Source organism: Natator depressus, chromosome 20, assembly GCF_965152275.1.
Source record: "Natator depressus isolate rNatDep1 chromosome 20, rNatDep2.hap1, whole genome shotgun sequence".
In the NCBI taxonomy this organism is placed as follows: domain Eukaryota; kingdom Metazoa; phylum Chordata; order Testudines; family Cheloniidae; genus Natator; species Natator depressus.
Genome location: NC_134253.1, coordinates 21,263,537 through 21,334,571, shown reverse-complemented (window position 1 = coordinate 21,334,571; position 71,035 = coordinate 21,263,537). Strand labels below are relative to the sequence as shown.

The 71,035-nt window shown below is 49.7% G+C and overlaps 1 protein-coding gene, 1 long non-coding RNA gene and 1 pseudogene across 2 annotated transcripts; all 3 read left to right on the top strand.

The window, feature by feature from the left end:
* The first annotated feature begins 31,525 nt into the window (after nt 1-31,525).
* LOC141975131 (uncharacterized) lies at nt 31,526-34,356 on the top strand. Its single transcript, XR_012635872.1, has 3 exons — nt 31,526-31,886; nt 33,853-33,929; nt 34,283-34,356. It is a non-coding gene; the product is annotated as an uncharacterized LOC141975131 (long non-coding RNA).
* Nucleotides 34,357-34,407: 51 nt separating this feature from the next.
* On the top strand, nt 34,408-50,761 carry LOC141975327 (adhesion G protein-coupled receptor E3-like). The gene is made up of 12 exons (XM_074935615.1): nt 34,408-34,430; nt 34,943-35,088; nt 36,025-36,141; nt 37,043-37,242; nt 40,963-41,133; nt 43,992-44,186; nt 44,901-45,136; nt 45,859-45,925; nt 48,094-48,185; nt 49,334-49,502; nt 49,612-49,716; nt 50,506-50,761. The coding sequence occupies exons 1-12, from the start codon at nt 34,408-34,410 to the stop codon at nt 50,539-50,541; spliced, it is 1,557 nt and encodes a 518-aa protein (XP_074791716.1). The 3' UTR covers nt 50,542-50,761.
* Nucleotides 50,762-52,229: 1,468 nt separating this feature from the next.
* Nucleotides 52,230-63,507, top strand: LOC141975325 (putative adhesion G protein-coupled receptor E4P; annotated as a pseudogene).
* The last annotated feature ends 7,528 nt before the right edge of the window (nt 63,508-71,035 follow it).

Here is a 71,035-nt window from a genome sequence, read left to right as displayed (position 1 = left end):
ACCTCCAGGAGCACTGGTGAGCAACCTCAATTCCTTCTGAGTGAAGGGAACTCCGCGTTTCCCAGGGGACACTCAGAACCTCACAAACTCTCTAGCAAACATATGGAACTTGGAGTTTGGAGGAGGCTCATAGACTTTAAGGTCAGAAGGGACCATTATGATCATCTAATCTGACGACCTGCACAACGCAGGCCACAGAATCTCACCCACTCACTCCTGTAACAAACCCCTGACCTACGTTTGAGCTATTGAAGTCCTCAAATCGTGGTTTAAAGACTTCAAAGTTCAGAGAATCCTCCAGCAAGTGACCCGTACTCCACACTGCAGAGGAAGGCGAAAACCCCCCAGGGCCTCTGCCATTCTGCCCTGGAGGAAAATTCCTTCCCGACCCCAAATATGGCTAAACCCTGAGCATGTGGGCAAGACTCAGCAGCCAGACACCCAGGAAAGAATTCTCTGTAGTAACTCGGATCCCACCCTATCCAGTGTCCCATCACAGGCCATTGGGCATATTTACTGCTAATGGTCAAAGATCAATGAATCGACAAATTAGGCTACCCCATCCTACCATTCCCTCCATAAATTTATCAAGCTTAATCTTGAAGCCGGATATGTCTTTTGCCTCCACTGCTCCCCTTGGAAGGCTATTCCAGAACTTCACTCCTCTGATGGTTAGAAACCTTCGTCTAATTTCAAGTCTAAACTTCCTGATGGCCAGTTTATACCCATTTATTCTTGTGTCCACATTGGTACTGAGCTTAAATAATTCCTCTCCCTCCCTGATATTTATCCCGCTGATAGATTTATAGAGAGCAATCATATCTCCCCTCAACCTTCTTTTGGTCAGGCTAAACAAGCCAAGCTCTTTGTGTCTCCTTTCATAAGACAGGTTTTCCATTCCTCGGATCATCCTAGTAGCCCTTCTCTGTACCTGTTCCAGTTTGAATTCATCCTTCTTAAACATGGGATACCAGAACTGCACACAATATTCCAGATGAGGCCTCACCAGTGCCTTGTATAACGGTACTAACACCTCCTTATCTCTACTGGAAATACCTCAACTGATGCATCCCAGGACCGCATTAGCTTTTTTCATGGCCACATCACATTGGCGGCTCATAGTCATCCTGTGGTCAACCAATACTCCGAGGTTCTTCTCCTCCTCTGTTACTTCCAAGTGATGCGTCCCGAGTTTAGAACAAAAATTCTTGTTATTAATCTCTAAATGCATGACCTTGCACTTTTCACTATTAAATTTCATCCTATTACTATTACTCCAGTTTACAAGGTCATCCAGATCGTCCTGTAGGATATCCCAGTCCCTCTCTGTATTGGCAATACCTCCCAGCTTCGTGTCATCGACAAACTTTATTAGCACATTCCCACTTCTTGTGCCAAGGTCAGTAATAAAAAGATTAAATAAGATTGGTCCCCAAACCGATCCCTGAGGAACTCCACTAGTAGCTTCCTTCCAGCCTGACAGTTCACCTTTCAGTTTGACCCGTTGTAGTCTCCCCTTTAACCAGTTCCTTATCCACTTTTCAATTTTCATATTGATCCCCATCTTTTCCAGTTTAGCTAATAATTCTCCATGTGGAACCATGTCAAATGCCTTACTGAAATTGAGGTGAATTAGATCCACTGCGTTTCCTTTGTCTAACAAATCTGATACCTTCTCAAAGGAGGAGATCAGGTTGGTTTGGCACGATCTACCTTTTGTAAAACCATGTTGTATTTTGTCCTAATTACCATTGACCTCAATGTCCTTAACTACTTTCTCCTTCCAGGCACCTGGAAGTCAGTCTGTGCGCACATGGCTGGAATTCTAGCTGTGGTGGTCACACATCTGAAATAGTTGTCTTGATAAAAAAAAGCAGTTTAGTTTTACAAGCATGGAATCCTCTCCTGTTATTACCCAACATGCAGTACATGAAAACTGGTGGCTGGGGTCTGCCTAGTGAGACCCGCAGCTCAGAAGAGTGTGTTTAACAGAAAAAACAAGGTAGCACCTAGAAACGGAGCAAACAGCCACTGAACCAATTCCTGCTCCAGGGCTGGCCACTTCACAAGGAATAAGTGCCACAGGCGCTCACTCCCTACCAACAGGTGAGGGACTGAGCAGTGATCCCAGGAGCGAGTAGGAGCAGGGAGGTGATTTCACCTTTGCATATGGCATTGAGGAGGCACAAACTGGAATACTGCCTCCCATTCTGAGGTCCACATTTGGAAAAGGATGTTGAACAATTGGAAAGAGTGCAGAAAAGAGCTACAAAAATGATTCAAGAGCTGAAGAAATGCCTGACAGTGAGAGCTCAATCTGTTTAGCAAATCAAAATGAAGATCAAGAGGGGAATTTGCCAGCTCCTGAGTCTTCAAATCCAGACTGGCTGCCTTTCTGGAAGATGCTTTACTCAAGCACCCCTTACTGGGCTCAATAGAAGGTAACTGGATGAAATTCTCTGATCTGTGTTACACAGGAGAGGAGACTTGATGATCTAATGATCCTTTTTGGCCTTAAAATCTGTAACTCTGTGAACAATTTCTCTTGGCACAGACACACCAGAGAATCTAGCCTAGGGAATCTAAGGATGTTTCACTGTCAGGACAGCATCTCAGTTGGTGGAACATTCATATTGGAGGGACCAGAAGTAATAGCAAATTACATCAACTTAGACGCTTCTGGACTCTCCTAATCCATCCCTGAATTCATCCCACTGACTTCATTGCACTCACTGGACAGAGTCCCGTCACCTCGGCTTCCCACGGGGACTCAGAGGCTATCAGGAAAGGACCAGCGCTGAGGCTTCTGAGCTTTGCAGATCCCTTATCTCAGAAAAACAACACAGGAAGCCAACCTGATGTACCTCTTATTACATGCCATCATATCAGCCAAAGTATTGCAGACAGGAAAGCGCTATCTTCCCACTCTGCCTTGCTCATACTTCCTGCTGCCCCACCACACCGTCCAGCCTGGGCGCCTCATAATCATTTGCTTCCCCAAGTAACTTATTCCTCATGGGTGAAATTTACCACAGTGCAGAGGGCTCAGCACAATTAGGGTCCTGGCCTCAACGGAACGTACGTAATGCCCAGACTGAACATTGCTTACCATCAGAATGGACTGAGATTTCAGTGTCTTGGGGTCTTTAACTATTCATCCTAAGGCAGTAGAAATATAATGCTTAGGTCACTTATATACACTCTCCTAAACTCAGGAAAACACTTACTGGAACATAACATATCTTAATAAAAACCCAGACCTTCATCCAGATGCCAGTGTGGCTCCTTATCAGTGAGAAGGTGTTGTCCGTATCTCAACTATGGTTATAGCTCACATCTGCAACTGTCTCCTTCAAGAAACAGATTGTCAATGCGCCAGATCCGCAACTGGTGTCAATCAGCATCGCTTCATTGGAGTCAATGTGGCCAGATCCCCAGCTGGTTGAATGGGCAAAGCTCCTTTGGAGTCAACACACCTGTTAGGGGGCTTATTCCTTCACCCACTTACTTCCCTGATCCTTCTCGCATGAACAGAGAGCAACAATACCCAAAGTCCAAAGGTGCAAACAATTCGATGTTTATTGGGGTGAACTTCCAGCAAGCATGATTCCAGTTTCCTTCCTTGGTATCCTCCTTCCCAGCTCTGACACCACAGACCCTTACACCTGTATCCCTGTTCCCATTTCCCCCTTTAGCCAAACAGGATTCCAGTTTCCCCACTCCCATTCCCTGTTCCCATCTCCCCCTTTAGCAAAACATGATTCCAATTTCCTTACCCCCATTCCCTGTTCCCATCTCCCCCCCCACAGCCACCCACACACTTTCTGATTGACTGCAGACTATATAGTAAAACTTGAGTTCTGCTTTGCTATACCTTAACCAATCATGTTCCTGAAATTTAACTAACCAATCCTAACATATTGTAACATGATTATGTAACCAATTATATCCCACCACCTTCATTAGTTTACACCCAGCAAAATTAATTATACAGCAGACAGGAACAATCACAGAACCAGACAGAGATTATACAGACAAACAATAGCAAAGTGGGAACTATAATGACAAAACAATACAGACGTGAGGATTTCACATCTCAGCTAGTGATAAGTGAGTTCTTGCCAGACAGGATGCTATCAAACTAAGTTTCCTTTTACATCTTCTAGGCACTTCCCTTTCTCTGGAGGGGATAGGCATTATCAGGACAGGATTGTGTTCCTAACAACCCAATAGCACCTTATTTCAACGTGACTAGTTGGGAATGTGAGGAGGTGACCGGTCGCTTCCCAGCTTATGGCTGCCTCTGCTGCTTAGCCAAAGGCCTTAGCCTAAGAACAGGGCCTCAGACTGTCACAGTAAGAGAAGGCCCTTACACCAGCAGACAGTGATTTTGATTCTCTTATATCTCTATAACTAGCCAAGTGATAAGAATACACCTAAATTCTTAGCGTACAGGCCTTTACAGACAGACCTGAATATCTATATCCTAACACTCCACCCCTCCCCTTTTTTTCCCCCTTTTTCTTTGGGGATCCTCCAGCCCAGGTATCCCTGGAAAAGCATAGGACATATGGCGACACATTTCCTGATAGGGTCAGGCATCAAGGTGGAAGGTGTCGATATTTCATTTGTCCCACTGCCCCTTGTGTAGTATAGTGCCCTGCACCTTCTCTCGTACGGGCATACCACACCTATTCCAATTAGTGTTCCAGACTTCCCATTAGAGTGGGCCCGAGAAGGTTGAGTCCGGGTTGTCTAGTACACTGTAGGGTTTGGAGGGCTTACTACATTACTTATAGGTTATCTCCCAATGCAACGTAACACAAGTACAGTTAACAATACAAAATCCACAGCAACACCGAGTCCCGACCAGTGCAGTATGGTCCAACATCCGAGACACCCCCAAAACACTGCCTCTCCTCCTTCAACAGGGTCACGATCTTATGTGTCCAGTCGCTGGCAGTTGCAACAAGCTGCCCCTGCAGGTTTTGCTTGCTTTTGTCCATATCATAAGTCCATTGAATGTTCACAGAGAAATGGGATATTGTCCAAACCAGCTTGACCACTTGGTATGGAATCAGGCCGTAGGCCCTGGTTTGATTATTCACAGCAATAAGATTCACAGATCCATTTGTGCACCAAAGTCCAGATAGCAACATAGAGATGGGTGTAGTTTGGTTATGGGCTGGTGTAATTGTGCCCCCAGTAATATGTACATTCCCAGCAAAACACCTTATACACAGTACACCCAATTGTCCACCCCTTGCATAGGCCATTGATCCTGCTCCTCTATAGTCATAGGAGAGGGGCACATCCAAACATCTTCTGTTGATTTACACTATTTTACACGCCCCTCCATTGATTCCCAGTGAGCTCCTCCCCTTCTCATTATTTCCATAGGGCTTGTGGGGGCCACCTTAGTTGCCATTCCATTTCCAGGTACCACAGTAGCTATTACATAGGTGCTGGCCTCCTAGTGGAGCATTTTGCATTCCCATACACATTCCCCCCCCCCCCCCCCCCCGCAAGGTCAGCCTTTTGAAGCCATCCCCCACCCACGTCATGAGGTTTTCTGTTCATTAAAACACAACAGTGCTAGCAACAAGACAAACACCACAGACAAACAACACAAAACACAGATCCATGGTATTCTGAGTTATTCTTCCGCTGGCGCCAGCTTGCTTCTAGAGTGTCTGAAAAACAAAAGAAACAATTTCCACCCCTCTGGTGGGGACAGACTATTGCTTAATAATAATACCACTTTCTTTTAGAAATTTCCTTGCTAATTGCAGGAAAAACAGAAGAATTACCTCCAGGCTGTACTTATTTTGTTCTATAGTCAGGCTAGTGAATTACCCCACTCACTGGTCATTTATGAAATTCATGAGGTTGTGTACCGCAGTTTCCCCTCTTGTACAACAGACCAAGTTTGCAATAGTTTCTCTGCTGTACCAAGCATTAAGTTTATTCTCAGGTAATAGCTGAGAGACAGCTTCAGATTTTAGCACTGTACACACACACCCCCCTTAAGGTTAACCTGTCCCCCTTATTTTCAGGCTTGACTTGTTTTTTCACCTCCCTTTCCTGGAGGGCCATAATCTGAGTCTTCTAGTAGCTTGTTTGCTGACCAGATGTATTCGTTATTTGCAGCTCCTTTGTGCCCATCAGCTAGGTAATTTGCATTTACACACAGAGGCTTACTAGTTTGCTTCTGGATCCAAAGCTGTTAGCAGTTTAGAGAGTGTCTTAAAAGGGAAACATTCCACTTCCACTAGAGTTCTGATTACTTTCCACTTTCATCTCCTGCTCCAAAACACAGATCTGAAAAAGAAAGCACAACCTATTGTGGCCCCTTTTGGAGCCTTAATAGGATTTTAATTAAGTGCCATATTTTGTTTGCATTTCTTTTACCCCTTCTCCAATAGACACTCCACACGTCCTGGGAAAATGCACATTCCTTCCATATAGTTTAACCTCCATAACATTAGCCATATTAATTTTACACAAAGTGTAACTGCCTCCCCCATGCCCACAGAGTTTTCATGCACACCCAGCAAAGCAACAATCTAATCCCCCAGAGACACCCCAAAGCTCGGTGTTCCCATCATTCCTCCCCTTTTCCCTTTCTTTTTCCCATGCACACACACAAAATTCTCTTTTGCCCAACATCCTTTGCACTGTGATTACTCTTTTACACAACTGTGCCCCGATTACACTTCCATCTTGTACAACTAGACACAACCAGGGGCAGCCAAGTTAAGTTCCAATAGAAACCCCTTCCATCCTTTAGTGATTTTGATTACATTACCCCAAAGTCAAATCATTTGGATCAGATTCTCTCTCCACCTGCTGCCTGCAGCAGTCCCCTATAGACCATTTCTGTGGGAAAAGGGCCCATTTTCCCTCAGAACAGCTGTAAAGGCTTCTGGGGACAGAAGCCTAGTGGTGGTAGTAGCCACTCGACCTGACCCCCTTGGATACTTTAATTACCAAGCTTCCATCCAGTGTGACTGCACAGAGCTGCACATACAGTTACATTTATAGAACTGGGTTTTATCATTAAACAAAAACTTCTTTCTTGACATCTCACATAAGTATCCAAAGTACCCTCCATTAAAACATCAGAAAAACGAAAGAGTGTGGAAAGGCAGGTTGCAGTTTGAAACTTTCTTCTCTTTTTTTATTCCCTTCTTTCTCTCCACTCCCCCAGGACCAAGTCCCAGCTCCAGTCTCTAAAGGTAGTCTGTTAACTCTGCTTTTGACTTTAAACCCTGTTGTGCCAAATCATCTTTCACTACCCCTAACTAATTTACAACCCTTCAGCAGCCCTTGCTGAAGCAGCACCAAACTTGAAAGATTACTGGCAGCTTCCCATAATGCTGCCCTTACTTCAAACCTCTCACAAGCGGACTGAAGTGCCTCCTTTCCCTGGAAGGCATTCAGTCCCCATGGGCAGGGACCTTCTTCCATTACCCATATACCAAGGAGGGTGGGCTCCTCAGCCACCCCCCATCCCTCTGGGTCCCCTAACACTTCCTCCATTTCCTTTTTAATCTCATTCCATGTTGACCCCTGCACCTGGTATTGGCCCTGGTTCTTCCTTATCCATTTATCCAAAAAAAATCCTTTACCCTGGCTTGCCAGAACCCGCAACTACCATCACGAGAGTTCGCGATACCCCCTCCAAGCAGCTGCGCGGACTGTTGGGGAGGGGGACTTACAGGCTGCCACTCACCTATCCAATGCGATGCATCTGAGTCACCGGCACCAAGATGTTAGGGGGCTTATTCCTTCACCCACTTACTTCCCTGGTCCTTCTCGCATGATCAGAGAGCAACAATACCCAAAGTCCAAAGGTGCAAACAATTTGATGTTTATTGGGGTGAAATTCCAGCAAGCATGATTCCAGTTTCCTTCCTTCGTCCCCCTTCCCAGCTCTGACACCACAGAGCCTTACACCTGTATCCCTGTTCCCATTCCTGCCCTTAGCCAAACAGGATTCCAGTTTCCCCACTCCCATTCCCTGTTCCCATCTCCCCCTTTAGCAAAACATGATTCCAATTTCCTTATCCCCATTCCCTGTTCCCATCTCCCCCCCCACACCCACCCACACACTTCCTGATTGACTGCAGACTATATAGTAAAACTTGAGTTCTGCTTTGCTATACCTTAACCAATCATGTTCCTGAAGTTTAACTAACCAATTCTAACATATTGTAACATGATTATGTAACCAATTATATCCCACCACCTTCATTAGTTTACACCCAGCAAAATATTAATTATACAGCAGACAGGAACAATCACAGAACCAGACAGAGATTATACAGACAAACAATAGCAAAGTGGGAACTATAATGACAAAACAATACAGACGTGAGGATTTCACATCTCAGCTAGTGATAAGTGAGTTCTTGCCAGACAGGATGCTATCAAACTAAGTTTCCTTTTACATCTTCTAGGCACTTCCCTTTCTCTGGAGGGGATAGGCATTATCAGGACAGGATTGTGTTCCTAACAACCCAATAGCACCTTATTTCAATGTGACTAGTTGGGAATGTGAGGAGGTGACCGGTCGCTTCCCAGCTTATGGCTGCCTCTGCTGCTTAGCCAAAGGCCTTAGCCTAAGAACAGGGCCTCAGACTGTCACAGTAAGAGAAGGCCCTTACACCAGCAGACAGTGATTTTGATTCTTTTATATCTCTATAACTAGCCAAGTGATAAGAATACACCTAAATTCTTAGAGTATAGGCCTTTACAGACAGACCTGAATATCTATATCCTAACAACACCCATTCACACCAGCTGAGGATCTGGCCCTGTATGATGAACTTCCACACACTCAGGCGTAGGGTCATGCCCAGAACTAGGGCAGGGACGAGATGGGGTGATTAATGAGAATGAGGAAGCTCTTCAGAAGTGTTCTATGTCTAACCTGGGGGAGTTAAACTCAGACTCAGCACAGAGGCTGTTTGAGCCAAAACACTGAGCTGATGCAGGAGACCAAGCCCAGACTGCAAGAGCTAGTGAGGCTCCCAGCATAGGCTGAGCTACATGTCCCCACACAACACAGACCACACACTGCAACTGGAACGCTGTCCCCTCGCCAGAGCAGTTCTTCCCCAGCAGCACTAGTGTTGTGGATGTTTGATGCCGTGGCTGGTTGTGTGGGGAGCACTGAGTGCACCTGGCTGACGAAAGGCTGGCGTTTCGGGGGGGCTTGTGGGGCACGGAAGCTGTGGTAATGACACAGTGTGACTGTGCTGGAGAAGTTGGAGCCATGCCATGGGAACTGGCTGTGCTTTTTATTTCCTTTCTTTTGTGGGTTTCATCGTGAACGTGTTTCAATGTGTATCATTACAAAGCTTATAATCTACTGTGTGTTCATCCTAGTTCTATGTATGTATTATTCTTGTATCTAAAACTAGAAATATGAAATATAATTCTGAATAATTCCAATAGGACTTCAAAGTGTGGGCCATTAATAATGGCTCGGAATCTTGATGGCTCCCATTAATTAGAATAATTGACTGTAGATGGCTCCGTTTACCTGCAAGCCTGGTGACATTGTAACTAGTTTGCATCCAGTTAATGATGCAAACAGAACAAAGGGGTCCCAGCCATGTGGAATTCCCTGCTTTTCACATAAGATGCCTGCTGGAACTAACAAGGTCTGTACCAAGGGGAAGGACTGGGCCCAGACTAAGAAGGAGTCTAGTCTGTGAAAGGTTTCAAAGTAGCAGCCGTGTCAGTCTGTATTCGCAAAAAGAAAAGGAGTACTTGTGGCACCTTAGAGACTAAATAAATTGGTTAGTCTCTAAGGTGCCACAAGTACTCCTTTTGTTTTAGTCTGTGAAAGAAGCTTATTGGAATCCATCTGTTGATAGTCATAATCTTGTCACACCTTTGTTGCCCTTCTCTAGGAACAGGCAGAATCCCACTAAAGATCACCTGAGCCTCGATTTCCTTAAGCATCTTCCGCACCCTAGCATAGTCTCCCTTAATACTCTTCTATTCTCTGGATCTCTATTCTTCTCAGTAAAGAGTCGATCACATAGACCTGCCTTTTCCTGGTGACGGTGCTATTCTCCAGTCTATCCCCTGTTCCCTCTGGCTGCAAGTTCTTCCCATTCCTATTCTCCCTTGTAATCCTCTTCAACCCATCCTGTATCCTCCTGGGGCTCATATTTGGTGTCGTCTCCGTTGACTTTTCCCCTTTTCCTAGCCGCTCTTCTCTTCTTTCTTCGCCCTTCCACCTTCAGTGACTACCTGCTGAGCCCCTTCTTCATTTTCCAACTCTGCAACCCTGTTCTTGAGCTCTATTTCTCCTTCACTAGCCCATCTTTTCCTCTGCCTGGTTCTTTTAGTCACATGATTCCACTGACCACTTTCCTCACCCAGCAGTCTCCCCTCAGAATTCCTCAGTCCTGCTTCCATCTGCAAGTCTGAGCTTTTCCCTTCAGATACCTCATGTCTTTGCTCCATAATCTGCTCGAACCCCTTTCTAAACTCAACTAGACTTTCCACCTGCATCTCCAAACCTCAGATCTTTTCCTCCATCAGCTCTCTCAGACGGCATTTCATGCAAACAAAACTCTTACCAGGTACCCCCTCCAGGACCATGCACATACCGCAGCTTCAACATCCAGTCATCTTCATTGTGTCTTCCACTGCCTGGGTCACTCCCACTGCTGCCTCTGTATCTGTCATCACCTTCTCACCTAAATCCTGTTAATCTGGGAAACACAAACCACACCAAAACACCACCCCCCACAGCAAAAACAAACCCCAAACAAGCACCACAAACACAAACTACCCTTACAAACTCCCCCTGAAACTCCCCTGTTTACAGCTCTGTTTGCTGGCTCCCGTGCCGCTACAGCAGTCTGTATCTTTAAATATTCATGGTAAACAGGCGCAATGGCCTGTGAGGGGATGTTAGATGGGGTGGGATCCGAGTTACTACAGAAAATTCTTTCCCGGGTGTCTGGCTGGTGAATCTTGCCCATATGCTCAGGGTTCAGCTGATCGCCATATCTGGGGTCGGGAAGGAATTTTCCTCCAGGGCAGATTGGAAGAGGTTTTTCACCTTCCTCTGTAGCATGGGGCACGGGTGACTTGCTGGAGGATTCTCTGCTCCTTGAAGTCTTTAAACCATGATTTGAGGACTTCAATAGCACAGATATAGGTGAGAGGTTTATTGCAGGAGTGGGTGGGTGAGATTTTGTGGCCTGCGTTGTGCAGGAGGTCAGACTAGATGATCATAATGGTCCCTTCTGACCTTAGTATCGATGAATCTATGAATTAACCCAGAGTAAGTAATTAGTGCCTGGGGGAGTAAACAGCTGTGCATATCTCTCTGTCAGTGTTATAGAGGGTGGACAATTTATGAGTTTACCCTGTAATAAGCTTTATACAGATTAAAACAGATTTATTTGGGGTTTGGATGCCATTGGGAGCTGGGTGTCTGGGTGCTGGAGACAGGAGCACTTCTTAATCTGTTTTCAGTTAAGTCTGCAGCTTTGGGGGCGTGGTTCAGACCCTGGGTCTGTGTTGCAGCAGGCTTGCATATCTGTCTCAACAAGGCAGGGTCATGAAGGCATACTGCGGCAAGGTGAGATACCATCTCATCAGCTGAGTGTTGGCAGTTTTCATGTTGCCCAACCACCCTAAGGGCTCATGATCGGTTATCAGAATGAAGCGTTTCCCAAAAAGGTAGTATCTAAGGACCTCAATCACCCATTTGATGGTGAGGGTCTCCTTTTCTATAAATCGCATCGTGGCGTTCTCTGGGGAAGAGCTTCCGGCTAACGTAGAGGACAGAGTGCTCCTCCCCATCCACCTCCTGGGACAAGACCGCCCCCAGCCCCACCTCTGAAGCATCCGTCTGGACCAGGAACTCTTGGTCAAAATTGGGGCTGAATAGTACAGGTTCCTGACACAGGCTCTCCTTGAAGGTTTGGAATGCCTCTTTGCATTCTGCAGACCAATGTACTCGACGTGGGCTGTCCTTAGTTAAAAGAGCCGCGACGGATGTGAACTGGGGGATGAAACGTCAATAGTATCCTGCTACGCCCAAACACTACTGTACCTGCCACTTTGTAGTTGGCACTAGGCAGGCCTGCAGGGCTTGAACTTTCCCTACGAGGGGCAGTACGAGGCCTCACCCTAGGGTATAACCCAGGTAGGTAGTTTCCTGCCATCCAATCCAACATTTCTTCGGGTTGGCCATGAGGTCTGCTTTCTGAATGGTCTGCAGGACAGCTGCTACCCAGAGTAAGTATTCTTCCCAATGGGGCTATTAATAACAATGTTGTCTAGGTAAGCAGCTGCTTAGGCGATATGCAGACTCAGGAGGTGATCCATCATGCTCTGAAAGGGAGCTGGGGCCCCACGGAGGACAAAGGGCATCCGGACAAATTGATACAGCCCCGTTCGGGTGGCGAACACTGTCTTCTCTCTGGAACACAGGTCCAGAGAGATCTGCCAATACCCTTTTGTGAGATCAAGTGTGGTGATGTAATTCGCAGTTCCCAGATGGTCGAGGAGCTCATCAATCCGGGGCATCGGATAGGCGTCAAACATCGAGACTGCATTTACCTTCCGAAAGTCGATACAGAGGAGATGGCTCCCGTCAGGTTTTGGGACCAGTACAAAGGGTCTGCGCCATTCAATGACTCCCAATTCTACCATTGTTTGGGCCTCCTTCTCCATGATCTCTTGCATCTGCCGTGGGAGGGGGCGGGCCGCTTTCCGGACCACCTGTCCCGGGGTTGACTGGATCGTGTGCCGTATGATGGTGGTCTGGCCAGGGCGTGTGGTGAAAGTCTTCTGGAAGGCTTCCAGGAGGCACTGAGCTTCTTTCTGTTGATCAGCTGACATCATGTCACCCAACTGGGGCTCCTCCATTTGTCCAACTCAGGCACTTGGGGCCCTAGGGCTGGTTCTGGTGGGTAGGGGGCAATTAGCAATCCTTCCCAGGCATGCCAGGGTTTCAAGAGGTTCATGTGGTACACCTGTTTCTTCTTCCTCCAGTTGGGCTGGTGAACCTCATAGGTGATAGGGCCCACCTGATGGACAATTTTGTAGGGGCCTTGCCACCGGGCCAGGAGTTTTGACTCTTCTGATGGGAGGAGAAGAAGTCCCTGGTCCCTGGGTGCAAAGCTTCTTGTTCGGGCCCCGTGGCTATAGCACCGCTCCTGGATCCCTTGGGCCACCTGAAGATTTTCTCGGGAGTGGGTCCTGGCTCGGTCAAGCCGGTCTCACAATTGCAGTACATATTGGTGAATCCCCATGACAGTTGAAGGGGGTGTACTCCCAGGCCTCTCTCCTCAGATCCAATACCCCACGGGGCTGGTGACCATACAAGAGTTCAAAGGGGGAGAACTTGGTGGATGACTTGTGGTACTTTGCGGATGGCCAGGAGCAACGGTGGAACTAGCTAGTCCCACCGTCACAGTTCTTGAGGAGGAAACTTCCTCAGCATTGTCCTGAGCGTTTTATGAAAGCGCTCAAGGAGCCCATCCATCTGGGGATGGTATATGGACATTTGCAGCTTCCGAAGGCCGAGCAGGGCGTACACTTGATGGAGTAACCGGGATGTGAAATTGGTGCCCTGTTCGGTGAGGAGCTCTCTGGGAAGCCCCATCAGGGTGAAAACCTTCACCAGCTCAGCCACAATAGTGTGGGTGCTGGGGTGCCACAAAGGGATGGCCTCAGGGAAGCCAGTGGCATAGTCCAGGACGACAAGGATATGATGGAACCCAGCCTTGTTCTTGGACAGGGGCCTGATCAGGTCCATGGCAACTCGCTCAAAGGGCACTCCCACCACAGGGGAGGGACCTAAGGGCCCCTTCGACATCCCAGGTTTGGTAGCCAACTGGCAGTCTGGCCATGAGCGGCAATAGTCCCTTACATCCCAGTCAACTCCCGGACAATAGAAGCGGGATAAGACCCAAGCCAAGGTCTTTTCTTGTCCCAGGTGGCCGGCTACAGGGATGTCGTGAGTGAGCTTCAGAACACTTCTCCTATGGCACTGGGGAACGACTAGCTGGGTCTGGACCTCCTGTGTCTGGGGGTCCCGCTCTACCCAAGAGAGGCGATCGGCTGTAAGCTCAAACTGTGGCAACTGTAGTGCTCTCTGGGGGTTTACTACAGTCCCATTGAGGTGGGACACTTGGTTATAGGCATGTTCAAGGGTGGGGTCGTCCCTTTAGTCTTGAGGGAAGTCGGGTAGGGAGGTTCTCGTAGGGTCTTCCCCCACCGGATCTGGGGGCCAGGTTTGGGTCCAGGACTCATCAGCGTTTTCTTCTCCCTGTTCCTCTTCCTCTGATTCATGGTGTTGCTCTTAATTGGCCACAAGGTCCTGGTTTGCTACTACATCTTCCCCTAGAGCTGTCAGAGGAAGAGTCCCCCGAAGGCTGGCCTCCCAGAGAAGGTCATTAAAGCCCAGCCAGTCCCAGCCAAGAATGACGGGACAGGCCAGGGCAGGGGCCAACTCTACCATCATCTCCTTGGTCACCCCATTTATCGTTAAAAATACCTGGACCCGTGGGTACACTTTTATGTCTCCGTGACCATACTGGAGTCAAATCTCTCTGTCGGTCCTTTTTGGGTTCGGCATGACTCCCTGCCGTATGAGGGTCTGCCCACATCCTGAATCCAGGAGGGCCATGACTGGCTTGGGGCCTACTTCCACTGGCGTGGTCAGCTTCGGGGAGGATGGCTTGCGGGTCTGGGATTCCCTGGTGCAGACCTGGCCAAAGCTACAATCCATCTCAGGACATTTGTGCTGTAAGTGTCCGAAATGGCCACACGTGAAGCAGGGCCCATGTCTGAATGTGCTGGCAGAGGCAGTGCATCTAGAGGTAGGCTCCGATGGTAGTCTGGGCCCGCCAGGCTCAAGGCTCCCCGAGAAGCGTGCCCTGTGGATGATTGGGTGGGGAGTTACAGGTGCAGTTCTCTGAGTTGCGGGCACCTGGGTGCTGCTCAGGTCTGGGTTCGGGTGTCTGGGTTGATACTGGCTGCCAACTAGACATCGAACCGTTGATCACTACCCATTGAGCCCGACAATCTACCCAGCTTTCTATTCAGCTTATAGTCCGTCCATACAATCCATACTTCTTTAACTTTCTGGCAAGAATACTGTATCAAAAGCTTTGCTAAAGTCAAGATATATCACATCCACTGCTTTCCCCATATCCAGAGAGCCAGTTATCTCGTCACAGAAGGCAATTACGTTGGTCAGGCATGACTTGCCCTTGGTGAATCCATATTGACTGTTCCTGATCACCTTCCTCTCCTCCAAGAGCTTCAAAATGGATTCCTTGAGGACCTGCTCCATGATTTTGCTGGGGACTGAAGTGAGGCTGACCAGTCTGTAGTTCCCCGGGTTCTCTTTCTTCCCTTTTTAAAATATGGGCATTATATTTGCCTGTTTCCAAACGTCCGGGACCTCCCCCGATCACCACAAATTTTCAAAGATAACGGCCAATGTCTCTGCAACCACATCAGCCAACTCCCTCAGCACTCTTGGAGCCATTACATCTGGACCCATGGACTTGTGCATGTCCAGCTTTTCTAAATAGTCCTTAACCTGTTCTTTCACCACTGAGGGCTGCTCACCTCCTCCTCATACTGTGCTGCCCAGTGCAGCAGTCTGGGAGCTGACCTTGTCTGGGAAGACCGAGGCCAAAAAAAAACCCACATTGAGTATTTCAGCTTTTTCCACATCCTCTGTCACTAGGTTGCCTCCCCCATTCAGTAAGGGTCCCACACTTTCCCTGACCACCTTCTTGTTGCTAATATACCTGTAGAAACCCTTCTTGTTACCCTTCACATCCCTGGCTCGCTGCAACTCCAATTGTATCTTAGCCTTCCTGATTAGACCCCTGCATGCTTGAGCAATATTTTTATACTCCTCCCAAGTCATCTGTCCAAATTTCCACTTCTTGTAAGCTTCCTTTATGAGTTTAAGCTCACCAAAGATTTCTCTGTTAAGCTAAACTGGTTGCCTGCCCTCTTTGCTATTCTTACTGCACTTCGGGATGATTTGTTCCTGCCCCTTCAATAAGGCCTTTTTAAAATACAGCCAGCTCTCATGGACTCCTTGCCCCCACATATTAGCCTCCCAGGGGATCCTGCCCATCAGTTCCCTAAGGAAGTTTAAGTCTGCTTTCCTGAAGTCCAGGGTCTGTATTTTGCTACTCTCCTTTCTTCCTTTCTTCAGGATCCTGAACTCAACCATCTCATGGTCACTGCTGCCTAGGTTGCCACCCACTTCTACTTCCCCTACCAATTCTTCGCTGTTTGAAAGCAGCAGGTCAAGAGGAACAGGCCCCATGTTGGTTCTTCCAGCACTTGTACCAGGAAGTTGTCCCCAACACTCTCCAAAAACTTCCTGGATTGTCTGTGCACTGCTGTATTGCTCTCCCAGCAGATGTCAGGGTGACTGAAGTCCCCCATTAAACCAGGGCCTGTGATCTGGAAACTTCTGGTAGTTGTCTGAAGAAAGCCTCGTCTATCTCATCCTTCTGATCCGGTGGTCTATAGCACACGCCCACCACGACACCACCCTTGTTGCTCTAACCTCTAAACTTAATGCAAAGACTCTCAACAGGCTTTTCTCCAGTTTTAAACTGGAGCTCTGAGCAATCATACTGCTTTCTTACGTACAATGCAAGTCCTCCATCTTTCCTCCCATACCTGTCCTTCCTGAACTGTTTATACCCATCCATGACAGTGCTCTAGTCATGTGAACTGCCCCACCAAGTTTCTGTTATTCCAATCACATCATAGTTCCTTGACTGTGCCAGGACTTCCAAGTCTTCCAGCTTGTTTCCCAGGTTTCTTGCGTTCATGTACATGCACCTAAGAAAACTAGCCGATTGCCCCTACGTTCTCAGTATGAATCAGGAGGCTTCCTGTCATGTACACTCCTCCTTGTGTTTCGTCCTGGTATCCCACTCCTCCACTTACCTCTGGGTTTAGGTCACCGTCCCCCGGTGAACCTAGTTTAAAGCCCTCCTCACTAGGTTAGCAAGCCTGCCTGCCTGCGAAGATGCTCTTCCCTTTCTTCGTTAGGTGGATCCCATCTCTTCCTAGCAATCCTTCTTCCCAGAACAACATCCCATGGTCTAAAAATCCAAAGTCCTGTCTCCGACACCACCTGCGTAACCACACATTCACCTCCACAATTTGACAATCCCTACCTGGGCCTATTCCCTAGCCCCACCCCAGAGCCTGCACCCCCAGCCAAAGCCCTCAGCCCCCCACCCCAGCCCAGAACCCCCTCCAGCACCCCAAACCCCTCATCCCTGGCCCCGCCCCAGAGCCGACACCCCCAGCTGGAGCCCTCACCCCCTCCTGCCACCCAACTCCCTGCCCCAGCCTGGTGAAAATGAGCGAGTGAGTGAGGGTGAGGAGAGCGAGCGACAGAGAAAGGGGGATGGAGCGAATGAGAGGCGGGGCCTTGGAAAAGGGGCGGGACGGGGCAGCGCCTCAGGCAGGGGCAGGGCAGGGGGTGGGACTAGGGTGTTCGGGTTTGTGCGATTAGAACTTTGGCAGCCCTAACTACATACTATCAGTACCATTCTAAGGAGCCTGACGGGTTCTTTAAAATAGTTATACCAGCCAACCCTTCCTAGTGTAGACAAGGCCTTAGTTCCAATCAGTTAGATTTGCGCAAAACTTTTGAAGACAATGGGGTTGCTCCGGTGTCACTGAGATAATTCAGATTTATACCAGTGTAAATAAGATCAGGAGAATTTCCAGTAAAAGCCGGATGTAAATGACAGGAGACTAAAGCCCAGACACTCCGTTTTTTCCATTCAGGTCTCATCCTTTGATGTTGCTTAGGGGCATGGGTCTGAGTGGTTTTTCATTCTCCTAGCACTGCAAGTTTTGAGGATGAGACAGGGCTAAGTAGTTCTAGGTATGATCTGATGATTTATGATCATACCTGGCTTAAAGCTTCTCATAGCATAACTGCTCCCTGTTCCCCTCTTTCCCAGAGCAACAACAACAGAGACACAAAGGGGAAGTTTTTTCCCCATTTAAAAAAGTTCTAGCCTTCCCATTGGCTCTTTTGGTGAGGTGCCCACTCCCTTTTCTTCACCTGGGGGACTTTGTTAACCCTTTACAGGTAAAGCAAGCAGAGAACAGCCACCAAAAGGGACTTTTTAGCTAATTGGCTGGCTGGGAGTCCATAAAAGAGAGCTCCCCACCCCGCCCTTCCTTTATCACAAATGCATTGAAACTCTAAACTTTAACCAAAAAAAGGAGTGGGGGAAGAATCAAGAACATTTTGAATTTTAACAAAAGGGGGACGGGGGAGAATGTAGGGAGGAAAAATGTCAAAGTTTTTATAGTTTTTGAGCAACTATGTAGCTGGCTGAAATTTTTTATATTTCAAAATTTCATTGAATAAGTACAGAAAATTTTTCAACAATTTTGTTGTTGCATCTTCCCCACCCCACACAGCTTTAGTGGGAAGTGACTATCAAAATAGTAACTGTAGGGGACTTAGGCACCAGAATTTGAGTTCGAAATAAGACTGGGTGACTTAAGCAATCAATTAAAACAGCTTGAGAACTGAACATTGAACATGGATAATGTTGAACAATGACTATATTCAAGTTAATTGATTTCAGAGGGTTTTAGTCTGTATCAGCAAAAACAACAAGGAGTCCTTGTGGCACCTTAGACACTAACAGATTTATTTCGACATAAGCTTTCGTGGGCTATAACCCACTTCATAAGGTGCATCAGATACATGAAAGCTTATGCCCAAATAAATGTGTTAGTCCCTAAGGTGACACAAGGACTCCTCGTTGTTTTTATTCAAGGGAATTGCAATCCATTTGGGGGAAATTTGCAAACAGGCAAAGTTAATTTAGGGCCAGATTCTACAACTCATTTAGGCTACCAAGCCCCTTCTCTCTTCCCAGGGGCAAAATGGGATCCTCCCTTCCCACCAGTTTTAAACCCCTCTTTCTGTGGCCTGCCGTCAATAGATGCCTGAGTCTGTTCGAAGGCATCAGCTAAAAGAGCCATCTCATCCACAGACTTGACATCTTTGTCCCATAGACACTGGTTTACTTCAGCCTTACATATGCTTAAGAAATGCTCTTGAGCAACAAGATCAAGCATTCCTTGAAAACTTGCCACCTCTTTACCCCTCACCCATTTCCCCAACAAATCTTTCATTTTGTTTACATATTCCCCATTACTCATCCCAATATCCCTCTTAAGATTCCTAAATGTAACTCTATATGTTTCAGGGGTAATCTGAAATCCTTACAAAACAGTATCTTTAAATTTACAGTAGTCTAAAGCATCTTCAATAGTCATTCCATTGAATACACTTCGAGCTTTACCAGTTAATTTCGCAATCAGGGTAGGAACTCTCTTATTATTTAATGTATTACACACAGCCTTTCAAAGGTAGTCAGATATTCAGCAATATCATCCTGTATGCAAGACATAAGTGTTCCCATTTGTGGATTTTTGGAGTGATGAGAGTTGTTGGGGTCGGGGGGTTCTGGTTCTGCTTCTCTAGCAGGTCCAGTTGGTGTTTTCGCTCGCTCTCTCTGTTCTCTTTCTTCCCGCTCTCTTTCTCTTTTTCTTCTATGGCCCTTCTGTGTGCGACCTCCTCTCTGGCTGCCTTCCTGGCTGCCTCTGCTTCCATAGTTTCCCTGGCTGCAGCTGCTTCTTTGAGCCTCATTTCTGCCTGCCACATTTGAAACTCGCAGTCCTTTGCCTTCTCTGCCACTTCCAGTCTGGCCAGATCTAGTTTTTTAGCTGCCTCACTGGTAGTCATATTTCTGCTTTCTTGTGCTTATTTCCCTTTCCCGAAATAAACAAACAGAAAATAACAAAATTGTGACCTCCTCCTGACTGTTTTTAGCCAGTGCACTTAAGACTCAGTTAAAATCACAAATATCGGTGCTTAAAGTGTGAACTCTACTTGGAGTAACAAGCTGCACATACAACCCTGCTCTCTGCCCCACTGTGATGTTCCCCTCTGGTGTTATCTGGACCGGTGATCTGCTAGATCAGTCCAATTCTTTGACTCTGGGAGCCAGCCTTACCCTGCTCTGCTGTGAGAACCCCCACTCTTGGGCTGTTCACGCACAGCCTCTGGCATATAAGCTGCTCCTTGGATTGTGCAACCGAATGACACTAGCCAATATCTCCGGTCCCAGACACGAACCTAGGAACCTCCGTCTTGCAGTGTCCAGTTATGCCTGCTGGACGCTGCAAGCTTATATAAATTCATCAGTGCAACAAAGAAATTGATATGTACCAGGCTTGTTATTCCAAGGAGAGTCTCTGACACGCTTCAAACCAAACACACTGCTTCAGTAGGATAAACAAGAGATTTATTAACTACAAAGATAGATTTTAAGTGATTATAAGTCAAAGCAGAACAAGTTAGATTTGGTCAAATGAAATAAAAGCAAAACACATTCTAAGCTGATCTTAACACTTTCAGTGTCCTTACATATTTAGCTGCTTCTCACCACAGGCTGGCTGGTTGCCCTTCAGCCAGGCTCTCCGCTTTGATCAGTGCTTCAGTCGCTTGGTGGTGATGTCTGTAGATGGAGGTGGAAGAGAGAGGAAGGCCATGGCAAACATCTCTCCCTTTTATCATGCTCTTTCTTCCCTCTTGGGTTTGTCCCCCTCTTTCAGACTCAGGTGAGCATTACCTCATCGCAGTCCCAAACTGACCAAAGGAAGTGGGGTGACTCACTCAAGAGTCCAACAGACCCTTTGTTGCTGCCTAGGCAAGTGTCCTTTGTTCCTTTGAGGCTGGGCTGGGTTTGTCCCATACATGCCCTGATGAGGTGTGAACTGCCCCTCTGCTCTTGGAGAGTTTTGCCTGGGCCTATTTTAAGCCATGAGGACACATTGTCATCCTCATAACGATATATATGAATTTACAGCCCATAACATTACTATACCATTACTGTAACAACAATTACTATAACATCACTATAACAACAATGCTCAGTGCATCATGAGCCTTCCGAAGACACCCGATATGACAAACTTTGCATTGGATACCACACAGTCATATTATAAGGATGAACATGGGGTGCAGGGTGTTCCCCCGAGGTACAGAACGTCACACCTCCCCCATTAGCTTACTGCAAGAGGGTTAGTCACTGACTAGCTCAAAGGTAGTTTGTGTTATAGTTCTCTTGGCACCCAGCCATCAAGGCCATCAGGCGGTGTGCCTCAGTTTCCTCATTCACACACAGCAAATCAGGTTTTTTATGGTTTCTCTGCTGTGATAAGCTTTAAACCTGTTTACAGGTCTTAATTGAAAAGTAGCATTATCATAAGGTTTAACATCCATGTCAAAATTCTTATCCCAAAACTTAACATTAATACCAAAATTTTTATCTCAGATGTACGTTTACCAGTATCTTTATGATATCACGCCCTCTTTTCAGATAGCGTAGTGTAAGGTTAGTTTGTTCATTACCCATGCTGTCCTTTGACTCTCTCCCATGTAATCAGTCACTGGCTTTTCTTTCCCTCCAGCATTCCCCTCTGTGTGGGCTCTTAATTTAATCATGTTTCTGGAATTTTGGTGCCTCAGAGTCTGGCAAGATAGGTGTTCAGGGGGATCCTGCAGATTGGCTGGCCCTTTGGGGAGTGGTCTCCCAACCCCAGGACTGTACATAGGTAGAAAATCCAGCTCCCCTTTTGGGGTTACCCGGTTTTTCCTCCTCCCAGCACTGAGTCCTTCCCTGCCCCCTAATGGGCTGTGATCGGGGCTCTCTGGGCGAGGTGTGTTTACCCTTCGATCAGATTCACCTTCTCCCAGCAGCCTTCCCATAACTGCTCCCTGTCTCTCACCAGCCTGGGGGAAAACACCCCCTTCTCTGTCAGTTTGGTCATTTGTATTCCGGCAAACTACCCCCTGGCAATTTCCTGGTCCCAACTCCTCTGTTCTCACAGGCATTGGAGCTGCATCTTGATTTAAAGAGACACGGTTACTTTCCAAAAACTTATCAGAAATAGAATCCTGAAGAACAGGGACCTGGATTGGGGTACCCTCCGCCACCCCTTTCTCTGTCCCTGAGAAGTCAGCTGTGTGACTGCTCCCCTCCAGGAGGCTCCTTGTCAAAACCTTGGTCACAGACTGAGTGCCTGGGTGCATAGATCCTGACCCAGCCACCCTCCTAGTGTCCCGGGCATCCTGCGCCGAGTGACTAGTGAGGAGACTTTCCTGTACCCCCATTATTCCTTCCCCAGTTCCCTCCTCTGGGCCCTCTCCTAAGACATATTCTACTGTGGGTCATCAGCAGGGATTGTACCTAGAATCTTCTGCACTGAAAGCATGAGCCTTGTACCCTTTTAGCTAAGGGATATGCAGCATAAGGACTGTCTGATTCCCTGTTGGCCTGTGAGGGCATTGTGATGAAGCGGGACTGTTCTTAATGTTTCCTCTGAATATTGAGGGGGTGCCTCAGTTTCCCCTATGCAGTTCTTAAGTATCTAGGTGGTGGGATAAGGGTGTATGATCGTTGCAGAGCCCTGGAGGGCAGGTGTGTGCAGGGGTCTGGACACAGAGAATGGCCAACACCCTGTTTCCTGGCAACTGGTGGCCTGGGCCCTTCCCCCCTGCAAGGTGAGAGCTAAAGGGTCAGAGACAAAGAGATCAGGTGACCTCCTGGCCGGGGAAAGGGACAAAGCCCAGAGGAGGAGGGGCTGGAGAAAGTTTCAGTTTGGGGCTGGCTGGGGACATGGAGTGAGTGCAGACGTGGTTGTCTGGCTCACTGCCCCCCAAAATGGACCCAGCTGAGGGGTCCTGTTCTCTGCACCTACAAGCTCTGTCTTAGACCGTGTTTCTGTCGTCTAATAAACCTTCTGTTTTACTGGCTGGCTGAGAGTCATGTCTGACTGCGGAGTTGGGGTGCAGGACCCTCTGGCTTCCCCAGGACCCCGCCTGGGCGGACTCGCTGTGGGAAGCGCACGGAGGGGCAGAGGATGCTGAATTCTCCGAGGTCAGACCCAGGAAGGTGGAAGTTGTGTGAGCTGTGTGTCCTGAAGACAGTCTGCTCACAGAAAGGAGACTTCCCCAGAGTCCTGACTGGTTTCGTAGGGAGCAGTTCCAGAGCATCGCCCGGGGACTCCGTGACAGGCACCTAGCACACTTCAGGGGTTGGGGAAGATAATAAATAATAAAGGGCCCATCCCCTTAGTGGGATCAGCTGCTGACTTCCGTAAGGTAAACTTGGCCCGGAGACTCTGTTTCCAGACACCAGAGATAAGGGGACTAAAGAGGAAGTCGCTGTGAGCGAGTTTGTGTCAGTTCTGCTTTTGGGTTTGTTTTGGGTTAATAAGGAAGGTGCCAGGGTCAGAATCCCAGAGCTTGTCTTCTGAGCAGCCATGGCACGCCGAGGCTTTGCGTTTCCTCCAAGTAAGTAGAACCGAGTTAGTGATGACAGAGCCGTGGTGTATGGGAGAGTGTGGCAGGCAAGCCGCTACCCTCTGAATAGCTGGGAGTAGCCAGCTGGCAACTTATTGGAGATGCCAGGGAGGGGAAGTTAGAAGGGTTCTGTCCTGAAGTACTTCGGAGGTTCCCTGGCCTATCAGGGTACATCTACACAGCCTGTGGCAGGGACCCTCCAGCCCACCTTGACAGACTCAGGCTTTTGCTACCATGCTAAAAAGAGCGGTGTAGTCAGCACTTTTAAGTTGTGGTTTGGACCAGCTGAGGCCCATTCCTTTCCCCAGACTTCAGAGCCTGGCCTCCAGTCCACGCCACCCGCAACTTAGAAGCTCTGTGTACTCAGCTACTTTTAGCACAGGAGCCCGAGCCCGGGTCTGTCGAGCTGGGTTCGGAGCCCTGCTGCTGCAGTCTGCTGCGCGGTGTAGATGTACATTCTCTTACCAGCTGGGCTTCACAGGTGGACAGAGAGCAGCTGCAGCACCAACTCTTGGCTAAACAGATTAGCAAGATACATGCTCTCCTGCAAACTTATGGTGCATCTTGCCCCTCTCTAGGGCGTGTGTTTGTTTCCTTGCTGAGCCTTGGGCATGCTGACCCAGGAGGAACAGATGGGAGAAGGTTATATCTGACAGAACCCAAATGACAAGGGCAAAGGGGGAAAGCCCTGTGTGGTGATTGTGTGAATTTTGGTAATGATTTATGATTCCTGTGCATGCTTCAGTTTCCCTCCAGCCTTTGCATTTCTGGGCATTGAGCGTAAAGGGATATGATGTGGTATTTGACTCAACAGTCTGGCTGGAGACCAGAGTCATTAACAAACTAAGTAAAGAAAATTTACACCTGTGAATGGAGGGTCTGGAAAAGACAGCGGAAACCCCAGTGGCCAGGACAGTCACTCCTTGTGACCAACAGCTGAGAGGAAGGAGATTTCCTGGAGGCTTGCAGGGCAGCAAACCAAATGCACTGAGCGGGAGAACAAAGGGGAAAGGTGACAGGTGGCTGGGTTTAGAGCTGAGCTTTCAGAGACACAGGAAACACACCTGGAACTAAAGAAACAGAGACGGTGAGAGAGCGCCAAGATGGTTTGTTGCTACAGCAGCCTGGCTCATGGGAGCCCTGGCAATGGTCAGCATGGACCATGTCTTAACCTGTGCCTCTCTATGCTAAAGTCAGGACTGTTGGATTCTGTAGGCCAGGTGGCTAATACATTCTTAGCTTGTTTTGAAAAGGCTGCCTGGCATTACTGCAAATACTCACTGAGAGCATTGTTCCCTGAAGGAGTAAAGAACAAACCTCCCACTGGAGTCTGGCTCTGCTGGACTTACTACTGGGAGCCATGGAAAATGATGGGGATTGCTGGCACCCAAAGGCCTAGTTTTGGAGGCCACGGGTCTGCCCCTGTGGAACTGTGTAGGTCCTTGGGGCCCAGCACACTACAGGGATCTCTCCAAAGGGACTGGTTACAGGCTGTGGCATAGACCAGACCCTGTGACTCCATGACACCCTGCCCCAGGCCACTGAGAAGCCACTCAGACTCCAGCCTCCCAGCTGCCTCCTACAGGGCATCAGAGAATGAGACTAGAATGGAAAAATTCAGTGTCTACCTTCCATTCTCCCCACATCAATGAGGTCCAATGCCCTGATCCTATTTCTGATCTCCTAAGTCCCAGGATAAATTCAGGATAACGCCAATAAAAGTAAATCAATGGAGTCATTCCAAATTGACACCAGTGTAACTGAGATTAGGGTCAGACTCATACAAAGGTGCTTAGACTCCTTTATTTAGTAATGTCTCCCTGTGTTGTTTATTGCCGTATCTTAGATTTTAAACAAATTTTGTTCATCTTCTCTCAAGTGTTTTTTCTCCTTGGACTGTTCTGGTTTCTACCACCAGCAAGCACCCAGACGACAAACAGAATTGGTAAATTCTCAGGTTAGTGAAACATAATGCCTTGTGTAACGTTTCTGTGCACTTAATAAGTGAGTATCATATAGAGTGTCTGCCATGAAGCTGGTATTGGCTTGGCAGCTCTCAGCAGCATTATCTGGACTCTAATGTGGGGGTTCACTGCATCTGGGTCATTAGGAGCAGCGGAATGCCCAGAGGGGTGGGTACACCTCAGGTTCTAAACAGACCCTGAAGGGAAAACCCAGAATTTTGAGAACAGGGAAGATTGGGTGTCAGGGATAATTCCTCCTTCTCTGTGCTCGTTTATTCATTCACTCCCTCTTTCTCCCTCTGTCACTCCTTAGGGTATTCTAGTTTTAGTCTGCTCACACTCTGTCCCAGGGTGGACAAGAACCTCTTTCTGCTGCCGTGTCCCACTGAGAGGTCTTTTAATAGTGTCACTAGGCCACACTGAAAAGCCAGAGGTGGGCCCAGAAAGTGGTAGCTCGTGAATTCCTATACTGGATTGCAGTCCCTAGAAGTCTGTCAGAAAGTAGCAAGGGAGAATGAAGTAGCAGTAACTCTGGATCTGTCGTTTTGGCAGCTTTCTCTTTAAGGAGCTGTGAGTATTACAGAATTGCAAATGAAAATTGAGATCCTGATCAATTTCATGTAGAAACTAGAAGCACGGGGAAATTCTTATTGCCAAGAAGGCCAGTGGCACATTGGGCTGTGTTAGTGGGAGCACTGCCAGCAGATTGAGCGAAGTGATTATTCCCCTCTATTCAGCACTGGTGAGGCCACACATAGAATCATAGAATATCAGGGTTGGAAGGGACCTCAGGAGGTCATCTAGTCCAACCCCCTGCTCAAAGCAGGACCTAATCCCCAACTAAATCATCCCAGCCATGGCTTTGTCAAGCCTGACCCTTAAAAATCTCTTAGGAAGGAGATTCCACCACCTCCCTAGGTAATGCATTGCAGTGCTTCACCACTCTCCTAGTGAAACAGTGTTTCCTAATATCCAACCTACACCTCCCCCACTGCAACCTGAGACCATTACTCCTCATTCTGTCATCTGGTACCACTGAGAACAGTCTAGATCCATGCTCTTTGGAACCCGCTTTCAGGTAGTTGAAAGCAGCTATCAAATCCCCCCTCATTCTTCTCTTCTGCAGACTAAATAATCCCAGTTCCCTCAGCCTCATAAATCACGTGCTCCAGCCCCCTAATCATCTTTGTTGACCTCCGCTGGACTCTCTCCAATTTTTCGACATCGTTCTTGTAGTGTGGGGTCCAAACTGGACACAGTACTCCAGATGAGGTCTCACCAATGCCGAATGGAGGGGAACGATCACGTTCCTTGATCTGCTGGCAATGTTCCTACTTATACAGCCCAAACTGCCGTTAGCCGTCTTGGCAACAAGGGCACACTGTTGATTCCTATAAAGCTTCTCATCCACCGTAACCCCTCGGTCCTTTTCTGCAGAACTGCTGCCTAGCCGCTTGGTCCCTAGTCTGTAGCGGTCCATGGGATTCTTCCGTCCTAATTGCAGGACTCTGCACTTGTCCTTGTTGAACCTATTCAGATTTCTTTTGGCCCAATCCTCTAATTTGTCTAGGTCCCTCTGTATCCTATCCCTGCCCTCCAGCGTATCTACCACTCCTCGCAGTTTAGTGTCATCTGCAAACTTGCTGAGGGTGCAATCCACGCCATGCCCAGATCATTAATGAAGATATTGAACAAAACCAGCCCCAGGACCGACCCTTGGGGCACTCCACTTGATACCGGCTGCCAACTAGACATGGAGCCATTTATCACTACCTGGTGAGCCCGAGGATCGAGCCAGCTTTCTATCCCCCTTATAGTCCATTCATCCAGCCCATACTTCTTTAACTTGCTGGAAAGAATACTGTGCGAGACCATGTCAAAAACTTTGCTAAAGTCAAGGAATAACATCTGGAGTATTGCAGTTTTTGTCCCCCCACTACAGAAGGGATGTGGACACATTGAAGAGAGTCTAGTGGAGGGCAATGAAAATGATTAAGGGGCTGGGGCACATGACTTACGAGGAGAGGCTGAGGGAACTGGGGTTAATTTAGTCTGCAGAAGAGAAGAGTGAGGGGGGATTTGATAGCAGCCTTCAACTACTTGAAGGGGGGTTCCAAAGAGGATGGAGCTCGGCTGTTCTCAGTGATGGCAGATGACAGGAAAAGGAGCAACGGTCTCAAGTTGCAGTGGGGGAGGTGTACGCTGGATTTTAGGAAACACTATTTCACCAGGAGGGTGGTGAAGCACTGGAATCGGTTCCCTAGGGCGGTGGTGGAATCTCCATCCTTAGAGGTTTTTAAGGCCTGGCTTGATAAGCCCTGGCTGGGATAGTTTAGTTGGTGTTGGTCCTGCTTTGAGCAGGGGATTGGTTTAGCCCAATGCTTCTCAAGCTATCTGATGTGGGGGACCAGCAATTTCTTTTTCCAATGTGCACGCAGACCGGCAGCCGATGGCTTGCAGACCAGCGCTGGTCCACGGACAACCACTTTGAGTAGCACTGGTCTAGATGACCTCCTGAGGTCTCTTCCAACACTAATATTCTATGATTCTATGATCCTACAAATGGAGCTAAATCCTGAGAGGCATTGAGGACCGGCAGCCAGGGCCGGCCCTAGACCAAATGGTGTGCACCCTCTTCCATTAGTTAAACCTTTATATACCTTATTTTTGATTGCATTTGTCGTCCATTTCATGACTTTGATGCATGATTTGTATGCATGATTTATCCCTGTCTCATGAGATTAACGGGTGATACTAGGGTTGCCAGGCATCCGGTTTTCAACTGAAACGCCCAGTCGAAAATGCGCCCTGGCGGCTCCGGACAGCACCACTCACCGGGCCATTAAAAGTCAGGTCGGTGGTGCAGTGAGGCTATGGCAGGCTCCCTGCCTGCCCTGGCTTTGCATAGCTCCCTGGAAGCAGCCAGCACGTCCGGCCCCTAGGCTCAGCGGTGATCAGAGAAGCTCCAAGTGCTGCCGCTGCTCCCAGGGCCAGCTCCGCAGCTCCCATTGGCTGGGAACTGTGGCCAATGGGAGCTGTGGAGGCAGTGCCTGTGGGCATGGGCAGTGCACACTGCACAGAGCCACCTGGCTGCACCTCTGCCTAGGGGGCAGAACATGCCGGACACTTCTGGGAGAAGTGTGGAGCCAGGGCAGGAAGGGAGCCTGCCTTAACCCCGCTGCGCCACCAATTGGGAGCTGCCTGAGGTAAGTGCCGCCCAGCCAGAGCCCCCACCCTGAACCCCCTATCCTAGGTTGGAACCACATCCTGCACCCAAACTCCCTCCCAGACCCCACACCCCTACCTGCACTCCAACCGCCTGCCGCAGGTCAGAACCCAATTCTGCACCCTAATTCCCTCCCAGACCCTGCACCCTCACCCGCATCCCAAATCCTTGCCCCAGGTTGGAACCCCCTCCCACACCCAAACTCCATCCCAGAGCCTGAACTCCCAGATGGAGCCCTCACCCCCTCCCACAACTCAACCCTCTGCCCCAGCCTAGTGAAAGTGAGGGAGGGAGGCAGAGAGCAACCAATGGAGGGAGGGAGGCTGGAGTGAGTGGGGGGCAGGGCCTTGGGGAAGTGGCGGGGCCTTGGGGAAGGGGGCGGGGGCCATGGTGTTTGGTTTTATGAAAAATGAATCCACATTCGGAATACATGAAACATTTTACTTCAAACATTCTGTTTTGCCTTTTCCCCTGTTTTCCCTTTTGTTGCTAACAACAAAAACAGCACCCCGAGCCCGGGGCCCCCCAAACTTGGCACCACCGGTGGTTGCCTGGGTCACCTGCCCCTAAATCCAGCCCTGCCGCCAGCTCCCATTCAGGCTAAGAATCATGGGCCTCATTCTCTTCTCACGTACATCAATGTAAATCAGGAGAAATGCACTGAAATCAATGGCGGTCATATGGTGTAAGGGACAGGGGAAGGAGGCTCAGCATTTCACAATATCTCCCCTCACTGATCGTATTAAAGGGCCTGAAGCTAGACAGCCAGATTCTCAGCTAGTGGAAATTTGAGAAGCTATATTACATTTGGCCTTAATTTTCTTTCCACTGAGGACAGAGAGAGAGCTCTGGGAGTGAGGATAAAATGTTTATTGGGAGATACAATGTTTCTGGATCTCTCTATAAAGAGCCAAGTGGGATGTCAGCTGGGGGGTGATGGGCAGAATCCTCATCTGTTGTAAATCAGCAAAGATCTGTTGTAGTCAGTGGTGCTACACTGATTTACACTATCTGATGATCTGGCCCTATATAACTGAAAGAGAAGTGAAGGAAACTGATTAAATGAAACTTTTATTGAACTTTTTAAATTGTAATTTTATTAATCTGTTTCTTATGTGTGTTTAATGAAAGGTTCTCTCTCTCTCTCTCTCTCTCTCTCTTTCTGTATATATATATTTAACGGTAGTGGTCACAACAGGAGACGGTGCCAGCGATAACTTGACACAAGACCCAAACCACACTTATGGGTTTAATGTTGTAACAGTACAAAAGGGTTTTATTATCACCTGAGCCAAACAGGCCCAAGGCACCTACCCTTCTCAACACAACAGACTACGGTTCTATAGGTTTTAATGCTTAGAGCACAAGAGACTGAGAGTAGGAAACCTGGGTTCTATTCTTAGTTCTACTGCTGATTTGTGGGGTTACTCTGAGCAAGCTCCTAATTCTCTCTGTCCCTTAGTTTTCCGCTCAGTGCAATGGGGACAGTAATATTGACCCATCTCCTGGTGGGACTGAGAATTATTGAATGTCTGTCTGTAAAGTGTTTGGAGCTTAGACAGGAGGTGCTAGGGAAGGGGAAACAATTATTCTTAGAGCTGAGTCCAAATCATTAAGTGTGCACCTGGATCTGACATTTTTCTGTGTTTCCATGAGTGTTTGGATCCAGGATTCTGGTTCTCAACAATTATACAGATCAGGGACAATCATGGAGTTCTGATCCAGATTGGAACGTTCCCCGAAGTCATGTTTGGTTCCAAAGTCTTTGTTGGGTTCTAAGCTGTCTAAGTTGTCCTTGTTCATTATTTAAAATAATGTGTACTATTAATAAAAATTATTTTCATTTAGAATAAAAATATAACGGGGAAAATTTCTAGCTGCATTAAGATTTTCAAGCTCCGTTTCTTTTTACTGGGTCTTAATTTTTGACCTGAACAAAGTTGATCCAGTCCCTTTTACACTATCCACCTCTTGACAGTGTCTCTCTCTACCTCCAATGTTTTATTGCTATTTTTCCTTGCAGGCACATGTCAGACTGAGACTCTGGGAAGAGAATTCATCACCTCCTACATGGAGGACTGTGGGAACTCGAGTCAATTTGAAGTGCAAATTACTGGCTACTTTGCCTTCACTTCAGTGTCTGTTTCCATCCCCAGTTGCAAGGGTGACGGGGCAAGGTTTGAGAATAAGACTATGGTAAATCAGGGAGAGATGGTGCGGGTCAGGCTACCAGAGTCAGTGGGAGTTAACGGCAGTGATGTGGTCTCCAAGGTGGTCCTAGTCAAGGCTGACAAAGATATCTCGGTAGTGTCTGTCAGCAACAAGCATGTGAGCAATGAGATCACTGTGCTGTATCCTGTCTCCAGCTTGGGAAATGAACACTACGTAGTGACTCCCTCTACGGAATCCTTCGATAGTTACCCAGAGTTCTCTATTATAACGTACCAAGAGCCCAATTACGTGGAGGTCCATGTGAAAGGCAAGTTACATTACCTAACACAGGTCCACTCCACTGGCAGCAAACTAAAATTTAAGCCCTTCAGTTTCCAAGTCATCCAGTTACAAGGCATAGAAGATCTGTCTGGCACCAGGATTGTCTCAGAAAAGCCAGTGGCTGTCTTGGTTGGCCAGGTGTGTTTTTGTAATAGCACAAAATGCAACCACGTCTTTGAGCAGCTCCTACCAGTCTGCAGCTGGGGTACAACATACATCATTCCTCCCTTACCCTGGCCGAAAGTAGATGACATAGTCTACATCACTGCTTTCCAGAGCACGACTGTGTTGTATCAACGAGGGGAACAGCAAGAGAATGTTACTCTAAGAGGAGGCAATGTACTCCAACTTCCTGTCAAGCCCTCAATCCCAGTCTACATCTCTGCTAACGTGAGCATCCAGGTGGTGTTCTACAGCCTGGGTGCAGCTAACCCTAATTCCTCCCACGCCTTCCTGATGAATGTTCCAGATGTTGCCAGTTACTGCCTGATGTATTCTATAAACGAGCAGGAGGGCTTCGAGAACTTTGCCTTGATGGTGGCCAATACATCGGAGACTCGCGCCATCATCTTAGACAATCAGCCTCTAAGGGCTGTGGAGTGGAACCCAGTCCCTGGCACTGAGTTCGTTTGGGGCATGCATACGCTTGGACGTGCCATGAGATCCCATGCTGTGGAACATGCCAGCTCTCCATTCGCACTCCTGAGTGTTGGCACTGCTGCCATGGACAGCTATGGGATTCCGGGTTCCTGCAGGAAGAGTGAGTAGCCTGGGTTTTAACCCTATTTTCCCACAGTTTCTGTGCATGCTGCAAAGAAAACAGTGTCACAACCGGGGAGGCAACCATGGGCCTGTGTAAAGTCTGTTGATTTTGATGGGGCTCCATTGAGTTACGCCCGCTGAGAATTTGGCCCAGCCTGCCACCCTCGGCCACCTCTAGCCACAGTTACTCAGGCTGTGTCCATACTGCAGAAGCTATACGGCAGGTACGGCGCTGCAGCTGGGCCTCGGAAGCACTGTCGTGTCGGCACTTGGTCCAGCGATGGAAGGGGTTTTTCTCTCACTGTCGTTAATCCACCCCGCCGAGAGCTGGAATCTGGGTTGACGGAAGAATTCTTTTGTCAACCTAGTGGTGTCGACACTGGGCTTTGGACGCCTTAACTTCGTCTCTCAGGGTGTGAATTTTTCACACCGCTGAGTGACATGGCTAGATCTACCTAAGTTTCAGGCGTAGTCCAGGCCTAAGATTGTACCTGTGTTGCTAGCTGCACTCAACTAGTGTCCGCCCAGCTCATGCAGTTAGGCAGCTGCTCGCCAGCTGGTCTGAATTGGTTTAAGGACCGTTGCACTTTTCCTCCCACACTTGGTTGTGATGCCCTCTGGGCACCCAAGGGAATTTTGTGCCTGATTCTTACTTATGCCACTCCTGTGCTTGCACCAGGGAACAGCAATGGTGGAGGAACAGGTCGCTTTGAGCCACCTTTGTGCTCTGTGCATTCTGGGACCATGCAGGTTGCTGTAATTTACCCTCCGCTTCCCATGGCCCCTGAGAACCAGAAAGTAGCTGTAGCATGGTACGTTCTGACCACATCCTTGATCTGCCTTGCAGATGAAGCCAAGATCATGTAAAGGCCCTTATACCAGGTCCACACTCGCTGTGGAGGGTCCCTCCACAGGGAACATTCTTAGGAGCCTTTTCCAGCCACTTGAACCGCCTTTTCCAGGCCAGAGCAACGTAAGGCTTTTAGTGTAACTGAGGCCTGCTCAACACCTAAAACTTCAGTCAATCATAAGGCAGCCTAAGCCTCAGGGTAGGCAACACAAGGTCAACAGAAGACTTCTTCTCTTGTCCTAGCTACCACCTCTGAGAGGCGGATTTACTACAGCAATGGAAGAACCCTTCCATCACCATCGTCAGTGTCTACACTACAGTGGCACGGCTGCAGCTGCACCACTTTAGCGTTCCTAGTGTAGACATACCTTGATGAGACGCAGGCCTTTTAGAAGTACAAGAGCAGGGTTAGAGCAGTTCTTAGGAAGGGAAACTTCTCGAGTATTGATGTAACAACTGTCATCTTGGTAAGCCCCAAGGATCAAACCCAGGACCTTGTAACTCCATGACCCACTCCTGATTGAGCTAAGAGACAAACTCCCATAGCTAGGAGCTGTAGCAGAACCAGATCCTTTGTGGAGCAGCCCCAGAGGACACATAAGACGCACTGATCAATGAGACACACAGACAAAGCTTAAGTGAGTATTAACCAGGTGATGTGTGGACACACGCCAGGCTTTTAGGGCTGAATGTATTGCTAACTGATTATAAACTCAGTTGAAAGTTGTCAGACAGGGCTAAAGGGATCAATGGAGCTAAAGGGAGAAAACACCTGCTGGGTTTCAGGAGATCATCAACTTTGTATTCTGGATGGAAGAAAGGATGGCCCTTGTGGCTAAAATGCTAGGCTGGGACTCAGTTGATCAAGCTTCCATTTCCAGCTCCGTCATAGAGTCCGTGTGAGTGTGGTCTTAGGTGTGTCACTTTGGCCAAGATTTTCAAAATCGCCTTGTGATTTTGGTTGCCTAACCTGAGACCTAAAAGGGTGAGTGCTCAGCACTTTTGAAAGTCAGGGCCCTTTTAAGATGTCTCAAATCATGAGACACTTTTGAAAACCTTAGCCCTGCAGATGTTGACTTGATGTAATTGTCCGTGCCTCTCTGTCTGTTGCTAGATGTTACCTTTAAATGGCAGACTGAGACTCAACAGATAAAAGAGCAGTTGAAGATGTGCAAAGATGTCTTTCAGCAGGTACGTGTAAGGGGTTTATTTGGGCTTTGAGCGTTTTCACAAAGAGTACAAAGAAAACTTTGAGCGTGAGGCTTCTCTGCTTATCCAAGGTTTACCACTGACTTCAGTGGGAGCAGAATCAGTCCAACACAAAGTGCTTTTGAAAACTCAACCCTCAATACTATGTGAAATATCAGCATGTCTGTGGGCTTCAGCACACTTAGCCTTAACATGTCTTAATCTGTGGGCATATTAGTGGGACAGCCAGCGAACCATAGGTCAAAGCAAGATCACGATGAGGAGCCATTTACCTTAATTTTGGGTGGCCTTTCCATGCTTGTAGAAATAACCCATTTCCTCTGATTGTTCTGCAGGGCAGAACCAGTGAATTTTGGTCCTTCATGAATTCAACCTTAGTGAATTTGGAGACCATGTGTGCAGAGGACAGAGAAACATCGCTGGAGGTTAGAGGTTCTGCCCCTACGTGTGTGGGCGCTCTATGGCCAAATGCCCTGAGCATTGGTATAGCCGTCTCACTTTGGGGGAAATTGTAGCTGCTCTTCAGAAAAGGGGTGTGTGTGCGCATGTGCATGATCTCTAGCTGAAGTGGCAGGGGATCTGGGTTCTGTCCCCACTGGTCCTCGGAAGATCCAAATTGCTTCCGGGGGCAACACAGAGAGAACCGAGATGTCTGCTGATTGGTTGTAATGTTCTCTGGCACCTACACTGAAGGGACCAGGGATGAGGAGCGAATGACACACGGTGTTAGACGTACCCTGGCTTCAGGTTACTGTGAAGTCCTGAGCAAGCCTCAGTAGCCTCATTGGCTCAGTAAAGGGCTCCCTCTTGGAGAATGCTGCAGTTCCTCTCAGTGGGAAGGTCACTATGAACCCGTATGTCCCTAAGAGGGTCATTGTTCCCCTGGGAGTCTGAAGAATGTGGCTCATGAACCACTGAAATCCTCCGTCCTTCTCAGGGTGTTTCCTTTCCCAATCCCAGGAAGTTGCTCTCCCCTTTGGTCCCTTCCTGAATAGCTCCATCCTCAGTGCTGGTGGGAATGAGAGCAAGAGGGAGGTGGCCTCCACCGTGACCTTCCTCCTGCAGAGTGTGGAATTGGCTGCACTGATGGTTGCTTTGCGGTCTCCGGAGAATAAGACGAATGTGACAACAGAGTTTATGGGTGAGGAGGATGAGAGGCTCCCACATCGCCTCGTGGCAGCTGTGAGATAGGGGGTTATACTCTTTTCAGTGCAGAACACCACTGCAGCCTCACTGCCCCTCTCTCAGGGTTTAAAACCCAGCCATGGGCGGCAGCTGAATGAGCCACTGAGAGAGGTTAACCATTGAGAGAAACTAGCCCCAGGCCCCTCCCTCTCTGCCCAAGGCCCATCCCCTCCTCTTCCATCCCCCGTCTTCCACTAGAGCCCAGAGAAACCCGCCTCGCACCCCGCGCACCCTAGAGTGCTGGGCAGCCGGAGCATCCCCAACTCCAGCGCCGGGCAGATGGGCAGACAGCGTGACGTGGCATGGCCCCAGCCCCAGCCCCAGCGCCCCCAGCCCTGGGCCTTGTGAGCACCTGCCTGCCCCAGCCTGCCTGCCGCAGCATCTCAGCCATGGAAGAGTCGGAAGGGAACTGGAAGCAGGCAGGAGGGGACCTGGGGGCAAAGCATGGGTGGGGCCATGCCAGGCTGTTTAGGGAGGCACAGCCTTCCCCAGCCTATGCTACCCGCCACCCATAAACCCAGCCCTGGGGCTTTGCAGCAATGGCAGCTGCCTGAGAGGGGTTTAAAAGCAATGCCAATCTCCTGTCGCCACAGGCAGCTGCCATTACGTCCTCCTTTCACTCCCTGCCCCAGCAATACCCCTTCTTGCTGCTTCCCCTGCTAAAGCGCAGAGGTGAGGCAGCAGGGAGAAGTTGCCTTCTGCCTCTTGGCACAGTGGCATCTTCATGGGGGCGCAGGCATGATGGATCACAGAAGGTCAGCCAGAGGGGCTCAGGGAAACACAGAGAGATGGAGGTGAGGAGGAAGGGGGAGGGGTGGTGGGATTCAGAGATAGTGGAGCTCCAAACCTGCCTTGCCCTTGCAGCAAGAGGCATTGCCATTTCCCTCCCCAGCTATCGAGACGATCCTCGTCCGAGCTGCAAGTTGCGGTGATGAGGTCTTCAGGCTGAGAGGTCAGGAGGAGACAATGGACATTCACTGCAATGCCGTCGCCACAGCAGCCACAGAAGGTACCATCCTGGTGCTTCCCAGGCACTCACCCCTTTAGACACCAAACCCCGGCCCTAGTTCTCCCCTTCCTCTCGCCCCACGCTGGCTTGCTTGCCTTTGTTATCCTGACACTAGCGTGGACCTTGTTGGCTGAGCCAGTGTTTCTCAGGCCATTGAGCTCTGCAGAGCCCTTCATTCCTGGCTGTCCTGCAGTATGAAAACCAACCCATTTGGGGCAGGGAGGAGAGAGAAGCTTTGATGGGCATATGAATTGGTCCAGAGAATGGAAAGATCAGAGATCCGTTGGCCCAACACATGGTGTCCTGATGATGAGCCCAGCTAGGCCCCAGGTTGATGTGTGTGACTTCCTGGAATGGAACCAGGATAATATTGACCAATTTTACTCCAATTTTCCGGCCAGTATGACGTAACTGGCACTGGTTCTTAATTCTTTAGCCCCAGAGAAAGCTCCTCACTAACCAACCCCTCTGCCTCTCCTAACCAAGAAAAACTATGGCTTCACCTCAGTGCCTTTCACCTAGGGCTGTGTACCGAGCTGGATAACGTGCAGTATGGGGGTATGATTTCTTTAGAGCACTAACTAACTGTGCATTAATTGGTCCATATAGACCCTACTAGTGTGCACAAAAGGTTCCCTAGTGCGCTTTAATGTACATTAGTGCACTTTAGGAATCACACTCCCATCGGGCACGCCAGATGTTTCCAATGCAGAAGTGCTTCTGTGGAAGAAGAGGGAGGAGGCAACATATTCTAGTAGTTAAAGCTCAAAATGCTAGCCAGGGCTCCTGGGTTCTTTTCCCAGCTCTGCCCCAGACTCGCTGTGACCTTTGGCACCTGGCTTGCGCTTTCTTTGTCTCAGTGTCCCTGTCTCTATGATGAGGCATCGTTTCATGTTTTCAGATCTTTGGGCTGTTGCTTTTATTTCTTACTCCACCCTGGATTCGATCATTAACACGACATTACTTGATGAGGGAGATCTAATGGCTGATGAGAAATTGAGGAATTTTCACCTGAATTCCAGGGTGGTGAGTGGGGCTATCGGAGATGGGAGGCCCATGAACCTCTCCAAACCTGTGAATTTCACCCTGCGCCATAGACAGGTGAGTGTAGATCCTTTTACTTTGCTGTGTGCCCGGGACTCCAGCTGGTCACTTGAAAGGTGCGTCTCCTGCAGGGCATTTGAGTTCTGCTGCCTTTCTGGACTGAGAAACAGTTATCTGAGAAAGAGAGGGAGCTTCTTCAGTCCTGACGCTGGGGAGGACATTACATAGCTTTCACACCAGGCCTGACTGGGTTATGATTAATCATGTAAAATGCTCAGGAAGAACAATTGTGCCTGGCTCACCCCTTAGAGCAGGAATAAATGGAAGGCAATTCCCTATAGCAGTGATCCCCAAAGTTTTGAGGGTCGCACCCCCCCGACCCCATTCACAGCCCTCCCCCTGAGCCAGGGCCGGGAGCAGGGCCATGGCTCGGGGCAGGAGGAAAGGACACAGACAGGTGTAAGGGGGCCAAGGCTGGGACTGCAGCTGGTGGTGGGTCTGGGTCTGGAAGCAGGGCCAGAGCCGTGGCCGGGAGCTGAGGCTAGGAGCAGGAATGGAGCAGGAGCCAGGCTGCGGTGGGGGCCAGCAGCTGAGTCCATGGCAAGGTGTGGCTCCACTCCCAGCCCCGCCCCTTCCCCCAGCCTGGGCCGGGAATGGAGCTGCAAGAGGCTGGGGCTGGGATGGAGCCATGCTGAAGCTGGGGACGGTGCCAGACATGGGGCTGGAAGTCAGGGATGTGACTACTGGTGGGACCAGAGCAGAGCTCAGGGTGGGGAGGGCTGGGTGGTGCTCCCTCTCTGCCCCCCATGGGGGCTGACCCAGGACCTGTCATGTCCCTCCAAAGGGGGGCGCACCCCACAGTTTGGGGACCTCTGCCCTATAGATAGAAGAGTTCAGGGAAATGGCATGAGATGGTGCCGTCTTTGACAAAGTAATGAACTTGCTAGAGTGCATGTGGGTATTTGTGGGTGGGTGTGTGAATGCCTTTTAATGGCTCAAATCAAACTTCACAATTGTGTGTCATAGACCCCACAGTGCCCAGCATTAAGGGAATTATCACTTTAGCTCTGGGGTCAGGGACTTGTGCTTTTGGAGCTGGAGGATCTCGCTTGTATTTCCACTGCCAATGGGAAGTCCCAAATGGCTGTTACATGCAGTACAATGAGAGTCATGAATCATAGAATCATAGAATATCAGGGTTGGAAGGGACCTCAGGAGGTCATCTAGTCCAACCCCCTGCTCAAAGCAGGACCAATCCCCAATTAAATCATCCCAGCCAGGGCTTTGTCAAGCCTGACCTTAAAAACTTCTGAGGAAGGAGATTCTACCACCTCCCTAGGTAACCCATTCCAGTGTTTCACCACCCTCCTAGTGAAAAAGTTTTTCCTAATATCCAACCTAAACCTCCCCCACTGCAACTTGAGACCATTACTCCTCGTTCTGTCATCTTCTACCACTGAGAAAAACCATCCTCTCTGGAACCACCTCTCAGGTAGTTGAAAGCAGCTATCAAATCCCCCCTCATTCTTCTCTTCCGCAGACTAAACAATCCCAGTTCCCTCAGCCTCTCCTCATAAGTCATGTGTTCCAGACCCCTAATCATTTTTGTTGCCCTTCGCGGGACTCTCTCCAATTTATCCATATCCTTCTTGTAGTGTGGGGCCCAAAACTGGATACAGTACTCCAGATGAGGCCTCACCAATGTCGAATAGAGGGGAACGATCACGTCCCTCGATCTGCTCGCTATGCCCCTACTTATACATCCCAAAATGCCATTGGCCTTCTTGGCAACAAGGGCACACTGTTGACTCATATCCAGCTTCTCGTCCACTGTCACCCCTAGGTCCTTTTCCGCAGAACTGCTGCCTAGCCATTCGGTCCCTAGTCTGTAGCTGTGCATTGGGTTCTTCCGTCCCAAGTGCAGGACCCTGCTCTTATCCTTATTGAACCTCATCAGATTTCTTTTGGCCCAATCCTCCAATTTGTCTAGGTCTCTCTGTATCCTATCCCTGCCCTCCAGCGTATCTACCACTCCTCCCAATTTAGTATCATCCGCAAATTTGCTGAGAGTGCAATCCATACCATCCTCCAGATCATTTATGAAGATATTGAACAAAACCGGCCCCAGGACCGACCCCTGGGGCACTCCACTTGACACCGGCTGCCAACTAGACATGGAGCCATTGATCATTACCCGTTGAGCCCGACAATCTAGCCAACTTTCTACCCACCTTATAGTGCATTCATCCAGCCCATACTTCTTTAACTTGCTGACAAGAATACTGTGGGAGACTGTGTCAAAAGCTTTGCTAAAGTCAAGAAACAATACATCCACTGCTTTCCCTTCATCCACAGAACCAGTAATCTCATCATAGAAGGCGATTAGATTAGTCAGGCATGACCTTCCCTTGGTGAATCCATGCTGACTGTTCCTGATCACTTTCCTCTCATGTAAGTGCTTCAGGATTGATTCTTTGAGGACCTGCTCCATGATTTTTCCGGGGACTGAGGTGAGGCTGACTGGCCTGTAGTTCCCAGGATCCTCCTTCTTCCCTTTTTTAAAGATTGGCACTACATTAGCCTTTTTCCAGTCATCCGGGACTTCCCCCGTTTGCCACGAGTTTTCAAAGATAATGGCCAATGGCTCTGCAATCACAGCCGCCAATTCCTTTAGCACTCTCGGATGCAACTCGTCCGGCCCCATGGACTTGTGCACGTCCAGCTTTTCTAAATAGTCCTTAACCACCTCTTTCTCCACGGAGGGCTGGCCATCTACTCCCCATGTTGCGATGCCCAGCGCAGCAGTCTGGGAGCTGACCTTGTTCGTGAAGACAGAGGCAAACAAAGCATTGAGTACATTAGCTTTTTCCACATTCTCTGTCACTAGGTTGCCTCCCTCATTCAGTAAGGGACCCACACTTTCCTTGGCTTTCTTCTTGTTGCCAACATACCTGAAGAAACCCTTCTTGTTACTCTTGACATCTTTTGCTAGCTGCAGCTCCAGGTGCGATTTGGCCCTCCTGATTTCATTCCTACATGCCCGAGCAATATTTTTATACTCTTCCCTGGTCATATGTCCAACCTTCCACTTCTTGTAAGCTTCTTTTTTATGTTTAAGATCCGCTAGGATTTCACCGTTAAGCCAAGCTGGGTTGCCTGCCATATTTACTATTCTTTCGACTCATCGGAATAGTTTGTCCCTGTAACCTCAACAGGGATTCCTTGAAATACAGCCAGCTCTCCTGGACACCTTTTCCCTTCATGTTAGTCCCCCAGGGGATCCTACCCATCCGTTCCCTGAGGGAGTCGAAGTCTGCTTTCCTGAAGTCCAGGGTCCGTATCCTGCTGCTTACCTTTCTTCTCTGTGTCAGGATCCTGAACTCAACCAACTCATGGTCACTGCCTCCCAGATTCCCATCCACTTTTGCTTCCCCCACTAATTCTTCCCGGTTTGTGAGCAGCAGGTCAAGAAAAGCTCCCCCCTCAGTTGGCTCCTCTAGCACTTGCACCAGGAAATTGTCCCCTACGCTTTCCAAAAACTTCCTGGATTGTCTATGCACCACTGTATTGCTCTCCCAGCAAATATCAGGAAAATTAAAGTCACCCATGAGAACCAGGGTGTGCGATCTAGTAGCTTCTGCGAGTTGCCGGAAGAAGTTCTGCGAGTTGCCATTGATGACTTCAGGTTTATTATTGTCTATTAGAAACGTGTGACAAAAGAAACAGTATTCTCCCCATGACCCAGTGAGGATAATGATGGGGTGTTTTTGTTTCCAGGCAAAGAAAGAGGAGGAAGAGGCTTGCTGCGTTTACTGGAAATTCACCGCTGGGAAAGGCACCTGGGCTGAGGATGGCTGCAAAAGTCTCCAGACGAACAGCACTCACACCATCTGCAGCTGTGACCATCTCTCCAGCTTCGCTCTCCTGATGGGTCACACCGCAGTGGAGGTATCTCAGTGTCAGACTCAGATCAAAGGGCTGGACTCTGAGCTCCTTACTTGCACAAAATCAGTGGGAATTTTGCGTGAATGACCGCTGAGTAGGAACCTCAGGGTATAATCTGTGGCTATACAGGATGGGTGGGGTTTTGATATGAGGTGCCTAGAGTAGCCCACACTGAAAATACCAAGGTCACGGCAGGCTGCAAAAAGGAGAGCAGATTTCCCCCAAACTGCTGGTTAACACTGTAGTTAGAATCACCAACCAGTCACAATCTGTGCTCCAGATCCCCAAGACTGGTTATTGAGAAGCTGAAAAAAAAAATCACACAGCCCCCTTTATTGCATTCCAGTCTCTGGCTCCCAATCAGCAGATAGGGCCAGTAAAGTGAGAAGTTACTTAAAACTCTATTCACTTAACAAAATGTTCTTCTGATCTCCCAAGGGGCAGCCACATTGCCAGGTCAACATTAGTTTGGCTCTTACCCAAAATCCCATGCTGCCAGTCAATCCTTTAGTATCTAAAACTAAAGGTTTTTGTTATAAATGAAAAGAAAAGAAAGAGAAGAGAGTTGTTAAATGATCAAAGCAATCCAATACATATGACTTCAAGGTCCATATATCAGTTTCTTAGCAGCGATGGTGAGTTTGCTGGCTTGTAAAGTCCCTCTGGAACACATCCAAAGCTTAGATGGGTCTATCAGACCTTTGTTCAAAGCTTCAGTTTGTCGAGAAGTTACACCAGAGGTGAGAAGCAGGATTGAAGACAAAATGGAGGTGATGCAGCTGCCTTTTTCTTTCCTTTTCCATGTGGCTTGTACTTCCTCTGTCCCAAAGAGAAGATCACAGCACATGGGCATGGAAAGGTACTTGGAGTCCCCTGTTCATAGGCATGTCCCTACATGTCCTGCTGACTCTTGGGCATAGCCCCTGGCTTCTCTCAATGTGTTCATTCTAGAGCTCAGCGATTCTCAAACTTTAGGAACCTGAGGACCCCCATTTTGATTTAAAATTTTTCGCAGACCCCAAACCCCCTGCTCAGCCCCAGGCCCCACCCCCATTCCATCTATTCCCCTAAGGCCCCACCCCACCTCTTCCCGCCCCCCGTCCACCCCTGCTCCTCCTCTTCCCTGTGTCCGCCCCCTCCCCCGAGCGCCCCCCATGCCCACTCCTTCCCCTCCCTCCCAGTGCCTCCTGAACGCTGCTGAACAGCTGTTCTCCGGCATGCAGAAGGCACTGGGAGGGAGGTGGAGGACTTGGTCAGCAGGGTCTTCGGACCCCCTGGAGTGGCCTCGCGGACCCCCGTTTGAGAAACGCTGGTATGTTACACTAATAAAAATTATACCAACAGGATCTTGTAAGAGGGACAAGGCAAATTGCCACGTTTATTGTAAATACAAGAAAATATTCCTATATGCAATTTCTATATAGATCCATTCACACACAGACATTCACACACAGATTCTACATAAAGGCTGTTATAGTTACCCGCCTAGATGTTGCTCATGCCAAGCCACTGGCCAGGTGGCCTGGACATGAGAGTGGAGCTGAGTCGTTGTCAGATGCGCATCCGATGCTCCTGGAGGGTGGTCGTAGAACCAGACTCAAAGAACAGATGAAGTGTGGGCGGGGCCACAGGCAGAAGAGGTGGGCTGGGGAGCTACACTGGGAAAGTACCAGATTAAATCTGGGAAAGTACCAGATTTAAGATGGATTCCAGTATCATGTGACATAGTCTCCATTCTTCCAGGGCTGGCCCGCATGTACCCGGAAGGTTTGCAAGTAAACAGAGCCATTTACAGGTGATTGATTCGGAAGCACCCTTAATGGCTTCCACTTAACATGTGTACATCAGTGATACAAGTTTATATCTTATTCTCCTAACTCCAAACATAGAAATAATACATGCAAACAAATGGGATGAACACACTCAGTAGATCCTAAGCTTTGTAATGATACCTTACAAGAGACCTTTTGCATAAAGCATATTTCAGAAACATCATAGTTACACTCATAAGCATATTTTCATAAAACATTATGGAGTGCAACGTCACGCGCACATTCTGCGTAGGGAGAGGGTATGGGGGTCTCTGTGGGGAACTGTGACTCTTCACCTCCATGAGGCAGGCCAGGTGGCTCAGTATCCTTGCTGCCTCGTCCCTCTCCCCCCACCCACAGCTTGACTGTGAACCACGGATAACTAATCTCTGGGAACGATTTTCCAACCAGTTATGCACTCACCAAAAAGTAGCTCCATCTAGGTTGTATTTGCCTAGTTTGTTTATGAGAAGTCTGAAAAGCCTTAGGGCTTGTCTACACTGGCAATTTACGGCGCTGAAACTTTCTTGCTCAGGGGTGTGAAAAAACACCCCCTGGAACACAGCAAGTTTCAGCGCTATAAAGTGCCAGCGAAACAGTGCACCAGGTGGCTACGCCGCTCGTGGAGGTGGGTTTTTTAAAGTGCTGGGAGAACTCTCTCCCAGCGCTCTGCTGCGACGACGCAAGCCACGGTAAAGCGCCGCGATGGCAGCACTTTAGCATTGCCAGTGTAGACGAGCCCTCACTAAAGTCAAGAAATACCACATCGACCTTGTCACCACCATCCACAAGGCTTGTTACCCTGTCAAAGAAAGCTATTAGGCTGGCTTGACACGATTTATTCTCGACAAATCCATGCTGACTGTTATTTATCACCTTGTTATCTTCTAGGTGTTTGTAAACTGATTGCTTAATTATTTGCTCCATTATCTTTCCGGATACGGAAGTTAAGCTGACTGCTCTGTAATTCCCCGGGGTGTCCTTACTTCCCTTTATTTCCCATGTAGCATCTCAGGGCTCACTGGTGAGTCTCCCTTTGCTGTGTTACAGGAGAGTTATCCACTGACCGTCATCACCTACGTGGGACTGACCTTCTCCCTGCTGTGCCTCCTCCTCGCCATCCTCACCTTCCTCCTTTGCCGCTCCATCCGCAATGTCAGCACCTCCCTCCACCTGCAGCTCTGCCTCTGCCTCTTCCTGGCCGACCTGCTCTTCCTCACCACGGTGACCCGCACCCGCAGTCAGGTCTGTTACCCACTTTTATTCTTGGTTTAAAATTGAGCTGTGTCCAGATCCTCTGTCAGCATTTCTAAAGCTCCCCTCACTCCAGCACCTTTTTATACCCTCAGCTGGACGGTAACATTTATTCCATGCTCTTTAGTCCCGCAGAAATAATTATTTACTCCCCTCCAAAAGAAATCTTTCTGGGTGAAACCAGTCCTTCTCTTTCCCTTGTGGGCTCCATCCTTCATCAGACAAAGGAACCTCGATTTCCAGAGTCACACTCCCCTGCCTGTCCTCTCTGCCCCCACACTGATGGGCAGATGCAAGGCACCTATATCTTGAAGCAGATACAGAGAAGAGAACCTACACCCTCCAGGTCTCTCCCTATTATGAGGACCGGGAACTTGTTTATGTCCCTGCTCCCTATCCTAGGATTCCTCACAGTATCCAACAATTTCCACGATTCATTTGGGAACTACAACCCCCAGAAACCATCTTTTGTGAGTGGAAATCAGGACTGGCCTGGTCTCTGAATGATTGAAAGGGCCAGCCAGCTTGCCCTTAGACAAGCCCTCGTAGACTGAAGAACGTATTGTCCCTGGGAGAGAGCCGTAACTGGAGAGATGTGTTAATAAAGAGCCCTATATGATCCTCACAAAAGTCCCCCCACCTCCAAATTCAGTGTTTCCCTTCCCAGAAGCAGTGTCCCAGAGCTCTCTCTCCTCCTGTCCCCAGGTGGTGTGTGCTGTCATTGCTGGCTTCCTACACTACCTCTTCCTGGCCGGCTTCACCTGGATGTTCCTGGAGGGGCTGCACCTCTTCCTCACCGTCCGGAACCTGAAGGTCGTGAATTACACCAGCGCCAGCCGGTTCAAGAAGAGATTCACGTACCCGTTCGGCTACGGATTCCCCGCCCTGGTGGTGGCTATTTCTGCAGCGGTGAATCCTGGAGGCTACGGAACTTCCAACCAGTAAGTGCAGTGCCCATCCCGAACGGGAGCTGGGATCTGGCTTCCATGCAGGTGTTCGGCTCACCCCAGGTCTGACTTGAACCGAGATTTCCCTGCTCACCCTGCCTGGGAGCTGACTGTGACACTGAGCTGCCCTGAGCGCTGTAGTTGAGTTGCCCACCTGTCAGACATCTACACTCCTCGCCCCACTGATGATGCGGAAGAACAAGCCAGAAAGATCCCAGCTTGACTTCCAGGTCCCAGGCTGGATTTGTGGCATTGGTGGATAGGAAACAAATGCACCTTCTTACTGTGGGCAAATCCCTGAGGATCCCCTCTCTCAAGTGAGCGACTCCACTAAAACAGGGCATGGCAGGTTCTAGACACCCCAGGCTAGATCCTCAGCTGGTGTAAATCAGGGTAGCTCCACCTCCTTCAGTGCAGCTAGGCCAATGTACATCCTCTGCATGTCTGGCCCTCCCTCAATACTGCGCCCATCCACCAGAAAGGGTCATTTGAGGAGGTGGAAGAGGAAGTGGAGGCTGAAAGCAGGACATGCTGAGGTAGATGGGGAGAGCTGTTCGTCTGCAGCCCGTAGGAGAGTCGGCCATGTCACAGGCTGGCTGAGATCCATCTTGCTTTTGAGAGCCAGCTGCCCTGTGACACCCTCTCTCTCTGCCCGCGGTGCTGAAAAAGGGTCGTAATCCCATTAAAGTCACCTTCTTCTTGCTCCCTGCCTGTAGCTGCTGGCTCAGCCTGGAGAGAGGATTTCATTGGAGCTTCCTGGGACCAGTCTGTGCCATAATCCTGGTGGGTACCTCACAGAACCACAGGGCCCCATTCTCCTCTCACCTCTGCGACCCTGTGGAGTCCCTTGGAGCCAAGAGAGGAATGTCTCCCAGAGAATTTAAGATGAAAGAGTCCTAGAAGATCCCATTTCATTCCTCCCTCTTTGGCCAGTGCAGGATTTCCCACTAACAGAATAGCCTACGTTCTATGGAGGCAGTCCGGGAGAATGGGTCGGGCACTGGGTTGTGAGTCAGGGGACCTGACTCTGCCACTGGCCTGCTGTGTTAACTTGGGAAGTAGCTTCCCCTCGCTGTACCTCTGTTTCTCCTCCCACCCTTTGTCTGTCTGGCTCATAGGCACCGAAAAAAATAGCGGATGCTCAGCACCCACTGGCAGCCAGCTCCCCACTGCCGGCGGCCGTGCCGATCAACTCCTCCTCCTCCATCCCAGCGCCTCCCGCAGTCAGCTGTTCTGTGGTGTGCAGGACGCGCGGTGGGGGAAGGGGCGGAACTGGGTGGGAAGAGGTGGGGTGGGGGTGGGAAGAGGCAGGTGTCACGGAGTCCCCGGGCGATGCTCTGGAACTGCTCCCTACGAAGCCAGTCAGGACTCTGGGGAAGTCTCCTTCCTGTGAGCAGCCTGTCTTCAGGACACACAGCTCACACAGCTTCCACCTTCCTGGGTCTGACCTCGGAGCATTCAGCATCCTCTGCCCCTCCGTGCGCTTCCCACAGCGAGTCCGCCCAGGTAGGGCTCCTGGAGAAGCCAGAGGGTCCTGCACCCCAACTCCGCAGTAAGACGTGACTCTCAGCCAGCCAGTAAAACAGAGGTTTATTAGACGACTGGAACATGGTCTAAAACAGAGCTTGTAGGTACAGAGAACAGGACCCCTCAGCTGGGTCCGTTTTGGGGGGCAGTGAGCCAGACAACCACGTCTGCACTTCACTCCATGTCCCCAGCCAGCCCCAAACTCAATCTCTCTCCAGCGCCTCTTCCTCTGGGCTTTGTCCCTTTCCCAGGCCAGGAGGTCACCTGATCTCTTTGTCTCCAACCCTTTAGCTTTCACCTTGCAGGGGGGAAGGGCCCAGGCCACCAGTTGCCAGGAAACAGGGTGTTGGCCATTCTCTGTGTCCAGACCCCTGCACACACCTGTCCTCTGGGGCTCTGCAATGATCATACACCCTTATCCCACCACCTAGATACTTAAGAACTGCATAGGAGAAACTGAGGCACCCCCACAATATTCAGAGGCAACATTAAGAACAGTCCCGCTTCGTCACATCTCTCCCCCCTTCGAGACCGAACTGAGCGGGGTCACTTTAGCTGGTGACCTGTGGAAGTTCGAACCCACCAATGTTCCCATAGATGCCCCAGCATCTCTTGGAGAAGGAGTGGGGTGGGGGCGGGGCTTGGGGTGGGGTGGGGGGTTGAGTGGCCCAGAGGAAGCCGGTCCCTGTGGTCTTGCCTAGTTATTTTGCAAACAAATGCTCCAGGACAGGGGCTGCTCCTTTCTAGGTGTGAGAACAGAACCCAGTGCCATCTCAGTTGGAGCCTCTAGGTGCTACCACAATATGATTAATTATAATATGTCATTACTCATGCAATGCTGCCATGGAAACAAGTGGGACCTCTGCCGGAATGAGGATAGTTTTGTTCCGTGCCTTGTCCAGCCTGGCTGGTAAATAACCCAAGTGATGGGGGAAGGGAAGCTGGCTGCAGCGTGGGGAGTTTGGGGAAGGAAGGGAACACGTGTTGTAAGAGATAAAGGTAGCAAATGTCCTTGCAGATTCCTCCCCATCTCAGGCAGCGGGTTAAGAATTAATTTCAGTCTCAGAATTGAAGGGAATACTCTATAGATAGGATCTAGAAGCTTTGGGCCAAATCACACAGCTCTAAATCTGGAATAACTGTAGACCCCACTGGAATCAATGGAGTCACTCCAGATTCAGATAAGAGCAGAATGTGGCCCTCTGGCTGTATGATCACATGTGATGCATTGCAGCCCTGCCAATGCCAACAGTTCCCTGCATGGCCTGGGATCAAGATCTGGTAGCGAATGGTATATGACCCACCTTGAGGAGCAGTCACTGGTCTGCAGCAGTCTGATCCCATAGGATTGTTCTGTGCCTCAGGCAGAGAGACTGGCCTTGGCTAGCATGTTTTACAAGGAATATTTCATGCTGTTTCCACAGATAAATTTAACGTTTTTTATTGTAACCCTCTGGATCCTGAGAGACAAACTCTCCTCCCTTAATGAAGATGTGTCCACTCTCAAAGACACCAGGTAGGACAGCACTATATCTACTAGAACAGGGGTGGGCAAACTTTTTGGCTCGAGGGCCACATCCGGGTGGGGAAATTGCATGCAGGGCCATGAAAGTAGGGCTGGGACAGAGGTTGGGGTGCGGGAGGGAGTGCGGGGTGTGGGAGGGGCTAAGGGCAAGGGGTTGGGGGGGAGGAGGGAGTGCAGAGTGTGGGAAAGAGCTCATGGCAGGGGTGTAGGGAGGGGTCCAGAGTGGGGGAGGGGGCTGAGGGAAGGGAGTGGAGATTTGGGTTACAGGAGGGGTTTGGGGTGCAGGCTCTGGCCTGGCGCCACTTACCTGGAGTGCCTCCAGGGTGGCAGCGGGGTTCAGGCAGGCTCCCTGCCTGCCTGCCCTGGCCCTGCACCGCTCCCGGAAGTGGCTGGCACCACATTCCTGCGGCCCCTGGGAGATGGGGGGGCAGAGGGCTCCATGCGCTGCCCTCGTCTGCGGATTCTTCCCCCGAAACTCCCATTGGCCGTGTTTCTTTGTTCCTGGCCAATGGGAGCTGTGGGGGTGGGGGGAAGGGGTAGAGGAGTGGTGTTGGCAGGCGAGAGCAGTGTGCGGAGCCCTCTCCTCTCCCCATGCCCATGCCTAGCGCTGTGTAAGGAGAAATGCAAGTCTGTGCTGATAGTGAGAGCTGGGCCATGTGCTATAGGGAGGAAACTCATCTCTTTTCCCTGTGGCTGTGGATACTGTCGAGGTAAAGTGCCATCCATTGAGGAGGAAGGCAAGTGTGGCTTACTGCTGCTCTGTAGCAACCCCTCTGTCTATCTATGAACCAACATAGATGGGTTCCCGAGAGCCCAATATCCTGTTCCCTCTTGATTGTCACGTTGCCAGGGCCTGATGTGAAGGGATTAAAAACAAAACCGTAATGAGAGGTTGAACCATTTGCTTTGGAAGAGCCACCTGTGGGAGGTTAAGGTGTGTGTGTGGGGGGAGATGGTTGGGCACAATATTGTATTTTGGATTCATAGGCATCAGTTGCTATTGTGTTCATCTTGACAGTACCCCTAAGTCACAGTAAAGCGGGTGCCAGCTGTTTTGCCCCACACTGCCCGCAGGCCCCTGACTCAGTCACTCACCAGAGGGTCGTTATAACAGGATCTCTCCGTCTGCCTTTATCCAGACTACTGACTTTTAAAGCTATCGCCCAGCTATTCATTCTGGGCTGCACATGGAGTCTTGGTCTCTTCCAAGTCGGCTCAGCAAAAATGGTCATGGCGTATTTATTCACCATTGTCAACACCCTGCAGGGAGCCTTCATCTTCCTGGTGCACTGTCTCCTCAATCGCCAGGTAATGCCCATGGCATGTCATCAGCCACCCAATGACTTCATGGGACTAGCAGTGGCCTGTCTGAGGGTATTAGTTACATGATGTAGTGACCATGTCCCTTATTCTCCAGGTGAGAGAGGAGTACAGGAGATGGATTAAAGGCACAAGAAAACCCAGCCCCACAACTCAAACGTTCAGTCCGTCTGCGTCCACTGTCACTATCAGCACCAAGATGGTAAGAGATCCTCTATTCTGTTCCAATACCAGCATGCAAAAGTCGCATCCATCTGGGTCTGTCAGAGCTGCTGAGATGCCTTATCCCCTGAGTGACACATGCTTGTTTTAATCCATCTGAGAACGGCATTGGGAGGCTGAGTGAGGTTCAATTGCATCCAAATCAAGGGGGAATCCCAGGTCTCCTAGAACCCAGCACAGAACTCCTCTTTTCTTGCGCACCTCCACATTCCCTTCCCTTTGCTTCTTTGCAAGCTCCATGCATCACTCGCTGTGGAATGGGCTGGGATACAAATTCAGGTAATTATCCAACTGGGGAAGTTTGCAAACCAAAACCTGGGTGGAAATCTTCCCAGTGTAGATGGGCCAGGCCAACGAAGAGTTAGCACTGGATGGAATTTCCTCTGGCTCCGTTACCTCTACTGGGAAAGGATCCAGAAGCTTTTTCTGGAGTGAAAAGTGGAGACTTATAGCTGGGAAAATCTCCCTGCTCCAGTCCCAGCATGAGATGCCACAACCTTTGTCTGGAAGTACACATTTCTGGTTTATTTAGAGCAGCCTCTATTAAGTGCTACTTTATGGCTTACCTGTGCATGGGTTGCGGAAGGGAGCGGGCTTTGTCTTCACTTGTTTAGTTATTTTCCTGCACGTGATGTCACTTCAGTGGAGGCTGGCTGAATTTTGCAGACTCTGCACTATTCCTGAATGAGGACCCAGTCCTGATCCCATTGAAGTTGACTGGAGTTTTCCCATGGGATTTGCACTCAATGTGTATTTGTTTTGCTGGCAGGTGAGTTGGGGAGAGCCCTCCACTTCATCTCCATGAAACAATCATCTCTCCAACCAACAATGTTTATCGTACAGCCGGCTTTGCTGTGCCAGCGGGGCAGTTGCCGTTCTTCATCCCAACTACATACAAAACCTGGAAGGGGAAGCGGGATTGGACAAAATCCTCTCTCTAATCCAAATCCAAAACTCCTACTGAATTCAAAGTCCACCCTAGGGTTTTAGCTGCGTGTGTCTCCCAGATTTAAAGGGCCAGATCCCAGGTCAGAGAGCAGTTATTTCTTAGGGAAAGCACAACATGTGGGGGAGTTGGAGGGTGGGAGGCGATTTGCAGAGCACTTGCGTGCTGTGTGTGTGAGCTAGCTCTGCTGTTTCACTGTAATGTGTAAATAATAAAATAACCTGCTTATGGACCTTGGTTGCTTCTTTGGTTTGAGGGTTTGCTATCAGGTTCTGTCTGTCCTGGAAACCTAGGGCCCAATTCTAAAGCCTCTTTATGCCAATCTGGCTTAAAGGTGTAAAGGGGCTTTAAAGTGGGCAGAAAGGGCCCTGTGATTAGCCCTCCTGGGCAGGAGTCCTTCCTGGATGCTGTAGAGCTGGCATAAAATCTCTCCATTAGCCCTGCTCCCAGCCCCTGGCAAGGGGGTTGTGACTGGTGAGGTGGAGGTGCTGCTGAGGGCATGGCTGAAGCACACTGCTCCGTGGCTATTGTCTGCTTCCCAAGGCCCCGAAGGACCCTTGGAAATGCACAAGTTTACACCAGCTGAGGACCTGGCCTGTAACCGAGTTTCAGCTCCAGCGCTGTCACTGCACCATTAAATGCTCTTCTACCTTTTTTTTTTTTTAAGGATATTTGTTTCAAACCGTGCTGACCCCGCAGCACTAGGAAATTCACTGATGTCATTGTTCCGTTAGAAACTTCTCCAAACTGAGAGCAGTGATGGTGTCAGCCCACTTCTGTTCACCATATTTATTTATGTGATCTGGGCACGTACAGTCCCACTGTGCTTGGTGCTGTACATACACGCAGTCAGAGACAATCCCTGTCCCAAAGAGCTCACAACTGTGTGCTGTTTTACGGGTTGAATGACTGAATGACATAATCCCCCCCCCCCAATGTCCGTCATGAAGTCCGGTAATTTTGTCGTGTCCGTCACGCAACATGGTGGTGCCTACCCCTGCCCTGTGCTTCAGGGGGACACAGGGTCCAGGGTGGTCTGCAGGGCTAGTGGGGGACCTGGCGCCAGCAGCAGTGAGTAACCTGGCTCCAGCCCGCTCCGCTCCACCCTGCCGGGTTCGCAGGGTTGCTCATGGGCGGGGGCGGGGGGAAAGGGTGGGGGTGGGAAGAGGTGGGGTGGAGCAGGGTGTGCTGGGGCCGAGTTGCTCGCTGCTGCTGGTGCCAGACACCTGCTGACCGCCCCAGGCCGCCCTGGACCCTGCGTCTCCCTGAAGCTCAGGGCTCCCCAAAGCACGGGGCCTGGGGCGTTTGCCCCTATCCATACTATGGATGGGACGGCTCTGCTTGGGCACCACCAAAAATTATACAAACCTGCCGCCCATGTAGATCGGACATCTGAGATTTCGTGCTGGACGTTCGGAATCCCTTGATCCATCTCCTGTACGCCACTCTTACCTGGAGCGTGAGGGACACGGTCACTGCACTATGTAACTAACTCTGAGGAGATCAGGCATGGCCACCGTGAGGCCGGTGAAGGTGCTGCAGGGGTGATGACAGGCGCGGGCATTACCTGGCGATTGAGGAGACAGTGCACCCAGGAAGATGAAGGCTCCCTGCAGGCTGTTGACGATGATGACTGCTGGGCCGACTTGGAGGAGACCAAAGCTCCATGTGCAGCCCAGAACAAAGAGCTGGGCGATGGCTTTAAAGGTCAGTAACCTGGATAAAGGCAGATGGAGAGATCCTGTTATAATAAACCTCTGGAGAGCAACTGGGTCAGGAGGATATAGGCAGAGTGGGGTGGAGCTACCGGCCCCTGCTTTCCTGTGTGGGACAGGGTTACTGTGAATGACAACATACTGGGAATTCGTTCCCATGGATCCTAGATATGCTGTTACCCTCCTGCAATCCCTCACTCCCTCTGCATGCGAAGGACCTTAACTCTGCCCCTCCAGTGACGCGGAGATGGGAGTGCGGCATTATCATTGCAGGTGAGAGGTTTCTCCGCAGCTGCGGGGTTACTCCTTCATAAATTCAACTGTAAGGATTTTGACATCCACGTGCAGAGATGGGAGTGTTGCGTTATCATTGGAGGTGAGAGGGTCTGCCCTGGGTGTACGCCACAGCCCCGTGCCCCCTGAGCTCATGTAGGGGTCTCACAGCAGGAGGATGTGTAGATGGATACTCCAGAAAATATCTATGCCTTCCACTGGGGATGTGTGAGCTGTAGCTCACGAAAACTTATGCTCAAATAAATTTGTTGGTCTCAAAGGTGCCACAAGTACTCCTTTTCTTTTTTCTAGTGGTGAGTGTCCATTTGTGTGTAGCACCCCAAGCTGGGAAAGGCTAGTCTGACCCCCAATGTTCCCAAGTGACGTCACTGTCCCCACACGGGATGTGGCACTGGAGCCGCCAGTTTCCTCACTCACAAGGTGTGTCTTTCCCTATTGCTAGGAAGCAACTCGCCCTTTCGACTCCCTCCTGAACAGCAGCCCCCTCCGGGCCGGTGCCAGTGAGGGAGAGGTGGCATCGGCTGTGACGCTCCTGATGCAGGCCGTGAAAAAGGCCATGCTGGCCACTGAGCTCCAGTCTCCAGAGATGAAGACTCAGAACGGGAGGACAGGATCTATAGGTGAAGGGGCCATCCGGCTCTCAGCTGCTGTGGGACAGAAGATTATACAGTGCATTCAATACAGATACAGAACAGCACTGCCCCCTGCCCCAGGAATTTTAATCCAGCCCAGCCAGTGCCCTGAGGTGTATCAGAAAATGCCTGAGGTTTTCAATGCAGTACTTGCAGTCTGCCCCTAGGATCAGCTATGCTGAGCCAGGCACTTCTCCCCCCATTCTGCCCCCACCCCAAACGCCACTCCACCAGCTGGGTGAGTGCAGAGGGGATGCAGAACCCCCAGGGAGATACAGCCAGCATGTGGGGAGAGGATACGGGGAGATGGACCAAGGGCAGGCAGAGAGGGGGAGCCCCAGACCATCCCCTTCCCCAACAGGGAAGAACCCCGAAGACCTTCACACCCCAGGCAGAGTGGGAGAGGGGTAAGGATCTGGGCGAGAATGGACAGATTCCTGGGGAAGTGGTTTCACAGTGGGAAGCTCTGTCACTTCCTCTCCCCCCTCCCTCCCACCAGGTACTGAGACTCGCATGTCACTGGGAACTGCAGTGCAGACAGCGGGACCTCAGGCTGAGAGCTCAGGAGGAGACGATGGACATTCCTTGTGATACAGTCACCATGGCAACCACACAAGGTACCATCCAGGGGATGGAGATGCCCAGGGACCAAACTGCAGCACAGAGTGATTCCCAGGCACCCAACCCCCGTCCTGTTCTATCCTTGCTCTGTCCCCATGGATCCCCAGGCCAGGAGCCTCGTCTCTGGCTCCAGCACTAGTGGGGACCTTGCTGACTGTGCCAGTGGTTCTCAGGCTGTTGACCATGGGACTGCGCAGACACCTTCATTTCTGCTTGTCTCACAGAGGTGGGGGCTCCGAGGGGAGACAGCTCAGCAGAGGGCCTCTGTGGTATGAAGTGGGTGTCTCATAGAGTTTAAGGCCAGAAGGAACCATTGGATCATCTGGTCTTACCTTCTGCATAGAACTGGCCCCGTGAATTGAGCCCAAAAACTTGTGCTTGTCTAAATTGCCTGGTGCCTTCCAGAAGGGCAGTCGGTCTGGATTTGAAGACAGCATGGGGTGGAGAATCCACTGCTTCCCTTGGGAGTTTGTTCCAATGGTTAACTGCTCTCGCTGTGGTGTCTGATATCCAGTTTCATTTTGTCTGGCTTCAGCTTCCAGATGGTGGTTCTTCTTCTGCCCCCCACAGACACAAGAACAGACTTCTCTCACCCGACCTCTCCAGGGGCCCCAAATTCCAGCTACATGGAGACAAACCACCACCAAACAGCTCACCAAGTCCCTCTAGCTCCAACCATAGGCTCTGCAGCTATGCTCTCTGAAATTCCCCTGTTAGCTGCACCTGGCTGGCTCTTTCTTCAACTTCAGCATCCTTATGTCCAGAACGAGGTATCATCTCCTGTTCCAACAGGTTTCACGGCTGTTGCTTGTATTACTTATTCCACCCCAGACTCCATCATTAACAAGACATTTCTCAGTGAGGGGAATCTACCAGCTGGTGAGAAGCTGAGGAATGTTCAGCTGAACTCCAGGGTGGTGAGTGGGGCCATCGGAGATGGGAGACCCCTTCACCTCTCCAAACCTGTGAACTTGACCCTGCACCATAGAGAGGTGTGGGGATCCCTCACTTTGCTCCCTGTCTGGGACTCATCTGCTGAGCCTTTGATTTGTGCTGCCTTTCTGGGCTCCCACTGTGTCTGAGAAGTGGAGAGACCTCCTTATTCCTGATGCACTGGAGCTGTTTTACTGGGGGAGGTTACGATGGTTTGCACCGTGTCACACTGGGTTATGATTCATCATGGAAAGTGCTCCAGGGTAACAGCTCTCCCTGGATCACCCCTGATCCAAACTAATGAGAAAGCAGCTTCCTATAGCTTATGGGTTTCAGGGAATCAGCATGAAACAGTGCTTTCTTTGATACAGAAATCAGCTTGCGGGGGAGTTGTACCACTGTCCCATGCTGGATGGAAGGAGAAAGGCTTGGCCATGTGCCACATGCCCTGTAGTCTGCTAGCTAACAAGGGATCTCAGGTAGCAGGGCCTTTGCTTTTAGAGCTCTGGGATCGGAGTTCTCTCTCCACTGTCATCATGAAATGATCCATGGGCACTGGGTGCTGCATGGGGAGAGCCGTGGGGAACTGCTCTGCACACAAACAGCACTCACACCACCTGCAGCTGTGACCATCTCTCCAGCTTCGCTCTCCTTTTGGGTCCCACAACAGTGCAGGTATCTCACTCTCAGACTCAGATCAAAGGGCTGGACCCTGAGCCATTGGTGGCTTTGCTGGGGTAACATCTGAGTAGGAACCTCAGGATCTCAGGGCTGAGGGGGCTGGGCTGGGCTCACTGGTGATTCTCCCTTTGCTGTGTTACAGGAGAATTCCCCACTGACCATCGTCTCCTATGTGGGACTGACCCTCTCCCTGCTGTGCCTCCTCCTCACCATCCTCACCTTCTTCATGTGCCGCTCCATCCACAACGTCATGTGGCAAAGCTCTGACCTTGTCTCAGTGGGTCCTGTGCTTCCTGGCAGATTACGCTAGCCTCAGAGCTCATGTGACCCTCTACATAGCCCTTCTCCCTCTAGAGGCAAGGGTCATAGCCTACTGAGCCATTTGCATCATAAGCCAACAAGGAAGGGGAGGAGAAGCTACACTCCCTCACACAGTCTCTGTCATCTCCCAGTCTCAGTGATTAGTCAGGGAAGGGACAGGGAAGCCTGGACCCACCCTCTACTCCAGGCTCCTGATAGTAGCAGCTCTTGGTAGCTGACTTTTTGGAAACAGGACAAGTACGATTCCCTCGGCCACTTCCCCACAGCAGCCCCCACTTCCTCAAGATCTACATCATGCTTACCTCAGGGCCTCCTTCCTTGTGCCTGATAGGGTTTGTACTGCTCCATTTCTCCAGCAGCGCGGCTTCCTCCTACAACTCCTGACACATGCGCCCCCACCTGACTAACTGGGAGGCTTTTAACTAGTTTCAGCCAGCCCCTGATTGGTTTCAGGTGTCCCAAACAACCTAGCTATCTTACCTGCTTTCTGGAAGGATCTTAATTGGCCCCAGGTGCCTTAATTGATCTGGAGCAACTGCCATTTGCTTACCCTGGTAACAGGGATTTGTTTAGCCTGGGCTAATATATCTTTCATAGAATCATAGAATCATAGAATATCAGCATTGGAAGGGACCTCAGGAGGTCATCTAGTCCAACCCCCTGCTCAAAGCAGGACCAATCCCCAATTAAATCATCCCAGCCAGGGCTTTGTCAAGCCTGACCTTAAAAACTTCTAAGGAAGGAGATTCTACCACCTCCCTAGGTAACGCATTCCAGTGTTTCACCACCCTCCTAGTGAAAAAGTTTTTCCTAATATCCAACCTAAACCTCCCCCACTGCAACTTGAGACCATTACTCCTTGTCCTGTCATCTTCTACCACTGAGAATAGTCTAGAGCCATCCTCTTTGGAACCACCTCTCAGGTAGTTGAAAGCACTTATCAAATCCCCCCTCATTCTTCTCTTCTGCAGACTAAACAATCCCAGTTCCCTCAGCCTCTCCTCATAAGTCATGTGTTCCAGACCCCTAATCATTTTTGTTGCCCTTCGCTGGATTCTCTCCAATTTATCCACATCCTTCTTGTAGTGTGGGGCCCAAAACTGGACACCAGATGAGGCCTCACCAATGTAGAATAGAGGGGAACGATCACGTCCCTCGATCTGCTCGCTATGCCCCTACTTATACATCCCAAAATGCCATTGGCCTTCTTGGCAACAAGGGCACACTGCTGACTCATATCCAGCTTCTCGTCCACTGTCACCCCTAGGTCCTTTTCCGCAGAACTGCTGCCTAGCCATTCGGTCCCTAGTCTGTAGCTGTGCATTGGGTTCTTCTGTCCTAAGTGCAGGACCCTGCACTTATCCTTATTGAACCTCATCAGGTTTCTTTTGGCCCAATCCTCCAATTTGTCTAGGTCCCTCTGTATCCTATCTCTGCCCTCCAACGTATCTACCACTCCTCCCAGTTTAGCATCATCCGCAAATTTGCTAAGAGTGCAATCCACACCATCCTCCAGATCATTTATGAAGATATTGAACAAAACTGGCCCCAGGACCGACCCCTGGGGCACTCCACTTGACACCGGCTGCCAACTAGACATGGAGCCATTGATCACTACCCGTTGAGCCCGACAATCCAGCCAACTTTCTACCCACCTTATAGTACATTCATCCAGCCCATACTTCTTTAACTTGCTGACAAGAATACTGTGGGAGACTGTGTCAAAAGCTTTGCTAAAGTCAAGAAACAATACATCCACTGCTTTCCCTTCATCCACAGAATCAGTAATCTCATCATAGAAGGCGATTAGATTAGTCAGGCATGACCTTCCCTTGGTGAATCCATGCTGACTGTTCCTGATCACTTTCCTCTCGTGTAAGTGCTTCAGGATTGATTCCTTGAGGACCTGCTCCATGATTTTTCCAGGGACTGAGGTGAGGCTGACTGGCCTGTAGTTCCCAGGATCCTCCTTCTTCCCTTTTTTAAAGATTGGCACTACATTAGCCTTTTTCCAGTCATCTGGGACTTCCCCCGTTCGCCACAAGTTTTCAAAGATAATGGCCAATGGCTCTGCAATCACATCCGCCAATTCCTTTAGCACTCTCGGATGCAACTCGTCCGGCCCCATGGACATGTGCACGTCCAGCTTTTCTAAATAGTCCCTAACCACCTCTTTCTCCACAGAGGGCTGGCCATCTACTCCCCATGTTGCGATGCCCAGCGCAGCAGTCTGGGAGCTGTCCTTGTTAGTGAAGACAGAGGCAAAAAAAGCATTGAGCACATTAGCTTTTTCCACATCCTCTGTCCCTAGGTTGCCTCCCTCATTCAGTAAGGGGCCCACACTTTCCTTGGCTTTCTTCTTGTTGCCAACATACCTGAAGAAACCCTTCTTGTTACTCTTGACATCTCTTGCTAGCTGCAGCTCCAGGTGCGATTTGGCCCTCCTGATTTCATTCCTATATGCCCGAGCAATATTTTTATACTCTTCCCTGGTCATATGTCCAACCTTCCACTTCTTGTAAGCTTCTTTTTTATGTTTAAGATCCGCTAGGATTTCACCATTAAGCCAAGCTGGGTTGCCTGCCATATTTACTATTCTTTCCGCTCATCGGGATGGTTTGTCCCTGTAACCTCAACAAGGATTCCTTGAAATACAGCCAGCTCTCCTGGACTCCTTTCCCCTTCATGTTAGTCCCCCAGGGGATCTTACCCATCTGCTCCCTGAGGGAGTCAAAGTCTGCTTTCCTGAAGTCCAGGGTCCGTATCCTGCTGCTTACCTTTCTTCCCTGTGTCAGGATCCTGAACTCGACCAACTCATGGTCACTGCCTCCCAGATTCCCATCCACTTTTGCTTCCCCCACTAATTCTTCCCTGTTTGTGAGCAGGAGGTCAAGAAAAGCTCCCCCCTAGTTGGCTCGTCTAGCACTTGCACCAGGAAATTGTCCCCTACGCTTTCCAAAAACTTCCTGGATTGTCTATGCACCGCTGTATTGCTCTCCCAGCAAATATCAGGAAAATTAAAGTCACCCATGAGAACCAGGGCGTGCGATCTAGTAGCTTCTGCGAGTTGCCGGAAGAAAGCCTCATCCACCTCATCCCCCTGATCCGGTGGTCTATAGCAGACTTCCCACCACTACGTCACTCTTGTTGCTCACACTTCTAAACTTAATCCAGAGACACTCAGGTTTTTCTGCAGTTTCGTACCGGAGCTCTAAGCAGTCATACTGCTCCCTTACATACAGTGCTACTCCCCCACCTTTTCTGCCCTGCCTGTCCTTCCTGAACAGTTTATAACCATCCATGACAGTACTCCAGTCATGTGAGTTATCCCACCAAGTCTCTGTTATTCCAATCACGTCATAATTCCCTGACATCACCAGGACCTCCAGTTCTCCCTGCTTGTTTCCAAGGCTTTGTGCATTCGTATATAAGCACTTGAGAGAACCTGCTGATCGCCCCTCATTCTCAGTATGAGGCAGGAGCCCTCCCCTCACAGACGTTCCTGCCTGTGCTTCCTCCCGGTATCCCGTTTTCCCACTTACCTCAGGGCTTTGGTCTCCTTCCCCCGGTGAACCTTTAAAGCCCTCCTTACTAGATTAGCCAGCCTGCTTGCAAAGATGCTCTTCCCTCTCTTCGTAAGATGGAGCCCGTCTCTGCCCAGCACTCCTCCTTCATGGAACACAATCCCATGGTCAAAGAATCCAAAGCCTTCTCTCCGACACCACCTGCGTAGCCATTCTTTCTCCCACTACTTTCCTATAGCCAGCTGGCCTTGCCCCATCACAGTCAGCACTTCTCTCCACCTGCAGCTCTGCCTCTTCCTGGCCTACCTGCTCTTCCTCACCGTGGTGACCCGCACCAGCAGTCGTGTATGGCCTGATTCTCCCCTGCTCTGTTTCTACACTCACAACAGAGCTGGGGTGTGTGGCTTTGAACCCCTTTGTGCTCCCTGGATTCTGGCTGTGCAGGATAGAGAGGGGATTCCCCAGGGGGATGTTTCCACCCCCTGTTAAGCCCCTTCAAACTGGGCACAGTAGCCTCAGTCTCCCCATCCCCAGGAGTTTGGCCAAATCTCTGCCTATGTCACAGGAGAGGAATTGAGGCATAGGGAGACTAAATGATTTGTCCACTATTACCCAGGGAATTTGTGGCAGGGCTGGAAACAGAACCAGGATGCCCTGAGCCCTGCTCCCCTGCTCTAACCACTAATCTCTGCTCCCTTCCTATATCAGCAATGTGCAGCCACAGGACCCTCAATAGACTGAGGAACCTGCCGTCTCTAAGTCACAGAGCACGATAACTGGAGAGCTGTGCTAACAAGAATCCCAGTCTGACCCCCTGGCAGGTCTCCCCCATACTCAGCATTTCCCTTCCCCACTGCAGTGTTCCTGGGTTCTCTGTCTCCCCCTGGTGGCATGTGCTGTCATTGCTGACTTCCTACACTACCTCTTCCTTGCCTGCTTCACCTGGATGTTCCTGGAGGGGCTGCACCTCTTCCTCACCGTCGGGAACCTGAAGGTCATGAATTACACCAGTGCCAGCTGGTTCAAGAAGAGATTCATGTACCCGTTCGGCTATGGATTCCCAGCCTGGTGGCTATTTCTGCAGCATTCAACCCAGATGGCTACGGAACTCCCTGACAGTAAATGCACACCCTCCCCAGTGACACTAAGCTGCCCCGAGTGCTATAGATGAGTTGTCCAACTTGCCATACATCTACAGACCTCACCCCACTAATGATCCTAACTGGACTCCTAGGTCCCAGGCTGGGTTTGTGGTGCTGGTGGATAGGAAACCAACAACTTTCTTCCTGTGTACAAAGCCCTTAGGATCCCCTCTCCCTTCTTCCTCCTCTAACAGGAGGAACTTCCACTAAAAAGGGTTTGCCTTCTTCTAGACACTCCAGGCGATATCCTCGGATGGTGTAAATCAGGTAGTTCCCCTACTTTCAATGCAGCAAAGCCGATTTACATCAGCTGAGTCTCTGGCTCTTCATCAATACTGCATGCATCTGCCAGAGAGAGAGAGAGTAATCTGCATACTCTGTTGGCACCAGCAGGCCAGACTTGCTCACATCTCTGTCTCTCTAATCTCTCTCTATCCCCCCAGGTTCTTATTCCACACCCATCACCATGGTATCTGAGCTCTGAGTGTTTACACCTGTGTAAATCAGGATTAACTCCATGGATTCTTATGGAGTGTCTCTGGATTTACACTGGTATAACTGGGGCCCACACCTGGCTCTGGGACCGTGTTCAATGTTTTCAGTCTAATCCATTTTTTGTTTCAGGACACAATCCCCATGTGACATTGCACCCCATAATGCTTTATAGAAATATGCTTATGAATGTATATACGACATAACTGGAATATGGTTTTTGCTACATATGCCATGTAACATATCTTTGCAAAGTCTATGTTCTACTGAATGTATTCTTCCTATTCGTATGCATGTATCATTTTTATATATGAAGTTATGAGCGTTGGCTCTATGCTTGTATTTAAAGTGTTTGCTGTAGGAAACACATAAAACAGATGTGGTCAACATAGTGTGAAGTGGTTATTCAAGTAATTAGGAGTACTTAACTAACAATGAACATTGAAAGATGCCAATCCACAGCTGAGCTTTCCTGGGAACGTTCAAACTAACATGTAGTCAATAGTGTCGGCCTGTAAAGAACTGAGTCATGCATGGACATGTGACTTGCCCATGTGACTCCAAAACTCCATCTTGTAGCTAAAAGAAAAGGAGTACTTGTGGCACCTTAGAGACTAACAAATTTATCTGAGCATAAGCTTTCATGAGCTACAGCTCACTTCCTCGGATGCATTCAGTGGATTTTCTTTTTGCGAATACAGACTAACATGGCTGCTACTCTGAAACCTGTCATCTTGTAGCTGTGATTCTGCATAGTAAAACACAAGGGGTTTCCACCCATAAGCAAGACTATGTAAGACCCTTGGAAACACCTCCATTTTGTCTTCATCTGGCTCAAGAGATAGCTTCCCCACCCCAAAGAGATGCCTGAAAGAAACTGGAACAAAGGACAGTAACTACAGGGGTGTGAGTGATTGCTGGACCCAGACTAGGAAGGAGTCTAGTCTGTCAAAGAAGCTTACTGGAACATCTCTGAGGATGAGATTTACCTGCATTTAGTTTCCTACTGTATTAGGCTTATACTTGTGTGTTTTTGTTTTGTTTTACTTGGTAATTCACTTTGTTCTGTCTGTCATTACTTGGAACCACTTAATCCTACTTTTTATATTTAATATAATCACTTTTTACTTATTAATTAACCCAGAGTATGTATTAATACTTGGGAGGGCAAACAGCTGTGCATCTCTCTCTATCAGTGTTATAGCAGGCGAACAATTTATGAGTTTACCCTGTATAAGCTTTGTATGGAGTAAAACAGATTTATTTGGGGGTTGGATCCCATTGGGAACTGGGTATCTGGGTGTTGGAGACAGGAGCACTTCTTAAGCTGTTTTCAGTAAAGCCTGCAGCTTTTGGGGGACGTGGTTTGGACCTGGGTCTGTGTTTGTAGCAGGCTAGTGTGTCTGGCACAACCAGGCAAGGTACTGAAGTCCCAAGATGCCAGGGAAAACACGCTCAGAGGTAGTCACAGCACATCAGGTGGTGGTTCCCAAAGGGGTTTCTGTGACCCAACCCGTCACACCCCATCTCTACTCCAGTGGCTGAAAAGGGGTAATATACTCATATTAATGTCACTGAGCTGGGATAATGCACTTCTTCTTCCTCCCTGCCTGTAGCTGCTGGCTCAGCCTGTAGAGAGCCTTTCGTTGGAGCTTCCTGGGTCCAGCCTGTGTCATAATCCTGGTGGGTACCTCACAGAACCACAGGGCCCCATTCTCCTCTCACCTCTCCAACCCCACTGATTTCAGAGGAGCCAGGAGGAGAACATGGCCCATAAAACTGTATGTATGGCTGTATCCCCAGGCCAGAGCCTTTACTCGGGCACAGCTGCCACAGAAACCAGTGGGAGCTTACCTTCAGGACAGCAAGAGTTTGGTCTAGTCCAGTTACTGACCCAAGGAATGAGGAAGGGAGGGGCTGCACCATGCAGTGTTTGGTGGGGGAAAGGATCTACATTGAGTGGAGTGAAGATGACAAAGTTCATGCGGTTTCTTCCCAGAGCCCGGGATGGGGAGATTAGTTGCAGCCTGAAAGTGGCAGGGAAGAGCCTAAAGACAGGCGCTGGAAACTCTGACTCAGATCCTGCTCTCAGTTACGCTGGTGTAAACTTAGCCTGCTGGAGTCACTTCATTTTTAACTCTAAGCAGAATCTGGCCTCTGTGATCCCATTGATCCATCTCAGCCCTGGCTGTGCCATCAGCTCCGTGCATGGGGAGGGACCGAGAGCTGCCAGAGGATATTACAGAAGAGGGGATCAACGGTCCCTGGTTCTGCAGTGTTCAGATCTGTCCCCTGGGATCATTCTCTGCCTCAGCTCGAGTCATTGGCCCCGGATGAAACGTTTCACAAGAAATATTTTCAGCTGTTTCCACAGATAAATGTGACGTTCTTTGCCCCGACCCTGTGGATCTTGAGAAACAGACTCTCCTCCCTCGGCGCAGATGTGTCCACTCTCAGAGACTATAGTTGAGAAGGCAACAAAGCAACCCTGGAGGGTCAAATGCCTTGGTTTGGAAGGACCTTGGCATGCGGAGGGTGTTAGGGATTACAGGAGGGGAACAGCATATCTAAGATCCATGGAAACGAATTCCCACTGTGTTCTCATTGACAGTAAACAATTGTGAGCTCTTTGGGACAGGGATTGTCTCTGACTGTGTGTATGTACAGCACCACGCACAGTGGGACTGTACGTGCCCAGATCACATAAATAAATATGGCGAACAGAAGTGGGCTGACACCGTCACTGCTCTCAGTTTGAAGAAGTTTCTAACGGAACGATGACATCAGCGAATTTCGTAGTGCTGCGGGGTCAGCACGGTTTGAAACAAATGTCCTTAAAAAAAAAAAAGATAGAAGAGCATTTAGTGGTGCAGTGAGAGCGCTGGAGCTGAAACTTGGTTACAGGCCAGGTCCTTAGCTGGTGTAAACTCATGCATTTCCAAGGGTCCTTCGGGGCCTTGGGAAGCAGAAAATAGCCACGAAGCAGTGTGCTTCAGCCATGCCCTCAGCAGCCTCCACCCCACCAGTCACAAACCCCTTGCCAGTGGCTGGGAGCAGGGCTAATGGAGAGATTTTATGCCAGCTCTACAGCATCCAGGAAGGACTCCTGCCCAGGAGGGCTAATCACAGGGCCCTTTCTGCCCACTTTAAAGCCCCTTTACACTGCCAGGTTGGCATAAAGAGGCTTTAGAATTGGGCCTTAGGTTTCCAGGACAGGCAGAACCTGATAGCAAAACCTCAAACCAAAGAAGCAACCAAGGTCCATAAGCAGGTTATTTTATTATTTACACATTACAGTGAAACAGCAGAGCTAGCTCACACACACAGCACGCAAGTGCTCTGCAAATCGCCTCCCACCCTCCAACTCCCCCACATGTTGTGCTTTCCCTAAGAAATAACTGCTCTCTGACCTGGGATCTGGCCCTTTAAATCTGGGAGACACACGCAGCTAAAACCCTAGGGTGGACTTTGAATTCAGTAGGAGTTTTGGATTTGGATTAGAGAGAGGATTTTGTCCAATCCCGCTTCCCCTTCCAGGTTTTGTATGTAGTTGGGATGAAGAACGGCAACTGCCCCGCTGGCACAGCAAAGCCGGCTGTACGATAAACATTGTTGGTTGGAGAGATGATTGTTTCATGGAGATGAAGTGGAGGGCTCTCCCCAACTCACCTGCCAGCAAAACAAATACACATTGAGTGCAAATCCCATGGGAAAACTCCAGTCAACTTCAATGGGATCAGGACTGGGTCCTCATTCAGGAATAGTGCAGAGTCTGCAAAATTCAGCCAGCCTCCACTGAAGTGACATCACGTGCAGGAAAATAACTAAACAAGTGAAGACAAAGCCCGCTCCCTTCCGCAACCCATGCACAGGTAAGCCATAAAGTAGCACTTAATAGAGGCTGCTCTAAATAAACCAGAAATGTGTACTTCCAGACAAAGGTTGTGATGTCTCGTGCTGGGACTGGAATAGGGAGATTTTTCCCAGCTATAAGTCTCCACTTTTCGCTCCAGAGAAAGCTTCTGAATCCTTTCCCAGTAGAGGTAACGGAGCCAGACGAAATTCCATCCAGTGCTAACTCTTCGTTGGCCTGGCCCATCTGCACTGGGAAGATTTCCACCCAGGTTTTGGTTTGCAAAATTCCCCAGTTGGATAATTACCTGAATTTGTATCCCAGCCCATTCCACAGCGAGTGATGCATGGAGCTTGCAAAGAAGCAAAGGGAAGGGAACGTGGAGGTGCGCAAGAAAAGAGGAGTTCTGTGCTGGGTTCTAGGAGACCTGGGATTCCCCCTTGATTTGGATGCAATTGAACCTCACTAAGACTCCCAATGCCGTTCTCAGATGGGTTAAAACAAGCATGTGTCACTCAGGGGATAAGGCATCTCAGCAGCTCTGACAGACCCAGATGGATGCGACTTTTGCATGTTGGTATTGGAATAGAATAGAGGATCTCTTACCACCTTGGTGCTGGTAGGGACAGTGGACACAGACGGACTAAACGTTTGAGTTGTGGGGCTGGGTTTTCTTGTGCCTTTCATCCATCTCCTGTACTCCTCTCTCACCTGGAGAATAAGGGACATGGTCACTACATCATGTAACTAACACCCTCAGAAAGGCCACTGCTAGTTCCGTGAAGTCACTGGGTGGCTGATGACGCGCCATGGGCGTTACCTGTCGATTGAGGAGACAGTGCACCAGGAAGATGAAGGCTCCCTGCAGGCTGTTGACAATGGTGAATAAATAGGCCATGACCATTTTTGCTGACTTTACCAGATTTAATCTGGTACTTTCCCAGGGTAGCTCCCCAGCCCACCTCTTCTGCCTGTGGCCCCGCCCACACTTCATCTGTTCTTTGAGTCTGGTTCTACGACCACCCTCCAGGAGCATCGGATGCGCATCTGACAACGACTCAGCTCCACTCTCATGTCCAGGCCACCTGGCCAGTGGCTTGGCATGAGCAACATCTAGGCGGGTAACTATAACAGCCTTTATGTAGAATCTGTGTGTGAATGTCTGTGTGTGAATGGATCTATATAGAAATTGCATATAGGAATATTTTGTTGTATTTACAATAAACGTGGCAATTTGCCTTGTCCCTCTTACAAGATCCTGTTGGTATAATTTTTATTAGTGTAACATACCAGCGTTTCTCAAACGGGGGTCCGCGAGGCCACTCCAGGGGGTCCGAAGACCCTGCTGACCGAGTCCTCCACCTCCCTCCCAGTGCCTTCGGCATGCCGGGGAACAGCTGTTCAGCAGCGTTCAGGAGGCACTGGGAGGGAGGGGAAGGAGTGGGCATGGGGGGCGCTCGGGGGAGGGGGCGGACACAGGGAAGAGGAGGAGCAGGGGTGGACGGGGGGCGGGAAGAGGTGGGGTGGGGCCTTAGGGGAATAGATGGAATGGGGGTGGGGCCTGGGGCTGAACAGGGGGGTTGGGGGTCTGCGAAAAATTTTAAATCAAAATGGGGGTCCTCAGGTTCCTAAAGTTTGAGAATTGCTGAGCTCTAGAATGAACGCATTGAGAGAAGCCAGGGGCTATGCCCAAGAGTCAGCAGGACATGTAGGGACATGCCTGTGAACAGGGGACTCCAAGTACCTTTCCATGCCCATGTGCTGTGATCTTCTCTTTGGGACAGAGGAAGTACAAGCCACATGGAAAAGGAAAGAAAAAGGCAGCTGCATCACCTCCATTTTGTCTTCAATCCTGCTTCTCACCTCTGGTGTAACTTCTCGACAAACTGAAGCTTTGAACAGAGGTCTGATAGACCCATTTAAGCTTTGGGTGTGTTCCAGAGGGACTTTACAAGCCAGCAAACTCACCATCGCTGCTAAGAACCTGATATATGGACCTTGAAGTCATATGTATCGGATTGCTTTGATCATTTAACAACTCTCTTCTCTTTCTTTTCTTTTCATTTATAACAAAAACCTTTAGTTTTAGATACTAAAGGATTGACTGGCAGCATGGAATGCAGTAAAGGGGGCTGTGTGATTTCTTTTTTTCAGCTTCTCAATAACCAGTGTTGGGGATCTGGAGCACAGATTGTGACTGGTTGGTGATTCTAACTCCAGTGTTAACCAGCAGTTTTGGGGAAATCTGCTCTCCTTTTTGCAGCCTTCCGTGACCTTGGCATTTTCAGTGTGGGCTACTCTAGGCACCTCAGATATACCCTGAGGTTCCTACTCAGCGGTCATTCAGAAAAAATTCCCACTGATTTTGTCCAAGTAAGGAGCTCAGAGTCCAGCCCTTTGATCTGAGCCCTTTGATCTGAGACACTGAGATACCTCCACTCCGGTGTGACCCATCAGCAGTGCGAAGCTGGAGAGATGGTCACAGCTGCAGATGGTGTGAGTGCTGTTCGTCTGGAGACTTTTGCAGCCATCCTCAGCCCAGGTGCCTTTCCCAGCGGTGAATTTCCAGTAAACGCAGCAAGCCTCTTCCTCCTCTTTCTTTGCCTGGAAACCAAAACACCATCCTCCTCCTCACTGGATCACGGGGAGAATACGGTTTCTTTTGTCACACATCTCTAAATAGACAGTAATAAACCTGAAGTCACCAACGGCTTCATGGCTCTCATTGTGCTGCACGTAACAGCCATTTGGGACTTCCCATTGAGAGTGGAAATACAAGCGAGATCCTCCAGCTCCAATAGCACAAGTCCCTGACCCCAGAGCTAAAGTGATAATTCCCTTAACGCTGGGCACTGTGGGGTCTATGACACACAATTGTGAAGTTTGATTTGAGCCGTTAAAAGGCATTCACACACCCACCCACAAATACCCACATGCACTCTAGCAAGTTCATTACTTTGTCAAAGACGGCACCATCTCATGCCGTTTCCCTGAACTCTTCTATCTATAGGGCAGAGGTCCCCAAACTGTGGGGTGCGCCCCCCTTTGGAGGGACATGACAGGTCCTGGGTCAGCCCCCATGGGGGGCAGAGAGGGAGCACCACCCAGCCCTCCCCACCCTGAGCTCTGCTCTGGTCCCACCAGTAGTCGCATCCCTGACTTCCAGCCCCATGTCTGGCACCGTCCCCAGCTTCAGCATGGCTCCATCCCAGCCCCAGCCTCTTGCAGCTCCATTCCCGGCCCAGGCTGGGGGAAGGGGCAGGGCTGGGAGTGGAGCCGCACCTCGCCATGGACTCAGCTGCTGGCCCCCACCGCAGCCTGGCTCCTGCTCCATTCCTGCTCCCAGCCTCAGCTCCCGGCCACGGCTCTGGCCCTGCTTCCAGACCCAGACCCACCACCAGCTGCAGTCCCAGCCTTGGCCCCCTTACCCCTGTCTGTGTCCTTTCCCCCTGCCCCCGAGCCATGGCCCTGCTCCCGGCCCTGGCTCAGGGGGAGGGCTGTGAATGGGGTCGGGGGGGGGTGCGACCCTCAAAACTTTGGGGACCACTGCTATAGGGAATTGCCTTCCATTTATTCCTGCTCTAAGGGGTGAGCCAGGCACAATTGTTATTCCTGAGCATTTTACATGATTAATCATAACCCAATCAGGCCTGGTGTGAAAGCTATGTAATGTCCTCCCCAGCGTCAGGACTGAAGAAGCTCCCTCTCTTTCTCAGATAACTGTTTCTCAGTCCGGAAAGGCAGCAGAACTCAAATGCCCTGCAGGAGACGCACCTTTCAAGTGACCAGCTGGAGTCCCGGGCACACAGCAAAGTAAAAGGATCTACACTCACCTGTCTATGGCGCAGGGTGAAATTCACAGGTTTGGAGAGGTACATGGGCCTCCCATCTCCGATAGCCCCACTCACCACCCTGGAATTCAGGTGAAAATTCCTCAATTTCTCATCAGCCATTAGATCTCCCTCATCAAGAAATGTCGTGTTAATGATGGAGTCCAGGGTGCAGTAAGAAATAAAAGCAACAGCCCAAAGATCTGAAAACATGAAATGATGCCTCATCATAGAGACAGGGACACTGAGACAAAGAAAGCGCAAGCCAGGTGCCAAAGGTCACAGCGAGTCTGGGGCAGAGCTGGGAAAAGAACCCAGGAGCCCTGGCTAGCATTTTGAGCTTTAACTACTAGAATATGTTGCCTCCTCCCTCTTCTTCCACAGAAGCACTTCTGCATTGGAAACATCTGGCGTGCCCGATGGGAGTGTGATTCCTAAAGTGCACTAATGTACATTAAAGCGCACTAGGGAACCTTTAGTGCACACTAGTAGGGTCTATATGGACCAATTAATGCACAGTTAGTTAGTGCTCTAAAGAAATCATACCCCCATACTGCACGTTATCCAGCTCGGTACACAGCCCTAGGTGAAAGGCACTGAGGTGAAGCCATAGTTTTTCTTGGTTAGGAGAGGCAGAGGGGTTGGTTAGTGAGGAGCTTTCTCTGGGGCTAAAGAATTAAGAACCAGTGCCAGTTACGTCATACTGGCCGGAAAATTGGAGTAAAATTGGTCAATATTATCCTGGTTCCATTCCAGGAAGTCACACACATCAACCTGGGGCCTAGCTGGGCTCATCATCAGGACACCATGTGTTGGGCCAACGGATCTCTGATCTTTCCATTCTCTGGACCAATTCATATGCCCATCAAAGCTTCTCTCTCCTCCCTGCCCCAAATGGGTTGGTTTTCATGCTGCAGGACAGCCAGGAATGAAGGGCTCTGCAGAGCTCAATGGCCTGAGAAACACTGGCTCAGCCAACAAGGTCCACGCTAGTGTCAGGATAACAAAGGCAAGCAAGCCAGCGTGGGGCGAGAGGAAGGGGAGAACTAGGGCCGGGGTTTGGTGTCTAAAGGGGTGAGTGCCTGGGAAGCACCAGGATGGTACCTTCTGTGGCTGCTGTGGCGACGGCATTGCAGTGAATGTCCATTGTCTCCTCCTGACCTCTCAGCCTGAAGACCTCATCACCGCAACTTGCAGCTCGGACGAGGAGCGTCTCGATAGCTGGGGAGGGAAATGGCAATGCCTCTTGCTGCAAGGGCAAGGCAGGTTTGGAGCTCCACTATCTCTGAATCCCACCACGCCTCCCGCTTCCTCCTCACCTCCATCTCTCTGTGTTTCCCTGAGCCCCTCTGGCTGACCTTCTGTGATCCATCATGCCTGCGCCCCCATGAAGATGCCACTGTGCCAAGAGGCAGAAGGCAACTTCTCCCTGCTGCCTCACCTCTGCGCTTTAGCAGGGGAAGCAGCAAGAAGGGGTATTGCTGGGGCAGGGAGTGAAAGGAGGAAGTAATGGCAGCTGCCTGTGGCGACAGGAGATTGGCATTGCTTTTAAACCTCTCTCAGGCAGCTGCCATTGCAGCAAAGCCCCAGGGCTGGGTTTATGGGTGGCGGGTAGCATAGGCTGGGGAAGGCTGTGCCTCCCGAAACAGCCTGGCATGGCCCCACCCATGCTTTATCATAGAATCATAGAATCATAGAATATCAGGGTTGGAAGGGACCCCAGAAGGTCATCTAGTCCAACCCCCTGCTCGAAGCAGGACCAATTCCCAGTTAAATCATCCCAGCCAGGGCTTTGTCAAGCCTGACCTTAAAAACCTCTAAGGAAGGAGATTCTACCACCTCCCTAGGTAACGCATTCCAGTGTTTCACCACCCTCTTAGTGAAAAAGTTTTTCCTAATATCCAATCGAAACCTCCCCCATTGCAACTTGAGACCATTACTCCTCGTTCTGTCATCTGCTACCATTGAGAACAGTCTAGAGCCATCCTCTTTGGAACCCCCTTTCAGGTAGTTGAAAGCAGCTATCAAATCCCCCCTCATTCTTCTCTTCTGCAGACTAAACAATCCCAGCTCCCTCAGCCTCTCTTCATAAGTCATGTGCTCTAGACCCCTAATCATTTTTGTTGCCCTTCGCTGGACTCTCTCCAATTTATCCACATCCTTCTTGTAGTGTGGGGCCCAAAACTGGACACAGTACTCCAGTTGAGGCCTCACCAGTGTCGAATAGAGGGGAAAGATCACGTCCCTCGATCTGCTCGCTATGCCCCTACTTATACATCCCAAAATGCCATTGGCCTTCTTGGCAACAAGGGCAC

Excerpts from the sequence above, each read along its gene's own strand:
- LOC141975327 (XM_074935615.1), top strand. The coding sequence starts at position 34,408 with ATGGCCAAATGCCCTGAGCATTG. Across the intron at positions 45,926-48,093 it reads CAGTCTGTGCCATAATCCTG|ATAAATTTAACGTTTTTTAT; the intron begins GTGGGTACCTCA and ends CTGTTTCCACAG. Across the intron at positions 48,186-49,333 it reads TCCACTCTCAAAGACACCAG|ACTACTGACTTTTAAAGCTA; the intron begins GTAGGACAGCAC and ends GCCTTTATCCAG.